Genomic DNA, 70,998 nt, shown 5'->3' with positions numbered 1-70,998 from the left:
ACATATGCATAACCTACACATATACCTATCCATTTAATACTCATATATATAGATAGCCTATACATATATCTAATACATACCTATACATATACATAGCCTATACATCACCTACACATATACAATATATAATACAGTATATACCTATGCATATATCTAATACATACATATAAATAGCATATACATATATCTAATACATACCTATACATATACATAGTCTATACATATATCAATACAGACCTATGCATATACACAGCCTATACAAAGGCTCTAGAGTCTATGCAGACAGCAGTGCAGAATACCTGAGAGCAATATGGCATGGTCGCAGGTCTGGTATACGCGGCACGACTGGCGGGTGAGCAGGTGGTGCTGGTGGCAGCGGCGGGTGTTCTTGTTGAGCTCACAGCTAGCAGCTGACGGGCTGGGGCTGGTGATGGGGAGAGGGCGAGGGCAGGGTGCAAAGTCCCGGTGCTCTGCAGCAAAAAACAAGACCGGCTCACGCTGGCTGCTCAGGTATCGTTTTTGCGGTGGGGCAGGAGCCCATATCCCTCCCACCCGCTGTATGACAAACACGGCCAAAACGTGTGAAACCAAGAGGTTTGCAGCACATGGAACATCGGCAACGATCTGCTTCTACATCCCCAAATCTGGCATTGATCTGATCTTCTTAGCAGACTGCCACCACCCTCACAAGAGAGGTGGTGAAGCAAAAACTCCATGCATGCATCCTCTGGAATACACGCCGTCATGATCTTCATGAAGTTTTCACTTTTCCAGGCCTCCAACAGGATTCTGCATTAGAGAAGAGCTAAGGCAGCTTGTATTGATAACACTGCAAGATGATGTGCCCAGCAAGCCACAGGTTTTGCTGTTGCATGGCAAGCTGAAGAAACCCTGGCCAGCCCGCAGCCTTTCAACCCCTGGCTGACTTTCCAAAACAACAATTCAAGGACACTCTGGACAATTCCGGATCACTCAGATGACATCTCGTACCTCCAGCAAACTTTAGGGAACATGTCAGGGCTGTGAGGATCAAAGATCTCTCCAAACTCATAAGTTTCCCATTTCACCTCTAACGGCCATGATCATACTGCTCTCTTCGTCTGTGTTCTCAAAGAGGGGTTTTGGATATCCTACTGCAGAAAGATATCCAAAACCCAAATTATCCTAAAACTAGGATCACACCTTCCCCCTTCTCTCAACGAGAGGCTTGTTTATTTTGGATCCTCTCTATTCATTTGCAGGTTTTGACCTCACACCTCTCTTTACCTCTCTTGACTTCACACCACCTGAGTGTTGGTACTGCTTCTCTCCTGCTCCCACCTCCTCTAAACTCCCGGCTTTTCTTCTCCCACGATTTGTCAGCTGCCGATTTTCCCCTCTCTCTCTCTCACACCTGAAGAAGGCTCCACAGCCGAAACATTGAGTTCCTTTCCTTCTCTTTTCAGCAAGGAATAAACCTTTACTTGTTCCTTTCCAAAACAATGTTGCAAATCCAGGTCACAGCCAGCTAATGACACGGCCCATCTCACACCACTCACCTCCTCACCTGGGCCCTGAGAAGAGGCGTTTGCTGGTTGAGCCTCCTTCTCACACTTTAGAATCTCCATCCAAGGAGTGGATCACCTACACTTCAATGGCACCGTAAACTTTGAGGCGAAGAAGAAGAACAGAATTTTCCCATCCCTGTATCTTCTACGATTGCCATCATGAGGAAATCAGTGCAAGAAAACACTTAAGTACCCCGAAACGGAAACCAGACTCTGTTCAATGACAATGACATCTGGGTCCCACATGCAGGGGAGGAAGGTGGACGTTTCACTTGCTAACACTCTGGCAATGACCTTGGATGGTCAGCTACAACCTATTCCTTAGGATATGGATGTTAATCTTTTGTATTTATGGTGTACGGAAATATACAGTCAGTGGTGTCTCTACTGCAGATCCATATCCACACTATGAAGGAGTGACATCATAATTTTGCCCAGATCAGAGAACCCACCTACGCAGTGGAGCCGCTGTGTCCTGCTCAGGTCCTTCACGCCAACCACCAGGGGCAGAAAATGAACCTCGCACACGCCCCCGATCCGCTTGGCCCGGCTGGAGTGTGGACCTGCCGCCAGGTGGCTCCGACGTGCCCGTCCCTTGGTGCCCTGCCTCTCGCTCCGGCTCTGTCGCCTCTTGAGCAGGTTTTCGCAGCGGCTCTTCAAGGCCAGGGTCATGCACTCGTCTCCTAGAAGGTACAGTGTGCAAGGGAGACCGGCACCGAACAATGGTGACCCCCATCTGGACAGAAACGGACGCGACTTTCAACAAGGACAAAAGTAAGATGCAGGGTTTCGCACAAATGTTTGAGAATAGATTTTATAAAAAATTTCTGTGAAGAGCTGTGAAGTATTCTACCTCATCTTAGTTATATGAAATGATGATTCTATAATATGTATTGTGTCTACCTCTTGCTGAAGCAGCCATATCAACCTGCAGCTCTCAACTGGCAGCCCACTGAAGCTAAGCAGGGTTGAGCCTGGTCAGTACCTGGATGGGAGACCTCCTGGGAAACTATGGTTGCTGCTGGAAGTGGTGTTAGTGGGACCAGTGGGGGCATCCCACCCTGCAGTCTGTGTGGGTCCTAATGCTCCAGTATAGTGGCGGGGACACTATACTGTAGTGGGCACCGTCTTTCGGATGAGACGTTAAGCCAAGGTTCTGTCTCTCAGTTGTCAATAAAGATCCCCGGTCATGTCTCGATAAAAGTAGGGAGTTATCCCAGTGTCCGGGCCAAATTTCACCCATCGGCCTTTACAGCGGCCTCAAAATTGTCCCCATGTATGATTGGCTTGCACTTGCCCTGCGATGGTGTACCCTGCCTTGCACACGTTGCTTGCCGGGTAGGCTGCAGCTTCCCGCGACACTGTATGGTATAAAGTGGTTTGGCACATGACATGACCTCTTGCTGATCCAAACTGAAAAAAGTCTTCCCACTGTGTTGGTGTTTGAGCTATTTCAGATTCTACATCTATGCAGTAGATTCTAACACTAGGTGCTTGACATTTCATGCTTATTACTATGTTTTAAATAGGTTTTCCATAGATACATTTAAAATTATATGCTACACACAATGGTTTTATAGGTTATATATACAGTACATATATGCTTTTCTGCTTCATCTGTACAACGTGTACCAGATGATACAATGGTGAAACCCAATGAATGCAATGAGTTCCCTGTAGTGGTGCCCCAATGACACTGGGCTTCTGACATTTCTGATACACTTTGCTTTTCATCTGTCCACACTCTGGAGTTTTTTTTCATACTGTACATCACATGTAGTGCACTGGCCTTTAGTGATACCTAACCTATTACAAAGGGGGTTTACAATAAAACTTTGAGAAGGATGACAACGGCCAAATTCCTTTTCACTCCATCCACTTAACCAAAGTCATTTCCTAAATTAAAAAAAATCTATAAATACCATACATAAGCCTCTTTCCCTCGTTTTTTTCCCCTCCACTCACCCCTCCCCCCCCCCCCCACAACATCAGAGGACATCTTCATTTTTAATATATTTTTTTTGTCCTTAATACACCTCTTTCCCTTCCTTTACTTCCTTTACCAAACCGTGTTAAAGTCCTTCCACTCCACACATTCTACACCATACTCGATATTTACAACTTTGTGTCCCACAGGAACAATAAGTTACAATAACTGCTCATAATTGACAACTAAGCAATATCCTTTCTCTATCTTTTAGATCCCTAATCTTTGCTTCTTAAAAGGAAACAGATACACAGAGTATAATATGTAGTTGTGAGGACAGATAAACAATTTTCACATTTTCTTATAGAACACCACAGAATACACAAGACAGATACATAGAGTTATAACAGTTAACCATTGTACAAAGAGAGAAGCAGATGAGAAAGGAAAACAGTGGCTTCTCCATCCCTCCTCCTTTCCAGTTGGCCCTTGGGTAACTCCTCACTCTGTATGGAGTCACAGCTTCCTCGTCCTACAGCCAGGATTGCTGGCCCTCAGCCAAATCCTACTACATGACAAAACGCTTAAAAAACACTTCTCAGTACATTGAGTTCTTAGATGCTGTTATTTCCCGGGAACCAATAACACAAGTCGACACTAACTGCACAAGAACAGGTTTTAAGCACAGCCCTTTTGTAGGAAACACACTTTCGCATAGAAATATCTGCTATAAACCACACTAGACTTCTCATAGGGAATCCCATAGCAAAAATCAATCCAAATGCAAGAGTATTAATTATAGTGGTCTTTGTGAAAGGTATGGTCCTGTTAATTGCATAACTTCAGCATTAATTCTTGAGCATATATATGACATTTTAGTACAGGTTTTATGGAATAACTCTAATGTAAAATAATGACAAAATAATTTGCTAATTGGATTTAGTTTTTTTCTCTTTAAACTGCATGACTGTTAATTACAACTTTGATTTGTAATAAATCACTAAAAAATAGCACTTAATGTATTTTAAAATATAGTATTTTTCCTTAGTTATAGAGCTGCAGGAAGCAGCATTTTAATGCAGTATTTTAAACAGGTTTTGTGTAATATGACAGGGAAAGTGGGAAGAGTCATCACTTGCTTTGTAAAGGGATTTCCGTCTTTCAACATCTGCCTGTGAAAACTTCATTAACTGTAATTATCTCTGCCAAGGCATTTATCTTGTTTTAAATACTGCTGCAAGATTGCAGTTTCTTCTTAATGACAATAATGTTGAGAAAAACATTAAAACAACCGAGCACCTTTCCTGTCACCTTGCGAATACATACAGAATAACAGAAAATACTTTTTCACAGCATTCTGAGGTAATGACAGTGTCACTAACTGTTCACACAAGGGCAAGAAAGGCTTTGTTTTCTTTTTTTGTTGTTGTTGTTGTACAAGACAACAGAGCTGCATCCAGATTCTGCCTCTATATGTGATACTTTTATTATATAATATATATACAGTATATGATAGTGTGGACCAGAATTATTTCCTTTATTTCATAGTTCAAGTAGCTGCCTCAATACTGCAGTGTCTTAGTCTTTGATTGTGGGCTCTGGTGGATATCTGTGTGGAGTTTACATGGGTTTTCTCCTCTCACAGACCACAGACAGGTAAGGTGCACTGGCTACTCTAAATTGCTCTCTGGCCTTCGGAAGCAGGAGTGCAGCTCCTTCCTTATATAATCTGCCCTGTCTAGAGTATTCATCCAGACATGATCTAACCTCTTCTTCCTATTCAACATGCGAAAGGTGGGGTACACACCTACACTCACAACTGGGCTAATTTTCCCAGATGGCAATTAACATAACAGCAGGTGGCGGAGCGGTGGCTCTGTGGCTCAGGATCTGCGCCTGTGGCTGGAAGGTTGCTGGTTCGTATCCTGCGGCCAGCAGAGGAATCCTACTCCGTTGGGCCCCTGAGCAAGGCCCTTAACCCCAACTGCTTCAGGGGCGCCGTATAAATAGCCGATCCTGCGCTCTGACCCCAAGCTTCTCTCCCTGTCTGTGTGTCTCATGGAGAGCAAGCTGGGGTATGTGAAAAGACAAATTCCGAATACAAGAAATTGTATATGGCCAATAAAGTGACCCGATCTTATCTTATCTTATGTCTTTGGACTGTGGGAGAAAACCAGAGCACCTGGGAGAAACCCACATTAACACAGGGAGAACACACAAACTCCACACAGACAGCACCCCAGGTCTGGAACTGAACCGAGGGCCCCAGTGTTGCGAGGCAGCAACACTAATCTCTGCGCCAACATGTTGCCCCTTGTCTTGTTTGGGCAACAGGAATGAGGATAACAAGAACATCATGACACTATAAAATTTGTTCCCCTTTCCCTCAGACAGACTTTAAATGTGTTCAGGTGAGAAACTAGCAAAGGACAACATGGTCATAAAACACTACACAAAATCTTTTCACCACAAACCATTTAAAAGGTTTTATACAATTATCTGAAATTCATAAGATGTCGGTGTCCAACATCCTGAAAGGCACTAATAAGTCAGTCAAATTGGGGGACTTCTCCAAGACGAGCAACACAAGAAGGAGGTGAGGACACGTGGAAGTAAAGTTTAGGAGTGGATGGGACAGAACACAGGAGACATTTTATTACAAAGAGGATTGTGGGATACTGGAGCCGACATCTTAGCATGTTCTAGAAGCTGAAACAGCCTGATGGATTCTTTAGATTAGAACATTCACCAACTAGCTGCTAAATGAGCCCACTGGTCTATGGTCTATGTTTTTATGAGTAGTTACAAAATATGAAAAAGCTTGAGAAGTCTTCCTCTCACTCCTTTTGCCCCAGGGATATAAAATAACAAGTAAAGCTCTTTTTGCTTTTTGCTTTGCTTTTTCACCCTTTAAACACAGGGATTTTCTTCATTAGAGTTCCATCTGTAATGATTAATTTGTGGAAGCCCACTTTCTCATTCTTGAGAGATCTTTTTCCCCCCATTTGAAGAGCTGGATGGATTTTGAAAGAAATGAAATGCCAACTGACTGAATAATACTTGTTTTGTTTAATATTCTGCTTTCTTTTTCCACATGGTTAAGGTTAGTTACTTTGAAATAGCTTATAAACATCATTTATGCAACTTAATATGTACAAAGCTGTATATCTTCCTTTTGATCCTTAACTCTAACAGAACCAACCACATTAAACATTTTGAATGGCATTGCTATTTTTAAAGTACAGAACATGCCTTTTGTGTCTTCTTTCATGCTCATTTTTGTGGTGCCTTGTCACCAGAGTCCTGTTACATTGAACTAAATCTGATGGTCCACAGTGGCTATATCAAGTGGTTCAAGTTAATGTCGTCTCTAAGCGTGCACCCATCTTTTCAAATGAGGTGGCTGTATTGTACTCGGATATAAGCAAGCTCTAAAAAAAACGTTTAGATTCAGATGATGAGGTGACTTGTTGCTTTCATGATATGGCACCAAAAAGATGTCCCTGGAATCAAAGAAACAGCTTGAAGAACACAGGTCAGGTGTACGTAGTTTACCTAAATTCACTTCTGAAGAAACCGATGTAGGCAAATAAAAAAACAGATGAAGCATATGGAATAATGCTGCCTTTATGGAAGTCAAGAAAATAACACTAATGATTTGTTACTCAAGGAAGTACTATAAAATGCTGACATTTGACAGTTACTCATAAAACCTGACTTTTTCTAAGCAGAAACCCAGTCTTGTCTCTTTACTAAACTGTCAAAATGATGCACTGTGCACTCTAGAACATAACAAAACACTACCAGTGCCTGTACTACTTAGAAAACTGTTCTGTGCGACCTGCATGTTATAAAGCATTCAAATGATCAATCAAAATTAAGCTCCAGAAGACGAAAAAATCCCCACATCACTTCTAAATATACACTGGTGTGACATAAGATTGCAGAATCTGGTCACATTTTTTATTATACTATATCACCAAGTGCTGATGAGAGGAGACTGTGATTCAAGAATGCTAATTGCTATTGTGAGGAGACTTGAAAAAGGTATGTAAAATTACCAAGAAAGTCACCCCAAAGTATTCTTTCAGAACCTGTCGTAGTATGAGGACCCAAGGAAGACATGGAAACTATGAAGGCGTCTGCTTAGCGTTGACAAAAAGAGCTGACAGTTGCATTTTCTCCTGTTTTTTTTCCTCCAAGATATGACTTGAAAAGATCCTGGGATCTCTTCTCATGGGTAACCTATGTGTTTTTAAAAATAAATCTCCCTCCTGAATTCAATGCAACTTTAGGAACGTGCGTGTTAAAAGCAGAGAGACACTTCACAGCCTGCGAAACCACACAGGAACTCCACTGAGAAATCTGCCTATGCAATTGTGGTAACTGAAACCCTGGGCTATTGAAAATCCAGCCTCTAGTTTCCCTAAAAAGATGCAGCATTTCCAAGTAATGTTTGTTGTGGGGGACAACATGGCCTTTTCAGAGGTTTAATGACACCACATGTTAAGAGTTATGGGTCAATAGGATGAAGAGGGATTCTATAACTAGAAACAGGTGGTAATTCTTCAAAACACATAGCTGTTCTATAATTGCTTGGTAACTACAGTATGTAAAACACACTGAAGACATTTATAAGGCCTGAGTATCAGATTCTGAAAATAAATTAGGCTTATTTTTATTAAAATGTCCTCAGACAAATATTTAGTGGTTCTGGTCACACACCACAAAAATCACGCACAACACGAATGAATTTATATTACAAAGAGCAGAAGGTTTCAAATGAAGGTTTGCAAGTGCTTACATTTAAGTGTTCAGAGGACTGGGGCAACGGTGTATTATTGTATAACCACAAGTCTCTAAGAATAAAAACAAAAATGCTGAATTCCACAAAGTATTGTGGGGTAGCTGTTAACCAAAATATTGCCTGCAAGGCACAGGATATTTTGGCAAGAAGTTGTATAAGCTAACCATGTACAGGCAATAGTTAGAGGTCACGGTGTACATTCTAATTATTTTCATCTCGATAAAGAGACTGTTGTGGTCTTGTTTTGGTTACTTGGATTATTGAGTTTTCTAGGTTTAATTTGTAAGAAAAAAAAGATATTTTGGATATGGGTGACTTTTAACCGCTGAATCGAAGAACGCAGTCTACTCAAAATAGTACAGTATGCGTAAAAAGGAAAAGATGCCAGGAACGATTAGCTTGTTTACAGTATTTTGGGCAGACAAAATGGAAACGAGGGGTTGAAAATGACAGAACAATTTGAGATTGCATCTATATCGGCACTCAACGTGTTTTACAAACGAGGAAAAAACTGAAACAGTCTTGAATCCAAACGGATCTTATTCGTGTTTTTTCAAAACTCGTGCAACCTCCTTTGAAACGCCCCATATATCGTGATGTACATGTACGTTATAAGTGAACTATGCTAAAATATAAGGACAGATTATAGAAAAATCCTAATTGTAATCCAACCAAAATCGAAGGGATTGCCAAAGCACATTCACAACTGTATTCCGCGATTAAAAGTCTAATGTGGGCTCTGTGGATTGTTAATGCCGGAGTCATCTCTGAACGTTTATACAGTATATATATGTGTGTGAAAGCAGTTTCCAGCAGAGACTAGTTCTTATGTAGTCGCGCACGACAATTTTAAGTGAACTGTCTTCGGGGTTTTGAGATTATGCTCGTTCCTAAATCAAGCAATGGACATTCTTTGGTCTGCTTGTTAAGGACTCGAGGAAAGCAGGAAGAAAACCAGCATATTTATGAAATAGTATTTCCAGGGTTGGTAAATCTCTTGGACTTTTTGTTTAGATCCGCCTTGAAGAATAAGAATTAACTGGATATTTTCATTTCTTAATTTGTTCTTTTTTAAAGAAACAAAGTAAACCCAGTTCAACCCTATAATAACGAAGGAAAAAATGAGTTAGTGGTCTCGTAATATTGCGCACATCTTCCACCATCATCATCATAAATCGTAGACAGTTGCGGATATAAGAACACCACCTTAACACACATTAAAACTGGTATTCTGTGCGATGTACAGTATAAGATCTTTTTGTATTAAATGTTAATGTCCTGACCATTTTAATTTCGAGGATGCAAAAATACATGCTACTACATGAACCCTTCTCAAAGCAAATCTGAACAATTCTGTGTGTTCAGGCAGAGACTACACAATTTTATAATACGCCGTTTATACGATGGCACTGTTTCTAAAAAAACACGCACAGCTTTGAGCGTACAAAAACATCATTTTTTACTATTGCTGGGTTAAGAGACATTGCTGTGTTGCGTCTGATTTGTTTTTCGTTTCGTTTCCGTAGTAAATCCATTTGTTCGAATATAGAGGCTGTAGTCTGTTATAATAATCATTTTAATTATTGGTAGTATGTTTGCTGCTGCTGCTGCTTTTGTTTAGAGACTCCAAAGCGTCCGGAGTCTCCAGAGTGCACGTTTTTGAACTTGTGGTGTCAAATATATGAGATTTTAAAAAGACTTACCCATATGAATTCCTTCCCTATGTCCACATTTCTTCTTGCTCATGTTGAAGTCAATGTAGAAAAGGATGATGGGGTGACCAAAACTTTCTCCCGGACTCGGATCCAAAGCTAACACTGCGTCATGCGCAGTCGAACCAGGTAGGAGCTCTGTGGCGAGTCCCGGAACCCGCTTAGAAACTTCTGGACCCGAACCCAAACCATAGCCTGGTTTGGACCCCTGAAACCCTGCTCCCGACTGATTCGAGTACCGGATGCGGTCTGTGTGCACCTCTGACTTGGAAAACCCCGTCCCTGATCGCATGCCCATTGCAGGTCTCCCTGTTTTCGAACTGGGCGAGTCGGGGAGAATCGCCAGCACTTTCTCCCCCGAGTTCGGTTCCGAGGCGTAGACTGCCACACCGGTCTGGGGCAACTGGGCCAGCCGTTTACACTCGGGTTCCGATAAGGAGGAGACCCGCTGGCAGAGGTTCAGTTTCAGATACTGGAATCCAGTTTTTGCCCAGCGTTCCAGTCGGGCAGCCTTGATTTGGGAACTCCGGGTTCGCCCAAGGAAAAGCGCAAAAATTAAAACGGATATGCGTATCCACTTCAGATGCATGATTAGCGTGTACAGAAAGTTACCTTTACGGACGGATTGGGTAGTGAAACAGTTCTCAAAAGAAACAAAAAATACTTTAAAATGCCTTTTTTGGGATGAATTTCCACTTGTTCTTCTGTGCGTTCTCGCCAGAGGGAGGGCGCAGCCTGTCTCCGGTTGCAATCAAATTGGAGAGATGCTGCTTTCTTCATTAAAGGCAGACTTCAAAGGGGGTCAGACTAACATCCAGATCGAAACTAATGTGCGACAGTAACTCCATCCCACAGGGACGACTATGCCAGTAATCAGAAGGGGAGGGCGAACAGTATCAGAGGATGGGACAACCTGTCAGGACAACGCACTAAGACTCTGGCGTATAATATTTTATAACGTAGAAGGGAAAGGTGGCGAAATATGATGTTGCTAGCTTTGTAGTCATTCCCTCGGTCGTTTCTTGAACTTCGCAGATGAAGCCGAAAACAAGGTGCCCCATTTATTGGCCACAGTACATCGAAATATTTCGCTTACTCCACTTTTCAGTTTGTTTTTTTCCCCCCACACAAATTGAATATAACGGAATAACGTCAAGGAACCTCGTAAAATCAAAAGTTACTCGGAACATTTATTTATTCGACTTCAAACATATATTTTTTTTGCACAATTCGTGATAGAAAACTGGGAAGGAAAAACGGCGGCAACACACGACGCCTAAATTCTATACAGTGTTTTAGCAAGGTTTTTTAAAAAAAAATACAAAACGCAGCCTTGTTGCAAATATTAGAATAGTCGTGTACATTATTATTTATAATATCGTCGCCATTGCGGTGGATGTAGTTAAGTTTTAGAACTACTTTGTGGAAGACTATATGTGCCACAGAACAAGTACTGTGCAGCTTTTCATTTGAAAGCGCCATGATTTGTTTTTTTACTGCCGATTAACATTGAATTTAAACCGACAGTGAAAGACAAGCTCGGCATGAAACCCACATATGTTGACAGGTTAGCTGTAGCTGTATTACGGTTAATAGGATGCAGAGAGAAGTTGACTAAGTTGATTATATACGTATGAAAGAATTATATAAAATCTAAAAAAATAATCCGTAGAAATTGATAGTTCATGTGACCAGTAGAAGACATGAAACCGAGTTAAATTGCATATTGTTACGTATGTCTTGTTGGGAAGAACTGCAATAAATTCTAAGCAATATCTGCAATGAAGGGATGTCAATTTTGTTTTTCGAATTTGATATCACTACATCCTGATGTTGAGGTCTGGGTGTCTCAGTTCCCCTTTTGGCGTATTTTACAAGAAGAGCTGAGAAGTGATGCTGTAAGTCTTATCTTAGTTATGTATACAACAATCAAGACTAACGCTGCTGCAAGGACAGACAGCTGTTGTGGGTTCGCTCGTTGTAAGGAAATTTAAACAGCCTTCAACGAATGAATGGACACGTCCCAGGAAGTTTGTTCTCGGATCACACATTTATTTGCTTTTCGGTCAAGATAACGAATTGCGAGACGCGGACGAGTTAGGCCATCTAGAGTAATTTCAACACAACTACAGGCACGTTTGAAGGCAGCGTCTCAGATATTTTAGACACTTGGGATCGTCAGCGATAAACTGAACGAAACGACAGAAAATGCATCACGGGTTTTATAAATTGTAAGTGTCCTTCTTTATAGACTGGGTGATGCACATAGAAAAGGCTACAGTAGGTTTCAGCATATAAGTACATTTACAGAAAGGATAAATAATGCTTATACTTTATATGAATTGTGTCCTTCAGGTATAAATATCGCAGCAGTTTATCTTTCAACCGTTGATCAACTGGGATTTAGATATTGTCATCATACAATTTAGCTAATCATCATACAATTACCTTTACCACGTTCAGTCAATTCTAGTAATAAATAGTAGTATAAAATTGGCCTTCCCTTAGTTTAACCAGTATGAATTATCTTGTCAGTTATCTCATCCGTTACCTGTTTCATATTTAAAAAATAAATGCAAAACTCGATGATTATATCGTACAGAATGGATCCTTAAATAAAAATGGACACTTGTAGAATTTAAAAAAATTATAGAATTTCTAACTTTGTAAAAGTTTACGCTACAAGTCATAACTGATACGCAATAGTATGTTTGGTAAAATGGATAAAAATAAGTTCAATCTAAGCAGCACATCATGTAGCGTAATGAAGGTCAAAATCCCATTGTAAAATAACTGTAAAAAGAATAATATACAATGTTTCTTTTCGATGTTGTTGGTGCAGAATAATATATATTATTTTATTTATAACCGTTCTCTGGACAGCTACCTTCAAACAAAAGGCGTTGTCAAATCGCCGTTTCGAATAGTGTGTGTGGAGTAACACAAAGTTAGTGCATCTCTTGTATTCTCATAATTCAATACAATGCTCATATTAGTATGGAAAGAAAAACTAATGGTTTAATATTTTTCCACGTCCATAACAAACATGTAACCCCGAAGGATAGCACACTCAGAGGTGTCCTCCAGTCTTGGACTGTCTGCCCGCGATAAAATATTGTCTTGGCCCTTGTTGTTTGGTTAGGTTTTGCTAGATGTTTTGATGGGTTTTTTTTCCCCCTTGCGCCGTCCTTTGGTTTTGCAGAAGCCATCTTATCTCTGACCTTTCGCTCAGTACATCCACAAAGGCGTTGACCGAGTCATCCCAACCGGTCTCTTCTGGACCCAACAGCGAGACACGAACGAGAGCACAGGCGGTACTTCTTTACCCGAAGGACTGATTACGGGATGTGTGTGGCATAGACAGCCTTGTTGTTAAAGCTGATACCCAAGTTTCTTTCAAGAAAAACTGCTGGATGAGATCATTTGGATCAATCAGCTGCCAACTACCAAAATGGGCTTAATGACCAGCATGTCCTTATCTCATCTCTGGTTCTTAAGAAATGAAATTTTAAGAAAAAGAAATGAAATTGGAAAATGCCAAACTACCTAAAGAATGAAAACAATCACGCTCACTGTATTTTAACTTAACACGACTCGTGTCTGTCTTGTAACATATGATTGAGAACTCGACTGACCTGTTACCTCCCCATTAGCAGGTTATTAACGTTTCTTGGTCATTAAGATTTATGGCAAAACAAACTTTGAAAACAACGAAAAAAGATGACATTCTTGAGATTTACCACGTTTCGTCGAACGTTTACGTAGAAGAATTGGTTTATAACGTGAGTCGAGCTATTCAAACGACGTCGTAATGAAGCACGTACTGCGAAGCAATAGCATAACTCACAACTAGCAACCCACTGAAGCTCAGCAGGTGTGAGCCTGGTCAGTACCTGGATGGGAGACCTCCTGGGAAAGCTAAGGCTGCTGCTGGAAGAGGTGTTAGTGGGGCCAGCAGGGGGCGCTCACCCTGTGCTCCATGTGGGTCCTAATGCCCCAGTATAGTGACGGGGGACACTATACTGTAAACAGGCGCTGTCCTTCGGATGAGACGTAAAACCGAGGTCCTGACTCTCTGTGGTCATTAAAAATCCCAGCGTGTTTCTCGAAATTTCCCATTGGCCTTTACCAATCATGGCCTCCTAATAATCCCCATCTATGAATTGGCTTCATCACTCTGCTCTCCTCCACTGATAGCTGATGTGTGGTGAGCGTTCTGGCGCACTATGGCTGCCGTCGCATCATCCAGGTGGGGCTGCACATTGGTGGTGGTGGTGGAGGGGAGTCCCCATTACCTGTAAAGCGCTATGAGTGGAGTGTCCAGAAAAGCGCTATATAAGTGTAAGCAATTATTATTATTATAACACAAGCTAACAGACGGCGGTGAAAAATAACACTGAATGCTTTCACATTACGGTTGTCCACCAGAGTGCGTCCGGCGCTTTCTTATACGAATTGAAACTATAAAGGCACCAGTGACAGTTTTTGTGTATTGTCTTTATCCGTGCGATCGGCTTATTATTTTTAAAGGTGCCAAATAGCAATATCCCTTCAACAGCAGTTTTCACGGTACCGCTGTTTGAAGGATAACTCGCTGCTGTTTTTGTGAGACCCCTGCGCATTACACAACTTTGCAGTAACACGGTGTGGTCGTAAGGGGACGCTGTCTTTATAGACTGCGAATCAGGAAGCCGGGGGTCTTCCTAGAGCAGGGGAGCGCGGTGTGAGCGTCGCAGTTTGTCGGGGGTTTTCATGTTGTCTCCTTGAAAACAAAAAAATGGATTTTGAAGATTTGTTTGATGAGAGGACGTTTTCTTTTTCTGACTTCCAGGAGTTCACGGTATGATCGTTTATCTCTTTCTTATTGCTGTGAAACCTGCTGTCATGTCTTTCGAAGAGTCCTGCCCTTGACTGACTTATCTAGTCACCTGTCCTGTACTTCCTTAAATGTCTGCGACTTATGCTGTTTCGAATGAAGTGTTTGCATTTATAGTAATTAAGTACACGTTTTAAGAAATGTGTTTTATCTATTGATTTACCGCAGCTAACTGGAAACAGTGTCATCACATGCACATAAGCATAGAAGTTATATGGTATGTCGTTAGTACGGGAAAAAGTGACAACAAAGTTTTCAGTTTTTTTCAGTTAAGCGCACACGTTCACATTTTTCGCTCAGATCTGACAACGTATTATCCTGTGCTTACAAAAATGACGGTTCTCGATAAACGGTTGGGGTGGCATTCGCAAATACCAGAGTTCGCGGTTTGTTTTCATGAGGCGTACGGCAGCTCGGAGCACTGGATCGCGGCTGCGCGTACCACTCGACCCCGCGGCTTTATCCTGGCCTGTTTGAAGGCCTCAGCGACGGGCGCGGATTAAATGATTTGTCCGTCACTCCCTTCTTTTGTGCATCATTCGGGGTGCTGTCATCACACGCGTAGCGTTGTCAGCTCTGTTCCTTGCGTCTTAAGTCTTAACAGTACTTTTGTTCCTAAAGTATCTTACTTTAAATCCTATAATGAACTCGGTTCTTGCGTGTATTATACTTTTTTTTAATTAAATGCTTTATTAGCTAGCTTTTGTTAAAGCAAAACTTACTTAAAACTTACTAAAAATTCCATTTCGAGATCTTAATAACTTAGCTGATACTTGTTCATTTACAAGGAAGCATTTCATTTAAAAGAAGTGGAGTTCTCCCTTGTTTGTGTTTGTTTTTTTCATTCTTAGCACTGTTGAATGTGATCAACATTTCATTACACATTTGCACAGAAGGGTTTCCATTAAAATGGTTCAATTTCACACAAGTCTTTTTTCTTCTAGTTCCTTCCTGGCCATCAGAGGCTCTCTGAACGGGTTCGGAAGAGGTTGTACTATGGACTGGATAAAGACTGTGCGTTTGATGCCCTTTCATGTCCTGTTACTGGTAGGTTGCCTGATTTAAAAGAAAAAATGTTTGATTAATAATCTGCAGGAATTGTTTTAGCTTTGTATTCCTTTTTACAGACCTGTGACAGACTGATTGAGTTGTCAGTAAATTCAGATTAGAATTTCAGTAGGTAATCGTTCTAGACATGGAACTTGAGTTTAGTCAATTCTGATTCTAAAAGGTAACATGGGTATTTGTGCAGTGAAAAAAACTTTAAACGTAAATTTGATTTGCAAATGATTCCATCATTAGACAATATACAGTATGTATCCAGGAACGTTGCATAAAAACATTCATTGGATTTATACTTTTCCAGAGCACTTAATAAGGATTGCAAGATTAATCTCCACTGCATTCATTGATTTTAATAAACGTGATCAATCTGGGGCAGACAGGAACACTTGTATGATGCTGCTCATTTTATTAGTTAACATTTTGGTTTTGCCCAATGAAGAGTGAGGCAAAAGCCTTTTACAACCTGAAACGCAGATCTTTACAAATCTGTTTTGTTTTTTTTCTTTTTCGATTTTCTTCATTTAGATATCGCTGTTGAACTGCTTCAGAAATCTGCTCCAAGTCCGATCCGCAAACTTCAGAAGAAATATGCAGCACATGTGGCACGGTCAGTTTTTCCCTAAATTATTTTGCACCAGTAGTTTTGTGTGCACCAGACCCAGGTGGGGGGAGAAGGTTGCAGATAAACTGGAAAGTCCTTGAAAGTTGATTGTAAAAGAGCGATTTGTTATTTTTGCAATAATCTTGGAATGTCTCTCATAATGACCATAAGGCTATGTGTAAATATTTTGTGATTAGTGCACTCGACGTTCATTTAGACATGACAAACGATCATATTTATGGGTGAGAAGACGGAAATGTGAAGGAAGCTTATCATTTTGCCTCAGCAGCTATAAGCAATAATGTAAAACATTTTTAGATTTAAAGTCATGAAGGTAAAGAGGTAGGATTCCAGTTGCATGGCAGCTTCATTCATTCAAGATGTTATCTTTGTATGAATAGTGCTATGAAAGCAGAGAGGCATTAACATTATTTTAACTTGTTTTCTCTGTGTCGGTTTCTTAAAGCCTGGTTGCAACGTCCAACATTTGCCATATTGTGTAAAGTGCTTTAGAAACAGAAATGGATCAAACTGCTTTGCAGACTACTTGGAATCTGATTTGTGGTCTTGCCCTCTGTCCTCTCCCATTTCATTTTTTAAATAAAGCTTTACATGCTCAGTGGAGGTAGGACTACATACTGTAAGGCTGGGCTGTTCAAGCTTCAGATTGTAGGGTATGCGTGGTAAATGCTCTCTGCAGTAATGTAAAGCATCTGAAAATAGATGCCCCTCCAGTTACTGTGCAGATCATATCACTGAACGGCTTGCTTTCCAGTTTACCACATTCATTCTTGCAAAGCATGCTTGCAATCTAGCTCCATTTTCACAGAGGCAGTGTTTACTGACATCGGCACTACTTGCTTACATAACATTGGGGCTCATTAAACCTTAAACCGACCAGAAATTAGAGTAGATGGGTTTGAAGAAATTATATTTAATTTGGTATGTTTATTTATCGTGAAAAATATTTCACCAACTTATTCGTACTTATTACAGTCAAGCTAATATGTACAAGGGGTGGCTAATAGCTTTAGTTGATGTTTGTTGAATTTTATGTCAATGTTTCTTGCTTGTTTAGGGAAGCTTGTATTTCTCCTTGTGCAATGATGCTAGCTCTGGTTTACATTGAAAGACTGAGACACAGAAACCCTGACTACCTGCAACAGATCTCCTCCTCTGACCTCTTCCTGATCTCCATGGTACGTAAACGACTGTTAAGAGACTGGTATGGGCGAAATGTTTACAAGTGTACTTTTTGTTTTTGAGGCATATAATCACATATCAAATATCATGTGATTAGAATCAAATCTAATCAAAAATTTGTGAAGGTGTAAATTAAATGCATATCATTATGTTGACAGAATTAAATATTTGTATCTCTGCTCAAATTGGATTGTCGGTGACTGCTCAGTAGTGCTCATTTGTACTCTGAACGCAAGCTCTTTCCAGGTATGGATGACCATGGGCCAGCAGGGAAACCTACGTTCATTTTAATCAGACAGTTTATTTTTGCATATTGAAAACCTGTGCATCTTTAGGAGTTATGCGTGTGTTCTTTCTGTTTAATATAAATTGGGCTCAACTGTTTTATGTTAGCATTTACTTTTCAGAGAGAGACTATCAACAGTAAGACAGTCAAACCAGTACTGGCAAGTTAGTATCAAAGAACATCATCTCACGTATCATGCTGGTGCTTTTGATTTTTGATTTAGTTTTTTTTCTGCATTTTCAGAGGAAAACAGCTAAATTAACGAGTTACCCGATGAATTGAAATCGATCAGTTGTGTGTGTTTGTGTCTGCCTCCAGATGGTTGCCAGTAAGTACCTGTATGATGAAGGAGAGGAGGAGGAGGTTTTCAATGATGAATGGGGAGCTGCAGGGAAACTGGACGTCCAAACAGTGAACAAGCTGGAAATGAACTTCCTCAAGGCCATTGTAAGCACATTTCATTGTCCTTCAGCCTGCATTTTAAAGTGAAAACGACCTTTACCATGACTGACACAACAGGCAGATGTTTTGGGGATTTTATTGATATGCGGTAGGATTCTGAAAAATATATGTTTACAGATGTATAATCTTTTTGTTGCTGCAGTGGTTAGCATTGCTGCTTTGCGTCCCTGGGGCCCTGGGTTCAACCCCTGGCCTGGGGTGCTATCTGTGTGGAGTTTGTATGTTCTCCCCAGGTTGGTTTGAGTTTCCCTTCCACAGTCCAAAGACATAGTGGTGGGTTACTTGGCCCTGGTGTGAGTGTGTCTGCCCTGTGATCTTCCTATTATTAACATGTAAAATTGTCTCTCATCTTAATTCCCATACCTGCTTACTGTATAGATTTGATGCCCGAGTGCTATAATTTTACACATTCCTGTAGTATTGTTTTGATATTTAAAACAATGTTTTTCTCATTTGCCGTCTAGAAAGTCATATAATTTTATGCAACGTTCAAGGTCAGTACGTTGGTGGAATGTTACACTCTTGTGCACTTCTGTTGTTCAATATGAGGAAGATATCATCTCTTTCAATTTGGAAGATCACAGGATACTGTACTAATTGAATGCTCAGAACCTCCATGTCGAAAATATGCACATATTTATCAGCAGAACATAATTTAATGATGACAATTATTAATTGTAAGCAAATAAATGTGAAAATATAGCAGCATATTCCAGTGTAAATCCTGGACTTTCTAATGTGTGAATCTCTGCATGAGTGATCAAAGACCAATAAATATAGAGATATAGATATATAACCTATTATAAAAATCAAATAAACTGGTGGGCAGGTGGGCCTGCCTGAATTAACTTTGTGACTTGGAATGAAAAGAGATGAGTTTGATGTAGTGGGTAGAGAATGTGTTTTGCAGCTGATAGCTAAGAATCTTCAAAAGAAAGATCTGTTTCCAAGATAATAACATCTTGCAGTTGTCAGAGACAAAAATATCTTAGTCAGGTGGGCTACAGCAGCGGCTTCACATGCGGATGTGACTCAGTATGTGAATCGGTACACCTGGTTAGTTGCTTCCGACAAGAATTCTGACATGATTAATCGTCAAATAACTTGAGTTCTCGGCTCTAAGCACCAAGGCATGACATTAAAGAAAATGTCAAAATGTTTGATGGCAGGGAACAGAGAGGACAAGCAAACTCTATACTTTTCAGGTGGAGCCCTCCTGTCATTGATGGCTCTCTCACAGTCCTTTTTCAGATAAGATAAGATCACTTTATTGGCCATATACAATTTCTTATATTAGGAATTTGTCTTTTCGCAGACCCCAGCGTGCTCTCCATGAGACACACAGACAGGGAGAGAAGCTGGGGGTCAGAGCGCAGGGTCAGTCATTTATACGGCGCCCCTGGAGCAGGTGGGGTTAAGGCCCTTGCTCAGGGGCCCAACGGAGTAGGATTCCTCTGCCGGCCGCAGGATTTGAACCGGCAACCTTCCAGCCACAGGCGCAGATCCTGTGCCACAGAGCCACCGCTCCACCCATGATTAATTTCTAACTGAACTGATCTCTTTTTGCTATGGTGTTTAGAATTGGCTGATTGAAGAAATAAAGTTTGATCTCGCCAAGCTGTCTGATTCCACCTCCTGGCACATCAGACAGTTTCTTTTTGCATATTGAAAACCTGTGCATCTTTAAGAGTTATGCACCTATTCTTTCTGTTTAATCTGAATTGTTGTCAGCCATTTTAAGTTAGCACCTACTTTTCAGACAGAGACCACCAACAGTAAGACAGTCAAACCAGTACTGGCAAGTTAGTATCAAAGAACATCATCTCGCGTATCATGCTGGTGCTTTGAATTTTTGATTTTCATAAAGGAACAATCCACAAGGGTAGTTTGGAAGCTATACCCACTCTCTCCCAATAAGCCTTAAGTTTTTAAATAGATTCTTTTGATTTGTTTTATATTTTCATTTCTGAAATCATGTAGTTTTTCTCATTCATTTGCTGACAGATGTTTCATCATAAATAAATCTGCTGCTATTTCCATAGGAAAACTGTGCGGCTTACTAATTGGTGCGACTTCTGTTTGCAGGACTGGAGCCTGTATGCTGAACCAAGCGAATTCTTTGATATTTTAAGCCAGCTAGAAACGAGGTAGGCATGTTCAAATGTTGTGTTCCCTGTTGCATCGATTCTGACCCGTGTGATCTTGTTAACTGTCCTGTAACAGGCCAGAATTCACAATAGTTCACCGCAAAATTGGAATTATCTGTACCCTGATCTCATATGACAATCCCAAAATCAATGATTAACATGTAGTATATAAGTATGTAAGTCAGTTTTTAGAGGACCTATTTCTCAGCAGCCAGTTAATGGGAGAGAATAGTTTGGGCACAGAAGTTATGTATTTCCTGGCTAGAGATGGAGACCCATATTAACCTGTGTGAAATGCAGATGAATCTACTAATAATGATGGATGATATGTTCTGCACTGCTGTGTTTTGTGCTTGGCATTTTGCTGTAGTTTGATATGTACTTCATGCTAATTTTATTCCCTTTTTAAATATTTTTGGCCCTGTGTCATGCATTCAAGGGCCAGCATGCAGCATGCTGTACTGCCGACCCATTGCATCTTGTTGCCTTCTGATGTGTGCTTTTTCGTTAAAATTTAGATGACCCTGTATTTCAAATGTTATCCGTGACCTACTATCATTCTGACTAATGCATTAAGTAGCTGCACTAGTAGTGCTAATAGATAATAGCTAATAAATAGGCTTGTCTCTTGATTGAAACAGTTCCTGTATGTTAATATCAGCTAGTGTACACATCCCGTACAACTACATTTTGCCAAACTGTAACCGCAAGTTCTATTTAGTAGCTGTTTTCAAGCCATGGGAAACACCTCTGTATTTGTAAGCAACCACTAGAATCAGATCATTAATATACTTAAGGCAACAGGAGGTTTTTGCTTTTTTTGCTTTTTTTGCTTTTTTTGCTTTTTTTGCTTTTTTTCCATTTTTGCTTTTTGCATGGCATCTTTTCTTTATTTTTAAAAAACCGAAAACTTGGGGGGGGAAACCCAGAGTATATTTAGTAATTCGATTGTTAAGTAATGTGATGCATTGAAGCCTGTTCTATTCAGCAGTGTGTGGTGTGACACTACAAATAAGATGCATGAGCAGTGTGGTAGTGTTTTCACTTAAATAGAAATCCACAAGGCTGCAAGAGTTAACAGGGTTATATAATTTCATTGTGACCAGCATAAGGAATTTCAAAGGAAAAATCAGCTTTCAAAGGAACAAGCTCATAGATACCAGATATCTTTCAGGAAGTGAAGCCTGGCAAGTACAGGCTTGCCCTGTGTTTAACTAAATAACGGGGGAATTTGCATTGGATTATCTTGTATGTAAAAACTACAGCGCAAACAGGACTACCCCCAGCCAAAACCGGTCAGGTATCTTGTAACCTTATTACAGTTGTACCTGAGGTTTAAATAGAAACCAGGTAAGCAGTGCTGTAATACTAACATCACTGTCAAACATCTTTCAGTTGTTTTTTTTCTGGTGCAAGATAACAAAAAAGTAACTTCCAGGTATTGTATCCAGTACCAACACAGTTACCAAAAGAGAAGTACTAAAATTAGAGGGATCATCAGATCCATGAGCTCTTATATTGGTATTTTTAAGTTACAACTCTTGCTGACTTAAGCTATTTAAATGCCTGAAGGCCTATACCGTTAGAAAGGTTCTGCAAAATCAATGTGAATTATTCCTGTTTCCATATGTCGCCTTGGTGCGCCTTTTTATCACGCATTTGCTAGGCGTGCCCCTGTTATTGGAGTGGTTTGCAATGGGTTCCCGGATTTTGTGCATCTCTACATATTGTGTTAAGTATGGGCTATTATCTCAGGTACCGCAGTCTGTAAAATGCTGACCTTTTTGTCGTACCCAGCATTGCCCAGAAGCAGGGCTTGAAGCGAGGCTGGTTTACATACACCGACCTTTGTGTGCTGCTGGAGCAGGCCGTGTGGCAGAAAGCTTTCGTCAACATCTATCTCCACTTCACCAAAGTAAGGAGCCGTTCATGTCACCGGTTCTGCTAAGAGCTCTCTTACGAGATTATTCTGATACAAATGAATGTATACTAGCTTATTTAGTGTACAACGTCTGGACCAAAATGGTCAATGGTTGTTAACTTCCCACTCGTATTGTTTTTGACGTCCTTTTCCAGTTTTAATGGCGTGTTATGCAGATTCTAGAGCAATGATAGCTTCCTGGGAGTGGCCTGTTGTCTTCTTTTTCATATCCCGAGGTAGTTACATAGATGAAATCCTAATCTCGTGCAATTCTAGGCCAAAATACGTTGATGTGAGCCTCGTTTTATTGGGTCCTGTCCGCAGGAGGTGAGGGGTTTTTTCTCTCCGGGTTTGGAATTGATTGGGAATGACTGGAAACTCAGCCTTGTGGATCTGTGTGGTCTCTCGTAGCTGGCCTGTATGCTGGGGCTGGTGTACCTCGCCAGCGTGGCCGGACTGATCGCGTCCTCCGCGGTGCTGCAGCAGCTGACCGGCTCCCACACCCTCCCCGTGCCGGATGGAGGTGCCTTCGGCCCCCGGGGGGAGCGGCCCGGCCTGGAGCAGCCTCAGCCCCCTGCCTCCGCCCTTCGCTGCTGCTGCTGCGTCTTGGGGAATGACGGTCAGGATGGGCACCGGGCCGTGACCACCGCCACCGCCACCACCGCGCTCTGCTTCTGGGGCTCGTTTCTCGCTTCTCTCTCCTACTCCTCCGACCCCCAGCCCGTCCCTGACAATACCACTCCTGGACTTCACTGCTCGGGTTGCCTGGGCGTCCCTTGTGGTTCCAGGTTAATGCTTCAGTGTGGAACGCCCAATACCACTGGATCAAGCTTCTCTCCTCCTCACAGCCTGTTGGGACTGACCTCACAGACGGCCTTTTCTGTGAGCGACGGGGGTCTTTTTAGGAGAGTGCTTGACCCTCTGTTCAGCCTTTCCCTCAGTATCCCTCGATGTTTCCCAGAGACTGTGATGCCGTTCGGAAAGGCCCAAACCTTCCTTCTCCCCAGTTAGAAATGGCTGTTCTATCCCACTCTCTTGGGGGGGAACAAAATTGTAAAATTGTAATTTTCTTTTCTTCACGTTTTTGTGGTTTGATAAAAAACGCGGTTTGCAAACCTAACTTTTCAAAGGTGACTGTAAATAAATTTCCTATTTTACGAGAGACAGGACGTGTGAAGATACGATCAGGGGGGCCATGAGAGACTTGGTCTCGGCTGAAGGGCCTTTCATGGGCTTGTCAACAGTCCGCTCTCAATAACAGAGATTTCTAAGTGCAAATAGATGTATTTAAAATTGTTCATCTTCGGATTCTCCACATCTAAGTGGTCACGTTCTGCACAGAAATGCCTAATTAAACAATTCTGTATTTGTCACAGTGTGTTTGGATCACATCGCACCTCTTAACTTGACGTTTCTGGTGGTTTTCTGAAGACTTGAGGCTTTTTACATTTTTTCTCACAATCACCCAGGAAAGTAAAGAATCGTTTTCACAAAACGTAGCTTTTTAAAACGGCCTTGAAGATGTAACTGGGGGCGGAGTGCCTCTAATCTTTACAAAAAAGAAACATTTCCTAGGTCAGTTGTAACTGAAAATGGTATTGTTAAGATGTGGTCAAAATAAATCAAAAGTAAATGCCAATATGGCCAATATGAGTACATATTAATACATATTAATCCATGAAGGTATTTACCCCGTTATTCTAAAATATTCCATTCTAAACCTATTTTTTTGTAGGTTTGTAGATGTTCTGGGGCTTATTGTATTATTTTTGTATACCTGAACTTGGACTTTTTTTCTGAAAATATATCATTTTGATTAACCATCCTCTTAAATATAGCAGAAGGTTTGGGTATGTGGCAGAGTAGTTCTCTTATTCTTAAATGGAGTGAGAGACCCGATGACATGTTTTGTTTTTTTCTTAAGGGTCTAGGGAAAGGTTTAGATGCTGAGTGTGTGCCTAGTTTGCTAGAGTCTTGGGTACGTTTTCTGAAGTTTTGAAGGTCTTTTCTTGTTTGAGCCAGAATTTATGCTCCTATTTAATTAGGAACTGGTAAATAAAGAGCATGAGTTCAGAAGTACAGTAATAAGTACAGTGGTTTCTTTGAGTATCATAATGTGCAGCTTTTGGCTACTATTAAAACAGTTTGGATTTGGGGGTATTATCCACGTCTGCACCAGGATACACTATGTCAGACTGAAGGCTTTACATCTCTAGGTTCTCTGTGGCGGTTTCTGATTTGAAACCAGCAAATCGTACTTTGAAGTAAATATATAGTGCAGGAAGAAGAAGAACACTGTATCCATGCAGAGTGCTGGTTCTGTTCCTTGTTTTGTGAAGTAGAGTCTTAAGTAAATTATTTGAAAAGTTTCTAAGTGTGAGAAGGTCTGGCTTTCATTTACAAAGTAAAGCACTTTAATGCTTAATTAAGAGTTTACAGAAGAGGCTGGAATCCGTTTAATATGTGGCTACGCTGCGCATGAGTGCAACATTTGTAATGTTCATTTTCACAACAAAGAATTGATGTAACCAGCTTCACTTGCTACTATGCCCTTCTTCTGTGCTCTCTGAATACTCTCATGGTTATTCAAAGGAAAAAGGATTTTGTATGGTTGACAATGTTCTGTAACTGTCTGCTCTGTGCAGCATCAGTATTTTTAATACTGTATTGTTCCCATAGTCCAGCCAAGAAGCACAAGTCAATACTACCCCTATGTGCAACACGTCTTAGGCTACACTTAATCTTCTTTGAATTATCGCTTGCATCTTTTTGGAGTTAAAAAACAGGGGCAAAAAAAGGCATCTGAACAGGATATAACAGACTGCGTGAAAACATTTTTGTGTTTGCGATTCTATTTTCAGCGGTATGACTCCAATAACATTTTCTATAGGACATTTCCTTTAAATTGCTTCAACGGCTGTCTTTAAATGTATAAAATTGCTAATTTAACAGTGAAACAGGCTTAGGCTTATTGTAAATGAGAAGCTGCGTACTCAGAAGGTGTAAACTGAAATCATTTAACTTCTGAACACCTGTCACTAATTTAGTAATTTTACACAAAGTAATACAAACTAAGTCTTAATTGGTGAATTTTCCATACATATTCCATGAAGTGTGCAGCATATTCATTTTGTTTTTGCACTGAATGAGTAAATAAGGGAACTGAACTTTGAGGATGGAGCCTTTCAGTCCTAAGGAATTCAGTTCCCATAGCATGAAGTTAAAGATTTAGAACATAGGATATAATCCTGTCTATTTCTAGGTGATAGTTCTTTTGAGGACAGTGAATTCAAGTACACATACCGTTTTCTAATTTCAGATTTTTCTTCCTGAATAACTGCTGAATTCAGAGAGCATCTAAAAGCGTTACCAAATGTTTAACCCTTGCAAACATAGCAAGTGGAAAATGAAAAGATCTGGCAAGTGACTCATTTTTAAGTTTTGTGGCCTGTGTTATTTTAAAGTCATTTGTGGTATTAAGTTTACTTTTCTCCCATAGTCAGTGACTATATGACTTTGTTTAGGTGGTGTGTTACTATGGAATTAGCGTGTTATCATTTAGAGATCGGCAGTATTTTATTTACACACAGCTTTCTTATGCAGAAATTATTAACAGAATTGGATGGTGACGTAAAAGCTGTTGAATCCAGTGCAATGCTTTTATTTTTCTAAATGCAGCAGCAGTTAGTATTTTATTTTGGGAAGTATTTTCCTTTTTGTTTAAAACATGGGACAATTCTGTCTATAACAACATTTAATTTACATCAGACTTCATTTATTTGAATTGATATTTACATTTTTTAGAACATCAGAATTCTGACTTGGCTCAGGCCAGGACTGAGGTGCATTAATAAACTTTACAATGCATGGAAACATAGAAGAGTTGAAACAAAGAAGAGAACATGTTGGAAAGTTGAATATGGGTTGCACCGCACTTATTTTTTTTCTATAGAATTCTTTTTATGAGCATTTCCTGTCACACCTTGGTAAGTGATATTGAATTATTTTCTGGTTGCAGTCTGAGATGCAGGATTACCAAAGTGGAGCCTGATTAGTTCTTCTGCTAACCAGAACAAAAATGTCAAATTGAAGGAACTTGTTCATCTTCCTGCTCAACTCTTCCTCTCACTGCTTGTCTTGTTCTGAAAAGCACTGAACGAAGATGGAAATATTCCTACCCATAGTCAAAATACCATCTGCGTGTGGCTTTTCGCTGTCAGTGCAATGCAATTTTGTATGTTTGGCCATGACATCTGTATACATTTACATTTTTGTGATGGGCAAAAACAGGCTTTTAAACCATTGCTGGGAGACTTTAAAGGAGCTCCAAGGTTGTTATTTTTTTTTTACTTCTTAAACTTATGGAGAACATAAAATGTATAAAATTCTGTATAATGCTTCACTGTTAAAATAAATTTGATTAAATTTATTTTGAGAATTTTAATTTGGTTCTTTTTGTTACAAGATAAAGTGTGGATAATACTAACAGGCATACAGCAGAAAAAGATATCTCTTCTGAATTTAATCTATGATCAAATGTAAACTTGACCTGGGATTTTTATGACACTTTTCACAATATTATGTGCAGAGACAAGCAGAACAAGTCAGCTATCGCATTTTTTCAAAGTTGATGAAAATTCCATGATGGAGTAAGATACAATTTAGATATATATGTATACATGAATCTTAATTGTACAAGTATCTGTATTGGCATACTGTACTAAGACGTGCTGAATTTTAAGGTGCCTGTTAACCTAACCAGCATGTGTTTGGAATACCCAGGGAGAACATACAAACTCCACAGAGGAGGTACCCCTTCCTGAATTGGACACTTTGGAAAGCTCATATATGGAGACATTCTAACATTAGCAGGATTATGGTTATTCTACCCTTAACGTGCATTTTAACATAGCTAATTCCCTGCCTTCTCCGCTGGTGAAAGGAAAATCATCTTTTTTCCAAGTATCAATGAGAACTAGGCAATGCAGTGTATTTTTACAGGTTCATGTCTTTACTCATTGTTTACAAAACACTCCACTGTAGTGTATATACAACAGAATATGATTTGTTTCTATGATTAAATCTGGAGCTGGGTGAAAAAATACAGATATACAGCAGTATTGCTAATGCAAGAACCTAATCGACCTAATTGTCATTAAGATTTTTAATTGTACATTTTAATTGAGAACTCACTCATTAAAACTGTTGTTGCAGTCCAAGTTGCAAACCATTAGTGGTGTTTTGCAGCTACAGTGTCTAGCTTCATTTAGAAAGAAAAGGGAAAGTGTGTACTATTCGTGACGGGAAGTTAATAAAGGAAGCTCCTGCTACATTCATCTTCCCAAGCTCATTTAACTATGTTTTTGCAACATATTTGCATTCCAGAATTGGGATAATTGCTTGAATGCAATGTGAGATTTAGTGTGAAGGCAAGACAGCATCAGATTACGTACTGTATGTTTCAGTTGCAAGTGTGAAACTGATCGAAGGTGACTGGGGCAGGCCTCTCTCTCCAAAAGCAAGGGAGTGTCTTGCATGATAATGATAATAGAAATTATTTTTGCAAGCCAAGGTCTTAAGACGTATTAGCATATATAACCGAACTTCCTGGGACACTGACTACTGTTTCAGTTATAAATAATATTTCATGAACGTCATAACTAGTGAATAACTTAGTTACATTGCTTTGCATTTTTTTCATTTCTTCTTTCAAGAATGTTCAGTGGTACCCATATCATTAAACTGTTATCCAATTTAGTACGCTGGAGAAAAAAAAAGTCGATGTATATTAAACTGTTTACTGGTAGACCGACGGTAACAGAACACTAAGAGAGCAACTGACGACGACAGAGTAAAAAAGAAATGATCTACAACTCAAGTTCGAGGCGGGTCTTTCAAAGTCCGGTCAGTGACGTCAGCGGAAGCGGCTGCCGGGCTGTGTAAGGAGGAGCTGCGCGGTTGCTAGGAAGCGGCGGGCGCAGGATCGCGGAGTCCTTTGTGGGACCTCAGCTTGGAGGCGCTTACTTACCTGGGGCCAGGTGAGGCTAAAAACCGCATCTCACAGCCGAAGCTGGACACGGCTTTAACCGCTGATCTGTTACCCTTTGAAAAGGAGGAGTGGTCGAGCCGCTTCCAAAGCGTCAGGCGGCAGGGCATGGTCTTCCATATTCGCAGGCCCCAGAAACAGCGTGGTAACCGGCTGGCTCGCCGCATACATTTCAGATTACAAAACAAAAAAAAAAAAATCACGGCCCAGCTTCATGTTTTCGTGTCGGGCTGCCGTGAGAAATTCCGCCCGATTTTCCTGCCTCAAACAGTCTGAAACGTGTTCGGGTGGCAGATCCGCCCAGCCGGTTTGAAAGGGTGCTGATGCAGCTGAATGGAGGATTCAGCCACATTAAACTCGCGCAACGTTAAGACACGGCATTTTTTTTTAATTGTGTTTCTCCATGTGGGTATTTCCGTATAATCACAATCGTAATAGGTTTATCTTTTACACGAAACCTTTGTGGGTTTTTTTTTTATGAAATCGCTCGCCAGATAACGAATTGTGTGCAGGCGGTTAAGAAGTCGAAACTAGGTTGTTGCCCCCCGAAGACAGAGGCGTTTTTCGGCTGCTAGATTTTCAAGTTTTGGGAAGTGCCGTGTTGTGGTCGCAGATTCGGGTAAAGGGTTTTACAGGTTTACAGACTGCTGGTTCGGAAGGCTTGTGTTATGTTGCAATTCAGAGTTTATTGTGGAATGCAAGCCTGTAATCTGCTGTATTAATGCGCCCTCATGGAGTGGGTGTTCAGTATAATTTCTATGAAAGAAATGTCCAAGTTTGTGGAGTGAATATACCAATGACTATAAATGAAAGAGCTGTTAAGAAGCACAGGGGATTTCGCCGTTATCGTGCATATTACAGTTTAAATAATGCTTGTTTTTACTTCTTATTGTCGGGGAAATTGAAAAGTGGACTTTTTGCCGTCAGAGGGCACAAGCTGCACAAACAGCTGCACAAGTTTATTTCCCACTACTTTATCATTTCTAATCGCTTATGATTTATAGGTTGACTTGATTTCCTTCTAGATATGCTGCTTACAGTTGCAGCAACACGCATTCTTATGTCATCCGCTTATGAAGTGCTCGTTAGGGTTGAAAAATGAGGTTTATGTTCTCTTCAGCTTACCACGGGCAAGGATTGTGTATGTGCCGATTAGGGGTGCAGCAGTGTGTTTTGAGTCGGTAGACATTGTGGTGCCCTGAATAGCATCAGCAGCTTCACATTGTGTTCAATGGGTTCCAGTCCCAAAGGGCCTTTGAGTTTTCTACTTACACCTTTGTGTAAGTTATTTTTTATTGGCTCAGCTGGTCATATTTCTTCCCCCCCCCCCCGAAGAAGAATACTTTACAAGATGCTTTTGATTTGAGGTGCAGTCAATTGACTAACGCTTTGTGAACTTTTTAGTCATTAATGACATTTCTATTGTTTCTCGATGAAGGCATGTATTTCGCCATGGTAAGTGAGTCTGTGGATCTGGAAAGTTAATTAACAGAAAGTGACATTAAGATGTAAGTGGTTTTTAATTATGATGTAGAGACACGATAACTAGTGAGGCCATAGTTTGGTGCCTTGCTCTGAATAACAAGCAGGATGACTGCAGTTTCCAGTTTTTCTGACAGTATTGTGCTTCTCATTCTTTGCCTTAGCTTAACACACGACCAAGATGCCTGTCCTCCTCCGTGCTTGACGTGACCCCAAGGCTTTTGCTGGTGTGGTGTAGGATGGCTACACATGGCCTCCAGTGGAGCTGAGGAAGTGAAACTGGCCTCGCAGCCTGGTGGTTCTGTCAGAGTTGGGTCTGCTGTGGTCAAGCCCCCCAGTTACTACGCCTCCAGTCCCCTGGAGAGAAGGCATCCGAAACCCGCCGAGGCTCGGCTTCCCCTCGCCGGTGGCTGCGGGTCCCAAAGTAATGTGAGAGTGCTACGGGACCGGCTCTACTTCTTCTCAGGGATCCCTCCACACCGTGCCTACCTCGGCGTGCCTGCGATTGGCACAGCGGGGTCTGCCTTCATCCCGAAGGTCTCGCAGCATTCCGCGGTCCCCCTCGTCCCTTTCAGCAGCCCTTGCTGTTTCGAACAGACCGTCTACAGCTACAGGCCTTACTGGCGCCTGGAGTCTCTCAGGTTCAGGTCTGGGATCCTGGGGAAGCGGGCCTTTTCTTCTCCTCAGCCTGCCGTTTACCCGACGTGCCCTTCTCCCCCCAAGGCTGCTTCCAGAAAGCAGCCACTGGTTATTGAGAGTGCCATGCCCACCAATCAGCCCTCCACGTGGACTAGCAAGCCTAGAATAAATACTTTTATGAAGCCAACCAGCGCAAAAGTGCCTTCTTACCCCCAACGGGAGTCTAGCAATACAGGAATACCTTCTTCCGCCTTCGACTTGGCTGCTTCCTATTATTATGGGGATAAGGGTGATATGAAGATGGATCCACGGCCTGCAAGATTTAACAAACCTGTGCCTTCCCTCAGTTGCAGTACGCCCTTCCCTCCAGACCGACAAAAGTGTAACCCAGAAAGTGTTAATGATGTCATTCTTGAGGAGATCTACCAGGCACAAAGTGTGGAATCCTGTGCTCCCACCATCGTCTCCGAGAGGACCGTTAGCAGTTCAGAGGGTTGTGTCGGCCAAGTTACCGGCGACGTGGAGAAGGCCGGTGATGTTAGCTTTCAGATCACGCCCGTGGAAGCGGAACAGAGGTTGCCCAAAATCAGCTCGCAGCGGAGGAATGAGATGCGGAACGGTCTCATCAAGCAGCCAGGGTTGGATGGGTGTCCTGCAGAGCCTAAATTAGTTAGGAGCAGGTTCCACGATGGTACTGAGAAGCAGGAAGCTAGATCTTCAATGCAGACACTCCTGGGTCAGCCCCGCCTTACGTCACCAACGAAAGCCTCAAGGTTTTGCCTTATGAATGGCGAGATGGAAGCAAGTCCAGCACAGGTGACCACACTATGCACGCAAAACACTGAGAGTGGAAATGCACCATCGTTTTCCAACAGTCCCTCTTTAGAAGCCATCCAGGTCAATGCCAGTACCATTCTACCTCAGGGAGAGTGTGTGGAACCAGTCTTTTCTCATCAACCATCTGTCTACTCTGTTGCCACACAAATATCTGCCTTTCATTTGAGCAAAGAAGCCAAGCCTCTTGTGAAAGAGGAGGATCAGCCTGGCATAGTGATGAAAGACTTGGAGTAAGTAGCATTTAGTATGTTTTCATTAGCTATAAGTATTCTTATGAAACTGATCAAGTAAATAAAACTAAGTTGGGTATCTATTTTCTTTATGGAAGATAAGAACTGCACTGTAGCTCATGTCAGAATAAAACTGCTTGACATAACGGACCCATTTTTACAATCTAACTGCACAACACTGAAATATGGATTAAAAGTCATAGATAAAACATCACCAAACAAGTTCTTGGCTCTTTGCTTTGACATTTGGCTAACAATTTCTTAACTGTTTTGGGTGTCCTTACAATTTGTCTTCTCAATTAATAATACATTTGAGATCATTTTTTATGTTTATATGCAAGCACTTTATTTGCATGTTGCAAGTAAGTAGCTCCCAAAATGTTTTCACACTACTGAGTATGTAATATCTTTTCTCTGTTGGATTTAGGAAAGCAAAAATTAAAACCCAAAAAATTTAATTAACATCTAACATCTGACATTTCTGTATATGCATAGGTCTGTCAGAAATGATATTGTCCTAAATATTTTTCTTGTTTTAATGTCAAATCTTTTAATATCCAAGTGAATCATTAGCACTTACTGTACCTTTAATCCTTGCCTGGGGCTGCTTTGTCTCATTGTACTTTTGCCCTGTTATTAGGAACAGACTGATTTTAATTTTGTGATCAGAAAGTGTTGTCCCAATAACACTGCAGTCTGGATACCGTGCTACTGTTTTTCAGAATACCCCCTTGTTTTTTGAGGAGGTTAAAGCTAAATCAGCTTTCTAGTTACTTAGGTATCATTTTAAACCCAAACCTGCTTATTCACATCACACTTGTGCACTTGACTCTTAGCTTCTTAACCTGCGCTACAACCTTCTGATCTTTGCTGTTCTCCATTCTCTGCCACTTACCAGATTTTGTTCTTTGCATTCTGTCTGTTCAAGACTACCACATTCCACCCTTTCACATAAGGTGCTCTGATTGTGCATACCTTGTGTTTTACTGTCATTTTTTGGCTGTGATGTTATGATGACATCTTTGTGAACTGCTGTAATCTTTACGGAAAAGAAAGATCGAGTCTTGGTCATTGCTGCAGAGTACAAACCAAATGCTTTTTGGGATGACTGTTTTTCAATGGCTTTTTCCAGTGGCTTTCAGCAAGTCCTTTAAGATGGAAAAGGGGTTTAGCTTTTTTTTTTATAGGGGGTCCCCTTTAGTTCTGCTAAAATTTCTCTCACCGTTTTTAAGTCATGACCATGAAGCCATGATGCCAGATATGGATGCTGATGAGGAGGAGCTGCCAGAGGAGCTAGAGAACGACAGCAATGTAGAAGATGATGGTTGGTATTCTTTCCTTGTAGCCAGTGTTGAGATTGAATTGAGGAGTAGAAAAAGTTGGAGGTTCAATATTTTTACATTTATTTGGTTCTTGTGTTATTGTTATGATAGAGATCGCGGTAAAGAGGATTGACGTTTTGTACCATTAAGATTTAGACACCGTAAAAGCTACTAAAAGGTTCAGTGCCACAAAACAGGCTTTGAAATGATCTCGAAAAACATTCACAGGACCCTTCAATATATATCTAGTATATTTCTCTCATATATATCTAGTAGAATTTCAGTCATCCTGTGACCTTGTTCTCAAAAACCACTAATGAAGCTACATTCTATCAAGTGGAGTCTCACAACTGTCTTGGTCTTTTTGGTAGATATTTTCCATTTGAGGTGTATTTGTATGGCATATCTTATGTTATTCTTCTTTATCTTTGTTTATGGAGTTACTTTGTTTCATCCCATTACCTCAGCAACATATTTTAAAGTGTAATTTTAGGTTGCCTTTTTTTTTTTTCCCTTGACCACAGATGGATCGGATTGCTGTTCCATAAATGATGCATCCTCTGCGTCTTCTATGGTTGTCACATCAAGGTAACCAAGTCTTTTTACACTTGAAGACAACTCAGCTACAGTAGTTGAGGGTGCCTTTCACGTAGGTTAAGTACTGAATTGATTAATTAAGTGAAGTGCTGAAATTCACTTTGGTAACAATTAGCTGGAGCAAAGACCTGCAAAAGTACTAAATTGATGATTTTGTTATTCTTTATAAAAGGTCACATGCCACGTTTGTCTTTAGGCTGTTTGTACTGACATTACTAACTAGCTTTCTGTATTAATTCTCATGAAATGTTTTAGAGTTGATATTATGTAAACAACAGATTATTCTGAATTATCTTTTAAACAAATTTAATTTCCCCAAATAAAAAAAAAACTAAATTAATTTTTCAGAGTTTTACATTTTCCACATTTGTGAAGCTTAGCATTTTAGATTTCAAAAATAGAAAAGGTCCTACACAGTCAGCACCAAATAATGAATTTGTTTGGCAGTTGACAGACCAGAAACAATTTAAATACAGGCACATAAAAGACTTCAAAATTCTGGACTAGGCCTGTAATCTAGAAACAACCTGATGTTAATTAGAAATAGCTGAAACAGCTACTAAATATTCACTATAAATATATATTATTTCAGGTGTGGTAAAAATATCTGCTGGGATGTGCAATTGCTGTTTAAAACCTTGACACTTCCCACATTTAATAATTGCACATTTGCCTGAGTGTACTTTTATACCTCATTAAATTACAATAAACTGGGTGAATCAGGTTTTGTTGAATACACTTTTTAGTCATTTTAAGCTATTAACACCACTTTACGTAATATTAGATCAGCAAAACCCAAATGAATACAGTCATACAAATCTCTCACTAGTATTATCTTTATGATTTGGTTTTATTGTCTGAATGTTATGGGCAAGTGAAAGGTACCCAAAAACGTTTTCTTTGAAGTTCTTGATTTTTTTTAACTGCTGATTTTTGTTCAAGGCTAAGATATATTTTAATCATACGCATAAAAATGTTTTTTTGTGACCTGAAAAGTTTAAACAGAAATGTCTAAGATAATTCTTTATAGAGTGCTTTGACTGGTTAACTTTTATATTGCTATTTAGGTGAGTTGTAAAAGGAGGATCTATAAGGATAATCTGGCAAATTTTAACAGTAATATAAGTGAACAATCAGACAGTCCTCTTGTACTCTTTGGTTTCTGCAGGAGCTGTATTGAGGAGCCAGTGGAGAGAGAGTCAGAGGAAAACAAGGTTTTGAAGCCTGCACTGGTGCCAAGCTTATTCCCAAATGTGCTTCCCACCTTATACTTCAGCACTCCCGATGAGAAAGGTCAGTGAAGGGCACTACATCTTGGATGCTGGCTTTAGCTCTTGGACATTGTTAGTGGCTTTTCATGATTGTTCAGTTCATGATGTGGCAGTGTGCTGCCTTTTGTGTCGTTTGATTGGCAGGTCTTTTTGTTGGAGGTGGGGTTGACCTTTCAGAATTGGTTTAATTATATGAGCTGCCCGTTAATAACAGTCATTTGATCTGTGAATTGTTGCATTTTATAGGAGGGGAACCCTGGTTTCCACTGTTTTTTTTTTCTTTCTTTTTACAGGCATAATTTGTTTTCTTAAGATTGCTGCTTATGCCTGGAAGACTTACTGAAAAGTTCACCAACTAGCAATCTTTTGTGTGGGCAGTCGATAAAGAGCTGTGAGCTTGCAAAATGCAAGGGTGATGAATGTTGAAAATTCATGGATCTAAAACAGTCTCCCTTTGTCAGGGTTGAAAAAATATTTGTGCTAAAAAAGTGACAAAATGCAGTGTAAGCCACTGTAAAGATGTTTTTTTTCCTTTACTGTAGGTGTTCTATGTGGTCCTCTCAAGTTAAAAAGATTAAATATTTTGAACTTTGAAACTGCAGCAAAGAAACACCTTTCTAACATTTGTTTCCAACATTGCCTTACAATTTCTGTCTCAATAGTTAAAATAGTATTAAGAGTGTACAGGAGTCATTAGGGAGGATATTATCTTTGTACAAGATCTCTTTTACACGCCCTCATGTTTATATTATGCTAAAACGGTACCACAGACCTGAAAACCCTACAGTCATCTTTTATCAAAGTTGAACCCTGGCTGTCTCTACAGTAATTCATACAGCTGAAAATCTTCAGCTTTAGTGTTTCTTTATTTTCATTTCATAGAATGACTTTCTTGAATTTTGTACCAGTCTTAGTAGTTAATTTCATTAATATAATGTATTGATTTAATTTTGGTACTGATTCTGATATGAATAGTTGTAGTGTCTGGATCCTAGAAGCTTGTGTAGTTATGCAGAAAATACAGGTCTTCTGTAACTTTTATTTTTATTTCTTTAATTTTGTTGTACTATTGCAGTGGAGCTCTTGTCTTCAGAACAGAAGAAACTGTTGAAATGGAAGATGAGTACTGTGACCCCCAACGTGGTGAAGCACACAATAGCAAGATCTCATTTTAAAGCCAGCAAAAGTGAGTAGGTCCCAGAATTATGGCAAAGTAGAGACGTCTAGTTCTCACTAGCTGGGTTTTTTTTTTGTTTAATCCTGAGCTCTTAGCTACTTAATTTAAACTCTGACTTAATTGCCTGTATTTGTTATTCCTTTTAACCCATCTTGCCACAGGTTAAAGAGAGCTATAACTCCAGGTTTTCCCACCAGGATAAGGTTTTGGACATCTGTGATTTGGGGTTTAAATTCCTGATGTGTTTTGATTAATGGTGATGGGGACACTTGACATTTTTTGTAATTCTAGAAAGCTATGACTGGCTAGGTTGCTGGGGTCACCACATGAAATCTCCTGGATTCAAGGCTATCAGGGAATATCAGAAGGTATTGAAAGTATTCATTTTGTATATTTGTTTCAAACGGTTCACCTGCTAAAACAAGCATGTTTGTTCCCGTATGTGTGATGAGTATGAGTCCCAAAATGTGTGAAGTCATATATAAACATTTAAATAATTAGCAGGTAATAAACAGCCATTCATTCCCTTTCATTACTAAATTCTTAAAGAACCACTGTACTCGTCCCATTTATAGTTTACTAGCTGGAATTGTAGATTTAACATTCACAATATTTAGTCTTTAACTTAGTTTTTTTTTTTTGCTGTTCCAGCTGAATCACTTCCCAGGTTCCTTCCAAATTGGACGGAAAGACCGTCTGTGGCGAAACCTATCCAAAATGCAGGCCCGCTTTGGGAAAAGAGAATTCAATTTCTTCCCACAGTCCTTTGTGCTTCCACAAGATATCAGGCAGCTGAAGAAGGCCTGGGAAGAAAGTGGGAGCAAGCAGAAATGGATCATAAAACCGGTAAACTGTGGCTTGAAAAGCATTCCATTTCCTCCACCGCAGTGGAAACTGTTCAGTTTTCAGTTTCTCATCACCCCATTTCAAAATTTGTCAATCGCAATTTTTAGCAATGATTGCTTACATGTTATTTTTACAGTATGTGCATCTTGTGCAAAATACACAGTAGTGTGTAAAAAGCTTTCAAGTAGAAGTGAAGATGCACAAGAAACAGTAGAGTGGTTTTTGCAGTATATAATATAGTATTGAGAGGCATAAAGACATTAGTTCAGGTATTCTTTTATAGAAAGCCTTGCACTGTCCAGGTTCTTAGTTTGGTTGTCTTTAGAAACACATTCTATTAACAATTGGTTATATTTCTTTGTTAAACTTTTTTCAGCCTGCTTCAGCAAGAGGGATTGGGATTCAGGTAATTCACAAATGGAGTCAGCTGCCAAGGAAGCGGCCTCTTCTGGTACAGAAGTGAGTAAAGCAAGAGTATGGAACCACAGAACAGAGAGCCTTGTTTCATTCCTTCCGATTTTATAGGGTGATCTGTTATTCTACTTACTACAGAAATGTGGTCCGATTTATAATTTGACAACCGCTGATTTTTTAGTGATGATTTGACTTTAAACAATGTTTAGTTATATGATTGTATACATATTCAGGTGGGTGGCTGCGTCAGCATGCGTAGGCTGCAAAGGAACAAGTAATAGGTCTATTCCATGCTGAAAAGAGAAGACAGAAAACACAACGTTTCGGCCATGGAGTCTTCTTCAGGTGTGGCTCCACGGCCGAAACGTTGTTTTCTTTCTTCTCTTTTCAGCATGGAATAAACCTATTACTTGTTTCATTGCATACATGTTTGTACATATCCCAATCATAACCTTTCCAAGCTTTGTATTACAATTTCTAACTGATATTGTTTGGGAAAATTTGTCAAAGTACATTTTCTTCCCCCAAATTTAATTTAATGCATTTGCTTAAAATTAGTTCCTGAAAAGCTAACTTGCTGTTCTGAAAGAGGTCACTTGTAAGACATGACTAATAGTTACTTTTGATGGATTTACAGACCCAATAATCACGTTTTTGTTGTAGGTATCTTCACAAGCCCTACCTCATCAGTGGAAACAAGTTTGACCTGCGGATTTATGTGCACGTCACGTCTTACGATCCACTTCGAATCTACATGTTTACAGATGGGTTGGTCCGGTTTGCAAGCTGCAAGTACGTTATGAGCACGATGCCCATTTTTTCATTACGTTTTATGTTTATCATGAGTTCATACAATTTTTGTAATGAAGTTTTTCAATTTGCATTGCATGTAAGTACAGAGGAAACCAGACAGGATTACCACCATGTATAATAAAGTCAATTAAAATTAAAAGAAAACAGGTATTGTTTGGAAAATGTATGATGTGTGCTGTGCCAAAACAAATGGTTTGAATCGTTTTTTGAATAATATTTTGAATAATGTGTGCAGCATTAGGAAGCCACTGCTGCAATGGAGTAGCATTTAAAAGTGTAGAAGAGTTAAAGACGAGAGCATCGTGTATTGGGAGGGAGCCAAGACAGCTACAGTAAACCCAGGCAGGAGAGTATAAGGGCCCTGGAGTTAAAGTTAATGAAGAATAGTGGGTGTGTTAAGCCGGATTCTGTGGAAGGTGCTCAGGAAGAAGTGACAGGAGCATGCCAATAAGGGAATTGACATTATGAAACTCATAGTGGCAATAGAGAGGACCGTCCAGAGAACAGCTAAGAGGGAGAGAGCAACAAGCCAGTGGTGCCATCCTGCCCAGAAAGATGGCAAGCGTGGTTTAGGACATAAGCAGAGCAGTGGTCTGCCAGTGAGGGAGAATTGTAAAGGGGAGTGCTAGCTTTTAAAAGAACAATGATATCCAGAGCAAGAAAGCAAGACATCAGCATTATTAGAAGTTGTTTTGGTAGTTCTAAAGAGAAAGTAGAATGATTATAAGATGGGAGCACAAGGGGGTGCTGAAGGAACCTGGGATAGAGCATGAGGTCAGGAGTAAAAAGAGAAAATAATGGGAACTGGGAAGTGTAGTCATGATGGGGAGCAGTGGAGCAGTTATGATAGATCTCTTGGGTCTTAGTGTCTTTGTGGCTGGCGGTACTCTGACATTGCATCCTATGCTGACCTGTGGTACGGTAGGGTTACACAATTCATCTATTGATTGTACATTACCTCCATATATAATGATAGCCGTTACCTATTTTTAATTGTACTCCTCCTATATGTGTGCACTTTTACCTAAGGAATATTCTTCTGCAGCTTTGCTTAAAACTGGGTGTAATACATTTTGTTTTCTAACCGCAAAATTAAAAGTAGTTGGAAGTCCCTCGTAAATTGATGAATTGGTGCCAGAAGGCTGTTCTGGAGTTACTAGTTAATACCGTTTTCAGAAGTGTGCATTGTCAGCAGTGCACATCGTGACTATGCTGCAAAGCCCCTATTTCTGTTCAGCAGGGTTCACATGGTCATGAAAGGTCATCAGAATTGTAAAAGGATTTTCCTGACCTAGAAATACAGTGGAATTTTGTCAATAGGCAGAATGCCATCGAAAAGCCATGAGACCTGACCTTTTTAGTCAGCCTCTCGCGTGCCATTGAACCATCTCGTGACAAGCACATTTCTGCTGCATCCCAAGCAAATAGGCATAAGTTCTTAACTTTAGTGTTTGGTCATAAAACATAATTTGTGAAAAGATGCTGATGTTCTAAATTGGTAGGAAATATTGAAGATAGAGAGTAGAGTGGCTTGAAAGATGGTTTGTCACATATGTGCTAAACCTTGATTGGTTTCTGAAGTGGACATGTTTTTAGTTTTGAATAAGTAGCGGTATATTTTTTACCTCTTGAGTTGAACTAGATGTCAGTTTCCTAATGTCTGGTACATTGTTCCATTCCCATGGAGAAGAAAGGTGAAATAAGGTTTATATAAGTACAAAACTGTCCCCTTCGTGTATTGTAGTCTAGTTATGTTGCAACAATAATGATAAATGGATATTTTTTTTCTTTCCCCTTAGGTATTCTTCATCTATGAAAAGCCTGAGCAACAAGTTTATCCACATAACAAATTACAGTGTGAACAAAAACAATTCAGCTTATCAGCCCAACAGTGATGACAAAGCCTGTCAGGGTCACAAATGGTGAGCTTCATCTCTTAATCCACACATTCATTTTACTTATCCGACTGTCTAGCTATGCTGTTAACCATTTTAACCAAGTGAAACTGTCAGTAGGATTTTTCTCCTCAAATTCTAGGGCCCCATATTTTGCCAGTTTTTCTTTTTTTTTCAGGTAAATGCCCAGAGAGTACTGGAACAAAAAACTGCAGATACCCTTTTAAATGTGCAAATAAAGTCCTGATCACGTAGAGGTTTTTGTAGTTTGTTTTCAGCACATGTACTGCAGACAGTACCCCATGTTTAAGCTGAGGAATTCTGCTGACTTTTAATCCTCTGGTTTTTATTTCTGTATTTCTGTTCTTTTTTGTATATTAAAGTTTTGGATTCACAAAGTACAGCAGGTATACAGGGGAGCTAAAACAGCTTGTATACTTTTAAAAACTGTACCTCATATCACCACATTTAAGTTTAGTAGCCATTGCCTTCTATGTAAAAACCATCAAACTACTCATAACTGTTATAGGCTCGTTCCAAAGTTTTAGAGTAACTTCATGGCTGTTGAGCCTGCCAGTACACTGTGTTGTAATCATAATGGTCTTTACCCCACAAAGCTGTTGTGCTACTGAAATCAGTACTTTGGTGAATTGTCTGTTTTCAGTTATGTAGGGATGGCTGAATAAGATTAAAGATCTGTGGTAATTCTGAAATTCTGGCTTTTGACATTTTAACAGTTTTCACTCATCTATACCTAATATTTACCTGCATGATTTCTACCCCTAAAATGTTTTACAGTATTAATGCAACCTGATCTACTGACATCTCTTGAGCACCAACAGCTTGATTCTAGATTGTGAAATGTGTGCTTTTGTATGTATTGGCTCCTAAATTCTATTTTAGAGACATATTTTTGCTAAACTCTATAAATAAAAGAATTTATTGAAAGTGAATTGTAGGTTATTAATATTTAAACTGTATCGATAGGATACAGCATAGGATGCTTCCAATTACAATTCTCTGTTGGTAAACATATCACCAAAATTGCTGTTTTAAAGTAAAATATGTCAAGGTATTAATTTGTTCTATTTGCTGTCATTAACCATGAAGGGCTTTGAAGGCACTGTGGCAGTATCTGAATTCAAAAGGAGTGAACACTTCTTTGATTTGGGAGAAGATCAAGGACATTGTGATCAAAACCATCATTGCGTAAGTGTTTTTATACCCTTCTCCTAATCTTTGGCTTTCTGTAACTTTATCCCCGAGCTGCTTTGAAACCTCCTTGGTCTTTGTGGTCAGATCTTTCGTTGAAATTCACTACCAGACTGTGATTCACACAATTTCAAAATGTGTATATATACCTTTCTCTGTAAGGTTCCGCAATTATCGCACACTGACAGCATTCCGCTAATTGTGTGATTTGGTAAAATAACTTTGTGTACATGAACTAATTAGGATTTCTTAGCAAAGGGGGGGGGGTACTTCTGCAATAAACAGTTTAGTTTTTGTGATCTGTTCCTTTTTAAGTTTTTACCCAAATCTAATTTTCACCCAGAAAATCATTGAGTTTGAGCATGATTTAAATATTAGCTTTGGGGAAAAAAAATACCTCATTTGTAGCACAATAAGATTGAACATTTTGGATGAGAAAGGAGTGAATGCAAAAGCAAGGCACTGTACCTCATCCTGTTTTGATCATTGCAAAACAATCATCTTTGCAGTGTTTGCCATCGCAGGAGGAAACTTCCATAGCTGATACACAGGAAAGACATCTCCAGTTTTATCTACAGGACCAAGATTTCCTGTCTCATTCATAAGGGTTGTGTGTGTTTCCCTTGCAGATCTGACCCATATGTGAACAGCCTGGTTAAGATGCATGTGCGCTGCCCCTACAGCTGCCACGAGCTCTTTGGTTTTGACATCATGCTGGATGAAAACTTAAAGCCTTGGGTCTTGGAGGTCAACATCTCACCAAGGTAACTTTGCACCTTCCATCTTCACTGGAATTGAGTGTGGAACATGATTAGTGATGTAGAGGTTCTACAGTGTTCTCCACTGGCAGACAATCTTTAGTTTAAGATCACTTTTATTAGCCATATGCAATTTCTTGCATTAGGAATTTGTCTTTTCTCATACCCCAGCTTGCTCTCCATGAGACACTCAGGCTATGTGGGAGAGAAGCTTGGGGTCAGAGCGCAGGGTCAGCCATTTATACAGCGCCCCTGGAGCAGCTGGGGTTAAGGGCCTTGCTCAGGGGCCCAGCGGAGTTGGACTCCTCCGCTGGCCGCGGGATTTGAACCGGCAACCTTCCAGCCACAGGCACAGATCCTTAGCCACTGTGCCACCCCTAAAGAGTCCCATTCAGATCAGAATCTTATTGCAAGGGAGAATTAGGGGTCAGGGCTGGGTAGGAATCAAAACAGCACTTGACACCTCCAAAATCTGCCTTGACGTTCGCGGTGGACAGTACCTTTAATTTAAGAAAAGAAGGCACCAAATGCAACAACTCGCCACCTTGCTAGGACACTGGTTTGGGATTTCCTCCAGAAGAAGAGAGCCACCTACTGCTACACCAGCAGCAGCCTGATATTCTCCCACCTAGTGCTGTGTAGGTCCATCTGTACCTGTTTTCTAATTATTAATTGGGAGCAACTGCAAATAATGTTGGCTAGAGACCTCTAATATTATTTTTTTTTCAATCAAGAGTGTTAGAAGAAATACGGTTTGTAAAGTTTTCATCCCTAGACATGTAAGAAATCTCCTGAGGTCCATTTATTTTGATGAAATTACATAGGAAGACTTAACAAAATATCCCCATTACCTTTGTCCAGATTTTTTTGTTTTTGAGATATTACTCATATTTAGGTTTTCTACTGTTATCTGAATAATTTCAATAATTTTGACTGCAACGGGTATAAAATGATAAAACTGTGTTGCAGGAGATCTTGCTCAATTGTATATTGTAAAAATACACAGAACTTCTTATATTTCAGTTAAGTCTGAGGCCAGCAGCCCTAGTCCTGGAGAGCTAGTGTCTTCTGGATTTAATTCCAGATTATTTCTGAATTAGTTAATTGGATTAGTCAGTTGCTTAATTAAGAGGAGTTAATGCTGTCCAGGAAAATCTCTGCTAACTGACTCTTTAAAGTTGCTTATAAACCCAGAACAGATGTTCCCCAGTTCTGTTCCTTGAGGGATACAGGGTGTTCTTGTTCTCATTTGGAGCTGTTGATAAGATAATGAATATGATTTTTCAATAATTGTCACCATTTAATCCTTTCCCAAGTTTATAGAATTGAGTGAGTTGGAGACCTATGACACTTGATGCACTGTGGCCTTGGAGAAAAAGCTATGGGCTTTTAACGTTTTGTTTGTATTTCAGCCTCCACTCAAATTCTCCACTGGATGTTGCCATCAAGGGACAGATGATTCGGGATGTCCTGAACTTGGCAGGGTTTGTTCTACCTCAGAAAGAGGATGTGATATCTGTTGGAAATGCATCCAGCTCTTCAAGCAGGTCCGTGCTGTAAACTGGTGTCAATTTTAATGCATTCTGCTTAGCTACCTGGAGAGGGGCATATCAGCTGTGGGCATACTGTTATTGGCACAGCTCTTACAGAAAAAAATAGGTCTCCAGCTGTAAAAAGGCCCAATGTTAAGACATGCAAAAATAAAGCTAAAGCCAATATAAACATTTACAGTAAGCACACAGAAATAAGAAATTTACCTAGAGTAACTTTGAAAATTGGCCAGGTTCGCTTTGGATACAGGGTAGACTAAAGGGGACAGATGGGACTGTTAGTAGCAGGCTGTAACAGTGTTGCGTTGGTCATGTGCACTGAAATTCATTATTTGTCCCATCATTTTTGCATGTCTGTCATTACAAGGGAGCTAGCACAGTCATGGGTGCTTCTTTCATAGTGTAAAAATGCATGTGCACTCAGGGTCTTATTATTTAGTAGTAGTCAATTGTTCCATACTGTATTATGATGCCACAAATGGTCTAATGTTAAGTTTATAAATATGTTTATTTTGATATGTGAATTTAAGACCTAAGACCAAAGAAACTTGACTTACTTTAAATAACTATTTCAAACCTTTTTATTTTATTGAAGGCCATGAAAACCTTTTGAAAAGTGCTTTTTTAAAATTAAAACCCAACCATGTGTATTATTTTAACAGTTTGTATTGGGTTAAAGAAACTTGTTTTGTTTTCAGCTTGTCTGCAAATGCGAAAGAGAAGACTAAATATGTTACTGAGCTGTCTTCTGATGAGAAGGTGAAAAGGGCTTACTTTCTGAGCCAAAGGTTTGCAGAACAGGTAACAATTCCAGCTATATGTTTTTAAAGCTATTTGCATTGAACATTAAAGAGTTTTGTCAGGTTGCTTCTATTTTGGACTTGCTTCAGCTTGAGTTTCCGTTACATTTGACACTGTGTCTTTGGAGAGAGAAAATGTTTCATTGTTCCTTGTAGAAAATGCTAGCCCAATTTGGCGTTTCAACCAAGAATCTTCCTGAGTCTGCCTTAGCACTGTACAGATTGGTATATTTGCTTAAGTCCAAATTTGTTTATAATATATGAAGCTTTGCATAACAAATATGTCAGCATTATAGACATAATGTTGTAATTCAAGTAGGTAGCTATGTCAGCATGCGTAGGCTGCAAAGGAACAAGAAAAGGTTTATTCCATGCTGAAGAGAGAAGAAAAGAATGAGCATCCATTGCTGATTTATTCATTTTGTTGTACCTCTCATACCTCAATAAAATACAACTTTGCCATTCCATGAGCTGATTCTTTTTCTGGGGTGATGCATTGTCTGTTCTGAGTATTAAGATGTTGGGGTACATCGATGGCATTAAAATCGCCCATTTATATTGCTAAAGTAAAACCTTTCACAGGCCACTTCAGTCTTGTTTTACACTTGCAGATAACATTTGAATATCGCGCTACTGGGATAACCTGCTTTGGAAAAAATATAGACGAAACCTACTTTTTTTCAAGGTGCTTGCTTAATACATTTTTGCAATTTGGATAAAACATAAATCCTTGATGGAATTATGACAATTTTAGCAAACTTTGTCACCAATTAACATGAACATGTCATTATTGGGGGGGAAATGCTAAGGAGTTATTACCTGAGCCTCTTCTTTTTCTGGATGCCTAGGAGTTCTTGTCTTCGATCCTGGACGTGTTGACTCCCGATGATGTTCGGGTGCTGGCGGAAACGGAAGACGAGTTTTGCAGGAGGGGGGAGTTTGAGCGCGTGTTTCCCACCCCGAGCTCCTCGCGCTACCTTCGCTTTTTTGAGCAGCCGCGATACCTCAACATTCTCCTCGACCAGTGGGAGCAGAAGTACTGTCTCAACAGGCAGAAAGGTGGGGCTCCTGCTGCACTTGGAGCAGGATTGTCCAGGTCTTTACCGCTTGTGTTCTGCAGAGGTTTTATCTTCTGCAAAGATAAAGAGAGCAGTTACTGTTAAGAATGCAACAGCTAACCGCAGTGTCACTGAGGTGATGGTGCTCTGATACTGATCTCTGGACCACAGACCTCAGTGATATTATACTTGAAGCCTGTAGGCTAGAGGAGAAGTTAATCTGATCAGAGATGTTTTCTCGGTGAGCTGCAGCTAAAATAATGTTTTGCATAAATATAGTATTGTTTGAAAAAATTTACAAGTCGGTAAATAAAGTTGCAAAGTCTGACAATGCTTGAAAAGCAACAAATTTTATTCATTAAATTTATTTCATGATGTAGCATAGAGATCACAGGTTTCAGCTTTGTGAACAATGCAATCCAAGTTCATTTTCAAGAGGGCCATGTGGGGTCATTTGACCATGTGGAAGAATTCATAAGACAACGTCTGTCGCAGATATTGACATACTCTGCATGTCTTCTAATGCATATCCTCAATAAATGTATAATTTAAATGGAGGGTAATGTTAAGACTGCAAAATGCCACTAGTAAGAACTCAATTTGAATATTGTGCATAATTTACAACATGTTACAACATAATATTACTGCTCTGGAATCAGTCCATAGGAAAGCAACCAGATGAGTTCCCAGACTTAAAGGGAAGTCCTTCTCTGAAAGGCTGAAAACAATTGATCATTTTAGTCTTTGACTGGGGCAATCAAGTGTTCAGAATCTTGAAAAGCTTTGACAAATTTATCCCAGTCAATTTCTTCAGAATCAACAGTAAAACATGAACCAGTCACTTACGGAAGTGCTGGTGGAAACAGAGCAGAAGGCACTTCTTTTCACAAAGGGTTGTGCAATATTGGAATAAACTTCTTAGCCCGTTGTGAGGGTGATACTCCAGTTTCTTTCAAGAAAGAGCTGCATATGATCCTTGGATCAGTCAGAAGATAGTTATTAAACAAGGTAAACAGGCCAAATGACCTCCTCTAGTTTGCATTTGTAAGCTAGTTCCTTATGTTTCAAAATTAGTGGAGGCCAGATTCTCCACCCCTAAGGCTAGTTTGGTACTGTGACATTTGACATCAGTCTGACATTTGAGCTACACTGATGCAGGGAGAGCTGTGTCAAAAATACAGGTCGATCTGTTCAACACAGAGACGGGGGGATTACAAACTCCCACTGAAAAAAGTTCCATGCTAAGTATCTTCCAGGTTTCAGCAAAAGCAAAGAAGACAAATTGAGTCTTTTTTAGATATGAAAATGAAACCCTTCTGTGACAGTAAAAGAACTTTGCATATTCTGCAATTAAACTTGAAACACACATCTAACCTACCCCTTCAGCAAGAGAAGTTGTTGAACTTGGGCATTAGTACTTAATCAAGTAACCAATATAAAATAATTTTATAGCAGCCCTTTTTGTAAGCATCTGCTTTAGTCTGTCAGCCTTTAAAAAATACTTAGAAATAAGAGACATCTCCTTCCCCTTATTACATAAGAAAGGCTTGCTTGAATGGTTTAGAAAACATCTTCAGTCTGTTCATACTAACATAATGTTGACATTTCCAAATACTTGACTAGATTTGGTATAGTAGTTTTGTTTAGAATTCTCAGATCCACTCCTCAACAGAAGATCTTGCCTTTTTTGAGTATCTTAATTTTGTATTTTAGGTATCAGTGTGTTGAAGAGTCTTTGTCAAAAAGGAGTTCATTTGGGAAACAGTTTTGATCCGGCACACCTTGTGAGTACAAAGTTGCTTTTTCATAAAAACTGAATGTTTCTGCCTCATGGCAAAATCTTGTCTGATCACAGAATCGTTTTCCCACGCTAAATAATGGCTTTATTGTGATTTATATCAGCTCACCAATCTGATTTTTTTAAAGATACTTGGTTAAAGTCTGAGTATTTTACCTATCTGTAATCACAGTTAATTCACCTTGACACTGCAAGCCTTAGAACTTGTTGTGACCATCCTGCAAGAAAAGAGCAGACTCTGAAGTTATTTGTGCTCTGAGGCAATCTAGTACACTGCTAAAGAAAAATGCTTCGATAAGTGTAAGGAATTTTATTAACATCACAAATGTCCATTGTCCTTTGTCAGTGGTCCTCAAAATCCAGTGCTTTCCAGAAGCTTGAATCTCATGGTCCAATGACACCTAAACAGGAGTCGGTCAGAGTCAGGTAAGAACAATCTTAATTCTGCAATGTATTGATGTGTAAAAGCAACTGTAGCGCTTTGATTTTTCTCAGAGTATATTTACTTCAAGAACATATTTACTTAAATGTTTAAATATTTACTTAAAGTCTTTGGATCAGTGAATTCAGAGTATTTCTGTGGTTCTAGGAATCTGAAAAATAAGGAAGGTACACCCATGGATTAAAAAATACCAGATATAAATGTATTAATAGAATAAAATGTGGTAGTTAAAGCAATGCGAGAATAAATGTAAAAAATGATACAAACAGCTGATCAGTTACTCAGATTACTACATCTAACTAATACAGATTTATGTTATTATGATTATTGAAATAACAAATTGAAATTTTAACATTTTAATATGTGGGCTGCAAAGATGCACACTGAGATATTTTGAATGTCAAAATGTAATGTATAATAGAAATTGAAATTGACTGATAATTTTGCACCAAGTGGTGCCACGTTTTCTTCCAAAATCCATTTTTGGCAGATTCAGGTTTGCATGAATTGTATGTTTGTCCACCTCATGCAAAATTGGTTCTTTATCCCCTTTCCATTCCTCATCAAGAGAGTTATCAGTGAGTTAATTAGGAAAATATTTCTTTGACTCGGAGGTCCACCTTTTTCAAATGCAAATATAAATTCTATTTTAATTTGGTGAAAATAAGCAGCAGAGGATAGTACAATAAATATTTAACTGATCAGTAGATGAACTGATCCAGAGATGTGGACAGATACCCAATAATGGTGAGGGGGGTAGGTATCATTAAAGACCTTTCTATCTGTTGGTCAGGGACAGTTTGAATTATGGAGCTGTGCGCTGGCACAGTTCACCATTTTGTCCGTGCTTATTTAATATGCAACTGCCGTATTGATTTGTTTTATACTGCGTTCTGTTTATACAGTCTTACCGTGAACCAGGGCAGAAAAACGCATGAACCTGAGGAGATGGTGAAGGGTTTGTGGTCCATGCCAGCCAGCCAGAGTCTGCCTCTGATTGAGAACCTGGAGATGGCGGATTCACAGGCCTGTGAGAGGGCACTCAGCAGGGACTGCGTATGACACATCACTGGAGATCCGCTCTCCTCACTGTCTGCGTTGACTTCTTGCAGGCACACAAACCTCAGGGTCTTCACTGGCTTGAAGAGAGGAGGTTGTCTGTCGGTTTTGTTTCAGGTCGGAAAAGCAGGATCTGGTATTAAGAATGTTGTAGGGAAATAACTGGCCAAACTTTTGGAAGACTTTGTTCGAAAAGTCTGTTTGTAGTAGCGGTGTGAATTACAGAGATTCTTTCAATATGGAAACTGTGCATCTGATCTCCAATTCTGAGGGGTGTTTGCGTTCATCTTTTGCCACCTCACTTTGGGCTCTGTTCATAAAAAAATATTTTTGCTCACATTTCGAGGTGATTTGACACTTAATTGACTTGACGGAAATGTTTGACTGGTCGTTTCAGAAATCCCGACCATTTAAGAATTTTGGGTGGAAGAGGGTTTGATCGTTCAATTAAAAAAAAACAAATGCTATAGAAAAGTCTCGTTTTTCATGGGGTTCCCACAAAGGAATCCAGTTGTCGACTCTGAGTTATTAAAACAAATTAAAAGATTCTGTTCTATGGCATCGCTTTTGTTTTATTTTGCCACTCTCACTTGGGATGAATTTGATTTACCAAAAGTATATGTGGAAATGAAGCCTCAAGTTACAACTAACTAGGATTAGTTGGAATGTAGTTGTCTTTCCTCTCCCCATAATGAGCATTTATGTAGTTCGGGAAAAAATGTCTACTCTTTGGCTTGGGATCAACTGAGAGCACTGAGTTAACACGCACTCCATGAAAAAAACTGAAGATCTCATCAATTGTGCCTATGTATTACCGAATACCTTTATTTAATGTTGAAAGTAACAAAAATCGATGGAATTACTACCCAAGAAGACAAAACTAGGCATTTTAAGTATTAAAACAGTATATTAAAATGAGGCTAAATTTTAATAGAATTAATTTAATTGAAATTTTCTGGTGGTATTGTATTATCAGCAAAAACAGAAATTACATTTCTGCAAGCTGCAATCTGGAAACAGGTTGGGCCTTCTACAAATTGAACTGTACAGGCAAATGGTAAGATCATGGTATAGTCAATTGTTTTTAAAGCTGAGGTTGGTAAGTTCAGTGTGGAAACTCAGCTTTCATGAGAACAGTTACAAACAACAGGAGGCTGTTCAGCCCAACTGACCTATTTGGTAGTTGGTAGCTTATTGATCCAAGGATCTCAAGGATTTTTTGATGGATAGCCGGGGATCAATTTTCACCACAATGCTGGGTAAAGTGTCATTCTTTCACATCACTTTGTCAAGAAGTTTCTACTGTTTTCAGTTTTAGATTTGACTCCATGTGTTTCCACTTTTGTCCTGTTCTCTTGTGTCTTTCACTGTTATTCTTGAGAAGACTGTTGTGTGTCAATGCCTTTGAGGATTTTGAATCTTTTGGCCTTTGAGGTCAAACTCATTTTATGATTTTAACATGCATTGTTTCTACACTTCTGACAAGATAGCTGAACATTTTGACATTTAGCCTTTTTATTGCTTCCCCACGCTATCTAGAAGATAGATATGATGTAACATATATAAAATTTTGGTACTTGATTTTATAGTTTGTTTTGACTACATGTAAACAAGCACAGGGATTTTACATACATTAAAAATCATCTGGCTAGGTGTTTGCCCAGTCATCAATTACATCCAATTATTTTTTTTTGTTTCATTTTGCTTCTGCGATGTGCAATAATTTTAATCTGGTTGCAACCAACAAAATCTCTTAAAATAGGCTCTTTGTGCCATTCATTATACTCCTTCTGCCACTGTGTCATAATGTAGAGGCTCCTAGCCCATCCACTGTGGTTCATCAACATTTACCTTATTGTTGGAGAATCCGGGACTGTTGTTTGACTTCAGTCTTCTGGAGATGTCCTAGAACGGACTTCAAAGAGGTGCGAAAGAACACTTCAGGCACAATAAAAAAAAGTTTAATCCTCTGTTGTTTCCTACTGTATATTGGTGTATTAATACAATCAGAGGTTCAGAAATTGCAGTTCCATCGCTTATATTCTACCATTTCTTGTGATGACACCGATCTGGAGTTCTTGAACTGAGTAAGTAAAAAAAACATCAGTGGTGGAACAGACGTTCTCACGTGAGTTTGATTTCTTTAGCAGCCATTCAGGAATGACTAGTTCACCTGGGACCCAAATGTACAATAATTAGGTTGTATTTTACAGCCTATGAAGATTTACTTAATGGATAAAGCTGTAGGTCAGCTGATCCATAGTGCTTAGTATTCTTTTGCTTTCAGGCAGTGATTAGAAACAGGTTGTTTTCTTCACACATTTGAATGTGCTCAGGGACTCAGTAGCTTGGAATATTCCTCCAAGGCTTGATTCATCAAAAAGATTAGCTCTTGCCTTAAGCAAAGGTGAAAACCCTTTCAAAATCTTTTGAAATGTTATAATTTATATAATTTATAAGTATATATCTTTAAATTCTATTGAAATAGCTTCTAAGTGTTTCTTCATTACGATCCAGATAAGAGGCAGTATGCTTCTAACTGGAATTTCCATCTTTAAATGACCGGTGAGCTCTCAAAATAATGTAGCGATAAATGTTATCTTTACAACCAAAAACTTCATAGTACATAAAGAGATCTTGTTCTAAAACTCATCTATCAATGTGCATATAATTCTCTAAACAACCTCAGCAAAGTGGTCAGAAGTTCAGTGTCTGGAGTCAGTTATATTTAGCCTTGCACAAGGCATTTTACTTTGCAGTTCTTGAGATGAACATTGTAGTGTAATCATAAGATTTTTAAATTTCACCATGTGTGCTTTTTAAACACCTGATCAGTATGTAATATCCAGCAAGTTTCCTGTTGATGTGTTCATTTATTACCTACAATACAGCAGTTAGAGGTTAGTTTGCCTATTGCACTAATCTTTTCTACCCAAAGGTTTGTGTAACACGGGATAAGTAAGGTGTTGCTATTTGTGTGCTGCTTGACAGCAGGGCATGTTTTTTTCACATTATCTGTGCCCATGTTTGAAAAAGAATATTTTGACATTAGCCTGACTGACCTCGTTCCCACAGGTCAAGCCCTGAAATAGCACTGTGAAGCTGGCTGACCAGACCTAAGCAGTGCTGTTAATGATTTGACTTTTGTAATGCATTGAAAAGAGAAAAAATGAAACAAATCTGCCTGTTATTTTCAAAGGCTAGGTTTTGTTATGCTTCTGGTTTACTCATCTGTTTTCTGTATTGAATAAACGTTTTTAGGATTGTGCAGAAAACAAGCTTTATTATAACTCATGTTATGTTATAGGTGTCATGTTTAGAGGAGCATTAACGCAAGTGATTGGACATACTGCGTTATAGATCATAAGGTCAAATACCAGCGGACATCTCTGTTTGAGATGGTGGATAATTGTTCATTAGATGCCATGTACAGTAGTATTTTCGCCAACCTTACATTAAACTTCAAAACTAAACATGCAGTGTGACAGATCTTGCTCTTCTAGTAATGAGATGCGTGTCCGAGTAATGTTATTTAGAAAATGTAATAATATTTATCTATTTTTATCTTTTTCCAGGATTGTTAGTGCTGCTTCCTTGCAGTTCTTAGGTCCTGGTTTTGGTTCTAGATTGGGGAAGCTTTCATGTGGAGTTTGTATGGTCTTCCTGCATTTAGTGAGGTTTTCAGCTCCTCCAATAAAGACATGCTGGCTATTTTAATTGAAATCTCAAAAATTATTCCAGTGTGTCTATCCCGAGAAGGATATAGTGTCTCATCCAGGATCTAATCCTTTTCTGCACCCTTTATTTTGGACATAGGCATCAGGTTTCTAAGACTCTTGTCAAGATTAAGTGGTTGTTACAACGGATGGATGTTTAAGGATTTTTTTTTACGACAGGTGTATGATTTCAAACATGGAGCAAAAGTGGAGAAACAATGCCTTTCTATATTGCCCATTATATTCTATAATGTGTATTCTTTTGGAATAAAAAAGAATAACAAAGTATGTTTTTAAGAAGTATGTTTTTGAGAACCTGTCTGCTGTGGGGCATTTCACTAATACAAGAGACAGCATGATGCCTACATATTTTGCCAAACTAGCAGACGTTTATGTTTAAAAGTAAACACCAGGGAACTGTTTATAGTTCAAGTTTGAAACCTTATTATTCCTTGGATACGTTTGTTAAATAAAAGGGTCAGCATTTGTACACTGAGAATTTAAACACTAAACGTTGTACTGGTTTGTTTTTAAATAGCAGTTATTGCTGCTTTATTCTTCATGATATTTTTTAGCTACCATTTTACATCTGACATGTCTGAAATGGAAAAAATCTGAGTGAAATGGAGGACTTTTTGATTGGCAGGATACAATTGCTTGATTCAGAAACGTTCTGAATGTCATGTCTGAAGCTGAAATGTCTCTTCTGGATTTAGTGAATTTTATTAAGGTTTGCATGATCACAATTACTCCTTTTTTTAGTTGCAGCAGTGTAGCAAAGCTACTCTGAGTAGCATGAAACCACATAACCATCAGGTCACAGTCCCTAAATATAGCAGGGTTTGTAGTGACTCATTAGAATTCTAGTGCTAAGTCAGTAACAAGTGTCAAGGTAAGGCATATTTGAAGAACTCGGTTACTGTAGCTTCAGTGGTGACACAGTATAGACTGGGGTTATATTCCTGTCTATAGTAAGCATTGGTGTGGCTAAAAGCTGTTTCTGCTGTATCATAATTCAAAGCATATTGGCAACTAAGTCAAATTATATTCCCATTAGTCATTTCTTCAGCCATTTAAAGAAACCACCTGTGATGTGTCTTAGGGTTGAAGTGTTGGTACAGGAGATCAGTTACTAATATGTGGTTAAGTACAGCTAACTTTACTAGTAGCTAAATAAATGAGTTCTTATAATAAAATGCACATGCAATTAATATTGGAGAGCTTAAGATCATTCACATGTAAAAACATTTGCCTGCTTTCTGTGTGTAATTTTCTGTCCTTGTAATTTCCTTAGCTGCAAAAGGAACATGATACTAAAACTCCCTTGTTAACTTTCACGGAACATCTTTCTGCAACATGTTTCTAATATTTTATTTGGCTGCCTTTGAACTCAGTTGGAAGTTGTTGTAAGTACATCCTGGGTTATTTTCAGTTCAATTGTTTCATATCAGTTTCTAAAGAAAAAATGTTTTGTGTCTTTTCAAGACGGAAATGGAGTTTTAGTGAAATGGTAAGGGTGCCACCCATGTGAATTTAACAATAGTAGAGAGGCTCACATCTGAAGAAAGCTTAACAGTCCAAACGTTTCTTCCTTTTAATTTTCAGAGTGTTTCTTTTCCTCTACTTGCTTCTTTTGCTCGTAGCCAGTGCACGCTGATACAGCTCCCTGCTCGAGCTGCTAGGAGTTGATTAAATTTGCACGTCTATGTCCTTTGTATGTGTCCTAAATCAAAGAAGAAAGTTGAAGCAAAGGAAATGTGCCCTGCTTTTCTGTGTTCAACAAAGTACCAGGTGTGTGCCATTCGGGGCTTTTGTCGTAAGCCAGCATGGCATTGTGCCACAACTACCAGCGGATTGCTCAGTTACAACTTGTAAAGCAAGGCAAACGTAGCATCTGGCAACATTAGAAATCCAGATAGGGAAAAGGAGAGAAGGCCTCTCAATAGAGTGGGTGCCAGGGTGATTCTGCGGGAATCTATGCACAGGCTTGTACTTCCTTCTGTGCTGCAAGGCTGGGACACAAGCTGCAGAGCTTCAGTGTCAGGCGATGGGCAGTTCTCATAGACTCTCGTAATACAGGATAGTTCACACAGACACCTAATATGCCGCAGGTTGACTTCAACCTCCAGAGCCTAGCGATCAGCCATTTGAGTATCATCCTTCTGAGCACAAATTGCAGTAGTACAGGCAAAAAGAGTACTGTACATACCAGTGATCTTTAGGCTGTCGATCATATCACATAGATCAAGTGAAGGTTAACTCCATAAGCCAGTCAGGAGTCCCTTCTCCTTTTGTCTCTTTTGGGCTTGTGTAGTACAGCCCATTCTTCTGTTTATTTGGGAGAATCTGGTTCAAATTGTGGTACAAGCTGTGTTTTCACCAGGTGCCCTAATAACTCCATTGACCTTTAGGTAAGTGGTATGCTAACTCAGCCTCATTTGCAATGATGACTTGCAATGGCAACCCAGTTTTCTTAAATACAATAGGGCATTGTGCAGGAGCAATCTGAGAGAAATACCCCTGAGAGAGGTACAACAGTGGTTCCCATGGATGAGGGTTTTTTCTTTGAGAACATTATTGCCACTCGAAAAGATTTCGGACAGTAAAAGCTGTTTTCAGAAAGTCAAGACAGGTGACCTTTATAAACAGGTGCAAAGGAGGATTTCTGCTCCTCTCCATCTAAGACACGGGCGGGCTGGCTGGCCAGCTTTTTCCCACCCTGGAGGTTTGAGCTGGAGTTCCTCGCCAGCTCCCATAAAATCACCAACGCTGGCAGAGATCCAGGTGACGCGGTAATTTAAAGCAGGCTTGAGATACCGCTCGCTGGCGACGTACTGTAGGACAACATTTGTGTAAATGTTTCCTGGCTTGCTTCTGAAGTCTTTTCAAAATAACAAACTAGCAGATTGGGAAATCAGACTGGCACTTGGCTTTGTTTCTGAAGTGCCCTAGTACCGCTGGTACAGTACATAGAGAAACGCAGCGTGAACTCGACCGGCTGCAGTCCTGAGCTCCCAGCCGTCTCTGCCCTTTCGCCTCTTGCCTTCACTGTTGCCGTTTGTGTTATACTCCCGCTGACATCTGCTCTGTCCCACCCCCCTGACAGACTGTTCCTCTGCATGCCAGTGGCTGCAGTTCCCAATTTAGACGGAGGAGAGCTCCTGAAGTGAGCACTGTTGGAGTATGTTTAAAGACGGGCTGCTTGCATTTTGGGATTTCTGAAGTGTCGAGGATCAGCCAGGCCATTATGGATCCCCTCTCTCAGGTAGGGTATGAGGAACCCCCCAATCTGGGTTCAATGAGCAGCAGGATTGTCTGTATCCATAGCCTCTGCTGTTAGAGAGGAGGTCTAACAAAGACCAGGGGTCAGAATTCATCTCTTGCAAGCAGAGGTACTGAACAGAGAGTATTTGTTAAACCACTGACCGAGAAAGCTCAATCTTTTATTTGTATAATGGGGGGGGAAACAGGTTGCCATGTGAACGAGACGTTTCAAAGTCGAAATGTGGATGCGAAAGTTCAAGCTTGTAATTTTCCCCATGTCAGACTGTGTGATGTGTTTCAGATCTCTGAGCAATACTGTATCTCAAGGAGGTATTGCTGTTTCTATATTAATCTTGTAGGGTGTGAAACACATGTCAGTACTGATAACAGTAGCACAAAAGGACTCTATTTCAAACCACGGTAAGTTTCTGTCCATGCTTTTAGGAGCTCATGGTACTGTATTTACAATGCTGACACATTGAGGCAAATCAGCAAGTAGTTAAATGCAATGCATTTTGCAATCGAAGCAAAAATAAATGAATTGCAGACACATATTGCAACATTATACAAAAACAAGTTTAGTAGTTTATCTAGCTGAATACAGGAGCCCTGTAGTACTGACATGGCAGATCACAAAGGTAATTAAATGCGATGTCCAGGTATGTGCTCAACAAAATGAGATCACGGCAATCAAGAGCAAAAGCAACAGTCAGGATGAGCAGAGCAGGAAGCAGAATCTAGGGTCTGTTGTGGAGATTTGAGGAAGCACCGGAAAATGATGCAGTTCAGATGCTCACAGGCAACAGGCTTGGTCACACAGTAGACAAGGAGAAGGAGAAGTCAGGGGAGATAACAAAATGACTGGAAGGCATAGAAGCTGTGAAGCAATGGGGAGCAACAGGACAAGAGACAGAAGATCACCAAAGACAGTGAACGAGAACACAATCCTGCTACTCAAAGTTAAAAAAAAGCTAACATATTCAGGTATCCGTGCTGCTTTGTGGTGTTTCATCTCGTTCACAATGGGATGCTCTGTGCACTTTTTGGGAACTTGATGTACGAGGAACAACATCCCTTGAATATTACAGTTATTGTACTGAATCAATTATAACTCAATTAATTGAAGAATAGAATTAATTAATTGAAGTTTCCATTATCCCAGTTGCCGGTAGGGATTTAAAGGAGTTTTCCTGTTTATATTATTCTTTTGCTCACCAAATTCAAGCTCGTCCTGGTTGAAGACTAGGCAGCTGAGCAACTTCAGTCTTGGTAGATGTAGTAACACAGATAAACCATTTCATTTGTAACAATACCTGGCAACCTAGATCAATCAAGATGGTGACCTGACCCATGCTATATTTTTAAACCCTTCCACAATCCTCTTCTTGGAAGCTACTAGAATGACAGAATTTTCCAGTCAGGATACAGGAGTAATTGCTGGAGACCTGAATCTTAAACCAATTAGCAACTCCAGATTGTTTTTTTTTTATGAAAAGAGAGCTACAAGACCCCCGAATAAATTGACAGATTTGTCAAACTTAGTTCAGGTTAGTTTCAGTTTTCTTAGCCCAAGTAATTTTCAGTTGTTCAAATTATATTAATGACTAAACGAGCCAACAGATAGAAAGGGAGAATGAGTTTAATACTTGTACTGTAATTCTCCTGGCTGAGGAAATGACAGCACTGGTCAGAGATCAGTAGTCTGAAACAAATTTCTGATGGGAGGCACATTCTCTTGTGGTTGCCTGCATGATTTGTACCTATGTACTAGGGGGTTAGTATCAGTGAAATTACCTACTATCTCAAATATCCGATTAATTATAGAATAATCTGATGTCTCACTAATGAAACTCAAAGTCTCCTGTAGATCAGTTTTCTGTGGTGGTGACTTGAAAACGCACAGCAAGCTTGTTCAATACTGCCTCGTGTATTGATTAGGTCTGTATAAACAACAACATGCTGTAAGTACAGTTGACATAGAGCCTTGCATTGCACAAGAAAGTATTATCCTGCATGTCTAATAGTGGATACCATTTCATGCTATTCTATCAGGTTGAAATAAACAGCACATGCTGTTTTTGCCAGGACAACATATAGCCAGATAATCTCTGAGGGACTGTGGTTGCTCGATTGACGCATCTTGTAAATTAAGGCCTCTATAGAAAAATACTAGAACTGTTTCTAGCTTTTCAAATGTCGAGTGTAGAAGACAGAGATGGAACCATAGTATACCCATGTGATGTCTCTAAACTGATTTTCAGCTCTACACCTGGAGGGGAAGAACACCCACCCACAACCACAGGATATGAGTACTCTAGCTTCATTTTGATCTTCCCAGTTCAGAACCCCAGACTCTGAGGCGTGTTATTTGGTGTTACGTTCTAACACATTTCTGTTCTTTACTCCGAAGGTCCCCTTTGTTGATAATGGCCTTGTGATGAAAGATAAAATGGAAGGTAACTCTTGTACATTTCTTTTCCCTCGTGTGCTGATGTGCAGGCTCAAACCAAGTTCTGTTGTACGAGAACATTTTAATTCTGATGCTCACTTTCTAGATTTGACAGACCCACACTGCCTCGAACAATAGAATTTTGAATCATGGGATTTTGACTGACGTATGAGGTACTGCTCTTCTTTAACAATACACCCATTTCACAAAAGCAGTTGCTTTTTTATATCTTGAAATGATAACCGGATGAATGCTGATTGCATCAAAGCACACTTCTGTTTGAAATAATAATCAAAATGGAGAAGGGAGGTTTCCCTGTTTATTGTGTAGATACTGTAATTCCATTTGTCATTGTGACTATAAACGTGGGAAGTTTCTGTCTTAAACTGAGCAATGCACTGGCAATGATAGCAGTACAGCAGAGCCTGCTGGTGGCCCAATAGATATACAGTACAGAGGGACTACAATATGATTGCTTTTGTATCTGAAACGAAAAAATAATTTAAAAAGATTTAAAAATATTCTTGCACACATACAGTAACAAAGGCATTAAGAAGACAGCAGGATAACATTCATTTGTGAGTAATGCAGAATTTGGGGTATGCTACATTAATGCAGTGTCTATTGCATTGGCAGCATCAGGTGATCTTCATTAAGTCTTCATTAAGACTTTCTTGAAATTCTTATTACATTTATGGTCTAAAGTATATAAGAATACTAACTAAGCTAGGAGGTTCTCAGATGTTTCCTCAACACTGTAATCAAACTAAATGTAAACTAAATCTGAGGCTGAAACTTGTTGATTATTCTATTATGGTCCCAGCTTATTCTCCTTTTTACAATTTAGATCTTCAGGATTCACCATGCATGTGCAGGTAAACGTCTTCTCGGGTGGAGAATCAACAACCAGTTGCACATGTTTGATCTTATTTTTCTGCTTATAAAGAAAATGCTGTATGTTTTACTAGTGCTGCAGACATTGCACAACCTAACACAAAACAACTGCACTGCTCCAGAAGCTGAGTGAAAGCCGTAGGAATTTAATTTGTCATTTTCTCTTGCAGTGCTGGACCCGGATTTTGACGTCTATATGAAATTTATGATGAGTCACTGTTGTTATGATGCCATTCCAACTAGCTCCAAATTGGTAATATTTGACACTACCCTGCAGGCAAGTGTCTCTTATATAAAGCACCCTAGCTTATATCGGATCTGTGTTAAATCAAAACTATGGTCTGCTTATGCCTACTTAGGCCTACTATGGCCTACTTATGTTTAGAGTCTGAATACCTGTTAGTCATTTTCTGCATATGAGGGGCATCTTGTCCACCACTAAAAGTATTTTTAACAGAACTATAGGACCAAGAGTTTAATTTGCTTACAGTAATTATGAATGAGCACGTGACCAAAACACCAAAGGATGCATTTGTTCTGGCATTTCTGTAAATGTAATGCTTTTGTATGTACTACTTTGAAGTGCTTCAGCAAGAGGAAGATCTTTTAAATGATGAGTGACCTCATGTCGCCTATTCCGGTCAGGTGAAGAAGGCTTTCTTTGCTTTGGTGGCCAATGGGTTGAGGGCAGCTCCTCTTTGGGATAACAAGATTCAGCGTTTTGTAGGTAAGAGAACTATGATGTTTCTGTTCCCTGTTAGTATGCTGACATGCAACAGGTGCATGGATGATCATTTAATTATATGGTCCATTCATACGGAGGCTCACTAGGTATGGCATGTTCACTGTTGAATATATACTCTTTGATATGGCAGTCTTAATAATTTAACAGTGAAATGAATTGGCCTGGGTAAATTACTAGGACCCCTTCTGATCATCTGTATCATCCTCCATGTCTACGTGGCTCGTAGCCCAAGGAGAGCTGTGTAAATTTAGCAAACAATAAATTAAATAATATCTATAAAATAAATCAAAATGAAAAATGTAATCAAGCTATTATCGCTGAAACTCATCTGCTTATACAACAATGTACCGTATATATATATATGGGTACTACATACTAGGCACTGTGCTGCATTTATATTTTTACAGGAATGCTAACAATCACTGATTTCATCAATATTCTTCACAGATACTACAAATCGCCCATGGTGAGTCTTCAATTCACTTTACGTATGCAAATCATTCATGTTGAAGTGCTGTATGAATCTTCAGGACTGAGCCTTTGCACTTCACAGGCCAGGAAAGAAGCACACTTCTTTGATTCAAATATTTTCTTTCTGCGTTACAATTACTTTAAATTACTTTTCATTTTTAAGTATAAACACTACATTTAGAGATGGGCTGCGTTGACTCGTCACAGTGCTCATTTGAAGGATATGTGTTAATTAACGGGGGAAACCTGAGAATATGGCAATTTGGTTGTTGAAAAGGTGATAGAATTGAAATCCCTGTAATCAGTCTGCTGGGTCACATTGCTTTATTATTCATTGTTAATTTGGTGTGAAATTCCTAGAGAAACATTTTTTTAAGCATTAATGCTGTGTACTTCATCAATTTAAATAAGGCGTAGGAACTGATTTCTTTGTGAAGATTTTGTAATATACATACATATTGCAGTATGTATATTTGTTGTATTCTAATATTACTTGTGCTTTGCAGGTACAGATTTATGAACTGGAAGAACACAAAATTGAGACATGGAGAGGTGACTTTAGAAAATATTTTGATTATTATTATTATTATTTATTACTTATTTATTAAGATTTTCTCTTGTCATTCATGTCTGTCCTTTTTCCTTTCAGAGGTTTACTTACAATACTCCTTAAATTCCTTGATCAGCATTACGCCCTATTGCAGGTAAAGGATGAATTTCAGACAACCTCAAAATGTAGACAACATTTTAGATAACCACCTGTTTACATTGCAGTGCAAATTAATGAAGTCATAGCACTCAATGCCTAGCCATGCCTAGTCACTCAATTTTCTTTAAATTAAGACATTACGTTTTGAAAAACCCCTCTTCCCTCTGTTGCCCTTCATTTTCAGAAAGACTCTTGCTTCAAAGCTCTCTAAAGAGTCATTTGTGCAATACACTGAATCTAAACAGCATCACATCTAGTGATTTTCCTGAATATTCCCACTGGATTGGGATTATTATCCACCCTTGGAACCCATATTGGTTTTCCCTGTATAACCCTGCATTCTAGTTTCATGTATAATCATTCCCATTATGTAAAATTATTCCATTACAGAATAGTAAGGATACATAATACAACATCACACACTTGATGACAAGATTTTGCTTCCTTCACACATTTACAGACTTAAAACCTTTCGCCAAGAAGGCAGTCTCTTTCTACTTTCTCTTCTGCTTGGTGAACATGTGAAGCTTTGCATGCTCAGAGGATATTTTAAATAGTTACAACATGGGTGTAGTATTGGTGGGTTGTTAAAAAATGTCACATAAGCACTAAAGTAGAAACAAAAATGGTTCACAAGGTGAGGATATGGAATTGGATAAATGTGAACAACAGCACTCCTCCCTTTCCCAATCACAATCATCTCACCTGCACTTCTTCTCATTCCAGCTTGTTCGATGCTATATACTCTTTATTGAAAAACAAGATTCATCGATTGCCAGTGATTGATCCAGAGTCAGGGAATGTTCTCCACATCCTCACACACAAGCGCATCCTTAAGTTCCTACACATTTTCGTAAGTATAATGTATTATTCTCAGTGACGGTTTGTGTTCTGAGTGGTGTGCTGGATGCATTTTCTGTTCATTTCAAGTCATGTGCCCTGGTAAGGGTACTGGTGGAAGCCTTGTGATGGTGTGATGTGTCCTTTTTTGGTTGTGTGATGCTTTTGACGTACATTTCAATTTAATTAAGTCATGTGTCACTTGGTAAGAGCTCGGGGAATCAGATTACGGTCTGGGGAATGTGCATGAGAGGTTTTTGTTCCTCCAAAACACAAGAGACATCCTGTGGTGGAAAATGGATTGCATGAATAAAGTGGGAAAAGACCGATGACCCCCAGACTCAATGTTTTACCAGTAGTAGTTAAGTAATTTTATATCCAAGCTGCATCACAACCTAATGAGATGAGGTTCATGTGATTATCTTTTATCCCTCCCAGTGAAATGTGTTTTCTTTAAGTAATCATATGCTATTACTCCCATCAAGCTGAATTTTGGTTTCTTTGCAACATTAAGTCAACTGGCTCAAAGGAAACCTCTGCTTCGTAGTTTATCTGAAGGAGGATGTAAATTGTGTTGCGATAGCATGGTTTTAGATGAAAATGCTAAAACAGCATAAGGTTTTTATGTTTCCTTATCCTGTTCATTCCAGCACACTAACTGCTGGTTAAAAACCAAAACTCAGCAAAATGAAGCTTATCATTCAAGTGCCTAAAAAAAGGCCTGACCAAAGAGATGTAGCGGTATTACTCTGATTCACAAATATGTTAAATGAAGAGAACACTTCACGAAGAGAACAGTGTAAAACCTGAAGTGCAGAACTAAAAAGCTGTTGCTTTTCTAAAGGAGGGGAAATAGCCCAGCAAAACATATGTTAAGACTGAACTGCAGGCTCAATTTGTTTATGGAAAAACTTTTTTGGAAAGCAAAAACTAAACTTACCTGGAAATGAGGTGCTTCCATTGAACATGCTAAAGTTCATTGAACACTGATAATGACCTGCCATTCTTCTTTATCATCTGATACAGATTTTGGCTTGAAGAACATACACACAACATAAGGTCCTGAGATATCTTGCATTACCAGACAGGAAAAGGTTACAAATAAATTCCAATTAACAGGGCCATCGTGATAATTTTAGGAGACTGTTTCTTCTGAATTTGCATGACGGCACTCAAAAACAATTCTGATATTGTGAATAGGTCAATAATAGCTAAATATAATTTCTCGGTTCTTCTTCAGGGATCAATGATTCCTAAGCCTCGTTTTCTACAAAAGACCATTAAGGAGGTGGCAATTGGGACATTTAAGAAAATTGCGACTGTACATGAGAACGCTACAGTTTATCAAGCGCTGTCAATCTTTGTAGAGAGACGAGTCTCAGCTCTCCCGGTTGTGAATGATGAAGGTACAGTATGTTTCAATGCTCCATGCTGCAACAGAACCACAGAATCCTCACTTCTAACTTGCTTCATATTGGCATATGTGCCTCAGTGAAATTCTACTTTTAAAATAAAAAAAACAACCGAAATGGACCTTTAAATTTGATATCTGAAGCTGAATCCTAATCTCGCCGCCTTCTGCTTTTCTACATACATAAAGTATATCTTGCCTTCTGGACTTTCCTTTGTGTGTTTCTCTCATACTCATCCTAGCCCCCATCTTCACCCTTGCAGCAGCTCCCTGGCTCATTCCTCATAAAAGTGAGGGGGGTTCGGTCAGCGTCATCCTTACCATCAGGCTTATTGCTAGGAGAATTACATCAAATAACCTCTAATACATCTGTCTCCATATTGCCTTCATTAGAATTTAATCAAACTACTATGGGAAACAACTGAGAGTTGGTTCCCATAGTCACCTTTGACATGAAGTTTAAATTTTTAAGTGGTTGTTTTTCATGTCGGAAAACATGTCACTCCTTGCTCCAATCAAACTTGAATTAGACAATCACACAGCTAGGCAGTTAATAATGTTAATAAGCCAATAAGATAAAACTCAAAACACTGAACACTGTTAAATGTTAAGGATCTAAAACGTTATCAAAAATGCACAAAGAAAAAATGCAAAAAGAATTATACTGATTGCATAAAAATATCTTCACCACTATTCTTGACAGGTGTGATGGTGTCGAGTTGAACGCAATTTTCATTACGACCATTTTGTCTTATCTGAGCGGTATCATTTACTTACTTTGTCCCAAATTCCATAATGCTTGAAACTCAATATCTGAGAAAACTTTCAGAGACAAATGCATTTACTCTGTAGTTAAATTAAACCACTTTGAGTTTTTGGGACTGGATGCTTATTTGTGAGAGCTGGTTGTTTGTCTTCTAAGATGTCTACAGCATGGACTTGTTTATTTGAGTTCTACGATCACTCCACATATGAGTGATAGCCTACATTAAGGTGGCAAAGTGTCAGTACTGTAGCATGTTCATTCTTAACTTGGACTTTTTGATTTCTAATATAGAGCACTGCATTGGTTATGACTACAAGGTTATTTTTATTTTCTGGCAGTGGTATCTGAGTGCCAAAAATAGGTGGTCGACACAAGATACAAGAATTATGTCTGTCCACCTTGCAAACCACAAACTGTCATGGCCAGAACTGCACTCCTGCAACATTGAGTACAGAAGATCAGATTACACATATTTTTTATTGAAGTCTTGATTACTGTCCAATTACGACTTATTTGAGTGGCGTGCTGTTTTGAGCTCATTCTATTATAATCCTGTAGCTGTTGCTGCACATATCACATCTTGCACTGTATTTACTGTCTGTACTGCTATTCTGTAAAGTGTGGCCTGTCCTTAGGTGATGAGTCTGATTGATAGTCTTTTGTGTTTCTTTTCAGGGAAAGTTGTGGGACTCTACTCCCGGTTCGATGTGATTGTAAGTAGTGTATTGCAATGAAAACCCTTCAGTAAATGACGGTCTTTTTCCAACCGTATTGTACAAAGCTTAGTTATACATTGCATTAAACTCGATATTGTGCTTGTGGCTAGAACTGTTGTTCTGGGAGAGCAGCATAGTGTTGAGGTTAAGCCCATAGGAAAGGTTACAGATGAGAGTAGCTAATAGCTAATTGTTCTAAGGATCTCATTGAGCCATTTCTTGAATGGGACCAGCTTGAATAACATTGGCTGGATTGCTTGTTCCAAAATTCCTCTGGGTTAAGAAGCCCTGATCTGTTCAGTTTTAAATACCCTTCCATGCAGTTTCCACCTGTGCTCTCCTGTTAGTGTTTCTGTATGTTCAGTAGGATAGTACTCTGGACCAGACTGTTGATGGTTCAGATTCAGATTGAGTGCTGCTGACACTATACCCTTGAGCAATGGGCTTTATTCACACTGCTCCAGTAAATCCCCAGCTGTTTAAATGAGTACTTTCCAGGTCGGCACTGTTAAAGCTAATTTATTCTCAATTTTTCCTCATCTTTGGGTGACTGTGAGCTTCCAGGAGATACCTGTGCTCCCATTTTTCTAAAGGCTAACTCTGTGCCAGTGTGTGGTTATAAATGGCTTGCATTCAATACATGCTTTTATCCAAAGAACATAATTAACAAGTTACACACTTGTTCATTGGTAGTATGGTTTTTGTGTATTAAGTATTTTGCGTAGATATTTGCACTGCAAGCTATCTAATCCCTTTTGCTGAGCCTATATAAAACCACCCTCTGTTCCTTTGTCAAAATACTCAAAATAACACTTAGGCTCACATGTACACAGGGGAGAGTTCTATGAGACAGTGCAAGTGGTGATTGTACTTGTATTATATGACAAATCTGGTTTTGAAACCCAATGAGAATATGGCCTTAGCTACGGTGGGGTGTTAGTATGATGTGTCAAGGATTAATGACTTTTTCGAAACCGTTTACTAATGAGCTGAGTGTCTCACTGAGTAGAGAGTTTCTGTACACAGACTTAGATTGATCCTCGGCCTGACTATCTGATGGTAGAGAAGAGCAAATTAAAACATGGAAACCTAACAAGGATGTTTTGTTTATCGTGTTAATTTAGCAGCTAGGTGAATCACTTAGCTGCTTATCACTAGAAATTTCCAGAAACTCTGGAATGACTAAACGTGAAATATAGACAAGAACTGAGGAATGCAAACGAGCTGAGAAAGCAGCAAAGAAAGAAAAGCTCTAGCAGATGAAGGGATCACTAGGAAGAAATGGTATCTTCAATTTTGAACTTAGAAGTAGCAGGCTATGGATTTGAACAAAGCTCTTCACCCTATGATTTTTATTTTGGATGTTATTTAAAAATATATATTCCTTTTCCAGAATCTAGCTGCTCTGAAGACCTACAACAACCTAGACATGAGGGTGAAGGAGGCTCTGCAGGCTCGCTCACACTGCTTTGAAGGCGTGCTCAAATGCTACCCATACGAGACCCTGGAAACTATCATCGATCGCATTGCCAAAGCTGAGGTAGGCGTTTCGACAGGGTCTTAAACAGTTTCCCCAATCCGCACCTCTTCCTTCACTTGCATGAGCCTGAAGAGCAAGGAAATAATGAATAAGGTGTTGTGGCCATCAAATAATAATTCTGTTGAACTGAGTTGGTGTAATGTATGGACCTTATGATTCCCAGAGGTGTATTCAGGAGACCCTAACTTTATAGAAACGTTCCCTATGTTGTAACTTAAATTCTACAAATATACGTTTTTCTTACTGGTTTACATGTTTCAGAAACAGACCAGTGCAGTACAACAGCTGTTGTTGTTTCTTCCCCTGAAAGACTCCCTACACAATTATAACGCAAGTTCTCGATTAAACACCCTCAGACGCGCCTAATCCTTGTTCGTTACTCCTTGGCAATGGTTCGGGGGGGGCAGGTTCACCGCCTGGTTCTCGTGGATGATGACGACGTGGTCAGAGGGATCGTCTCTCTCTCCGACCTGCTCCAGGCCCTGGTTCTGAGTCCCGCAGGTATAGACGCCCTTTTCTCTTAACTCCTTGGGGTTGTCCATCCAACTTCATCTTACAACATTTGCCATTGAAGGTAGGCAATGCCGTGCCTGAAACGGCCCATTGTTTCTGCATTAAGAAGCTGCTGCTGTTCCCTCCTGAGCACCCTAAAGTATGGCAGACAGCCTTAGTGGTCTGTGGCAGTCAAATCTTGCTCGCACTCTCCAGTTCATGGCACTGCAGCTTCTTTCAGAGCTGATAATGGCTACCACTTTTGCAAATGCACTTTTCTTGCAGCTGTGCCCTCTTCCTCTGAAAGCCAGAGCTCTCTGAAGTTTTATTTGCCTGCTTTTCTCTCAAAGTGTGTACCGTAAGCTCTGGCATATCAGAGCTCTCCTAAGTCAAACTTCTTTGCTAATGGCTCTTAAAAGGCATTTAGCTGGGTCTTGAAGTGTAGTGTCGGCGTTAAAGCTAGGTTTCCACATTCCTTGCATCAGTAGACTTTTTTTAGAATTAGCTGTGAAGCTTGAATTGAAGGACACAGGTGGATGAGGAGCTATGAGGAAGCAGATTTCATACCGAGAACAGGATGTAAAAATACTTCCTGCAAAGGTTAGTAGGAGTATAGAACAAGCTCCCAGACATGATACTGAAGCCAGAACCTTCTGGCTTCTTTTCAGAAACTGCTGGATAAAATTCTTGTATCAATTAGCTCTGAAATACTAAACGAGCTAGACGAGTCAAATAGCCACCTCTCATTTGTAACCATGCTTGCGTTCCTTGCTAGGATAGGTGCTCCAGTTTCCTGCTGTGTTTACTCCTGTTGCAAAGCAATTTGTTAAAAATATAGCTGTGAAAACACTCTCCATTTTACAAGCATTATTGGAGCTTATCAAAAGAAGGAGAGAGTGGAGAGTTCAATTGAAATGAATATATCAAGCATCAACACTAAAAAACCCTGACAATTTTTTGTTAATTGGATTGGATTGGTTTTAGTTCTTCAATAATGTTGCACAGACTGACAGTTGTTAATGTAACTTCTGTTCTCTTTTGTAAGTCCTGTCTATTATGTATCCATTTCCAATTTGTCTGTATTACACATTCTTTGTCTTTGTGAATAGCTTCTGTGCGTACGGTAACGTATGGCACTATATAGCTCCAAAGTCCATTTTGCCTGCCTGTTCTGTCAGTTTCCATGGAGTTTGTTTAGCTATGCCACTTCATGATGGTAGAGGCGCTATTTAATGTAGAGAGTTATGGTGTCATGATCATGTTTTCTGTGAAGAATTCAGTTTAGAGCAGCACCGAAAACTGCACATTATTCACTGGGCCAACAGTCATTCTTATTGCTTAACTCTCTTCTCAGAGATCGCTTGTTGCACATCCAGCTGCAGCCGCTGAAGTCTGGGAAGGATTAAGACGAAGAAAGATTTTTTTGCTTTTCAAAATGGACTTGTTGAAGTTTCTGATGGAGGGCTTGTTCGTGGAGTACTAAGGACAGGTTTGAGAGTTAGTCTCACATGCTTTGGCTCAAAGGCGAATGGCTCATTGGAACTTTTGGACTGATGCAGTTTTTAACTCTGATGCAGTTTTTTTTTTTAACTTCATACATCTGTACATAGAATTTTGTATTGAATGTTGGGCTTAGAATATAGACAGCTATAACTCCATGAAGAAAAGGGACAAAATAAATCACTTTACATAAATAAATCTTGATTGTCTGTTGACTTACAGATAGAAATGTGTCATAAAGACTTGGGAAGGATGGAGAAGTTTGTCAATGTTTTGTGGCAGATCAGGAAGTTTACCAAATGGCTGCCTTATAATGTTACCAACTTTTAGTTTAGCAGCTTCAGCTATTTTTGAATAGAATTGGAATTTGTATGTATTCTCTAGAACTTTTAAAGGAAAAATAATAATTCTGAAATTCAGTAATTTATACAGTACTTTGGTAGCTGGAGTGTGGTGGAATATATACAGTACTGTATATGCCTCACATCAGTCAGACATTTTGAATTTAATTGATGTTTTATAGCCTTGACTCTCTTAGCTTTTGCTGTAATGTTTTCTGGTATAAATATTGTAAACTTTTCATACTCTGTAATGTGTGTGCTTAGTTATGGGTCTCGGCCCACTCGACAACATTATCTTGTTAAATAACTCTCCCCAGAGACACCAATGTTTTCTTCTTATTGTTTCCTTTCAGCTGACCTCTAGATTGGCTTTCAGGAACTGTTGGAAGTTTGTGAAAAAAATATGAATTGACATTAATAATTGAAAAATGATCATTTTGCATTGAATATTGGGTTTAGAATATAGACAGCCTTTTGGACTGATGCACATCATACCACCACCAAAGTGACCAAAGTGGGATTGTAGAGCGCTATCAATTTACTAACTGTACTGTACGCATGTGTGTGTCACCTCCATTTTGTGCTCGGTGCTGTGTCCTGTGCACTTTATATCAGTAAAAACTCAATGATGTCATACAATGTCCTTTCGGCCGCAGTCTTAAATATCAAGGGCTTCATCAGTGCGTACCTTGCAAGCTAAGGGTGTAGATTTACAAATTTTTAAGTACAGTACCTCTGATCTCTCACTGTGCTTGGTTGCTGCAGGGATAATTTTTTAGATTGAATGATATTGTTGTCTACGTGATTTCTGTGAATTATAGTCTTGTTGTGGTGTTCAATATTTTTGGTCTGGAAATTCGATCACAGAGCTGCGAAGAAAAAAAATATATTTATTGTATAGCGCCACCTACACATGAGACGTGAATTTAAACCAACATGCCTTTTAAGTTTCTTTTCCTTTATTAAACATTATCACATGAACTAGATTGTTAGTGACCACTACTAGTCTGATATTGACTTCTCTTTGGTGTGCCTCAATAGACGTTTTACCTGTCCGTTAGATACACAGTAGTTGTTGAGCTCGGGATTTGCCTAAACTAAAGCATAAACTAGTTTATGCTAAATCCTATTATTACAACAACAGCAACAACAATAATAATAATCGCCTCACATGAGACAGACATTCTGAATTTTATTGATGTTCTTTAACATCTGCACTTTCGCAACATAATCGTTCACTTTTTCTGGTATTAATACGGTACCATCGTCTTATTTACGCTTTAGGAGGACGAATCACGAGTGTGGACAGAAATATGCAGCCCCAGATAATCTTTCTGCGTTTCTTATTATCTAATCTAAAAAGAAATATTGGAAACCTCGGAAGTCAAGTCATTCATTTTCTGTTCTTTTTCTTTAAAAAGAAAGTTACAAAATTTAGGTGGCTCTTCTAAGAACCCTTCCAAGTAGAGAGGTTTTAAAGTCTAGTTTTTCACCGCGAGGTGGCACCATAGGATCAGTAATTTCTGTTTAAGATTAAAGCGGTTGTCCGCGACTGCTTTGTTCTTTTATCTTCTTTTTTATCCACTTGTTGTTCTCCCGAAAAGAAAGACTCAAACATTTCTGGTGTGCCACTAAAAAACAAGTAAACCAGCTTTACAGAGACCGAAATTTTCCGTTTTATAAGCCCTATTACAGATCGAAGCACTCTGTAGCGAAAACCTTGTTTCCAGTCCTTTTACCCTAAATAAATGTGGATACAGCTACCCACGGCTGTGTCTCAAACTTATACACCAGTTTCTTTTTCCCTTCCTTCGCGTGTGAAGTGGACAACGTGCCTTTAAGCATCACATCTTTATGTTCATTCACACAGCTGCTCTTCGTTTGCAGTGTAGTACTCACAAGAGGCACAGGGCACAACAGGGTACATAAGAGGAACCAGAACAGAATGGGGGAGGACATGAAATACAACATTAACCCACATTACCTGCGTGTTGACCTCCATGGAGTGGAGCTCTGGGGTCAGTTTCCTGTGCCATCTGTGCGGGGTTTGTATGTTCACCCCATATTCACGTGGGTTTCCTCTGGGTGCTCCAGTTTCCTCCCACAGTCCAGAGACACACTGGTAGGTTAATTGGCTTCTGGGAAAACTGGCCCTGGTGTGAGTGTGTGTGTTTGTATCTGTTTGTGCCCTGCAATGGACTCGCATCCTGTCCAAGGTGTACCCTGCTTTGTGACCATTGCTTGCCTGGATAGGCTCCAACTCCCCTGCAGTCCTGTACTGTTCTCTTTTATCCTTTCCTCTCTGCCTTTAGCTCTGCGGCGTCTTCCCCTATCACCCTAGCTA

The 70,998-nt window shown here is 39.5% G+C and overlaps 4 protein-coding genes across 5 annotated transcripts in view; 3 read left to right on the top strand and 1 right to left on the bottom strand.

The window, feature by feature from the left end:
* LOC148821684 (uncharacterized) overlaps positions 1 to 10,582 on the bottom strand; it is a 23,230-nt gene extending 12,648 nt beyond the window's left edge. The window contains exons 1-3 of the mRNA XM_088931317.1: positions 9,985 to 10,582; positions 2,000 to 2,230; positions 300 to 470 (exon numbers count right to left, since the gene is read on the bottom strand). Of these exons, the coding sequence (XP_088787443.1) occupies positions 300 to 470; positions 2,000 to 2,230; positions 9,985 to 10,582 (1,000 nt within the window). The remainder of the gene's footprint in view (positions 1 to 299; positions 471 to 1,999; positions 2,231 to 9,984) is intronic.
* Positions 10,583 to 14,670: 4,088 nt separating this feature from the next.
* cnppd1 (cyclin Pas1/PHO80 domain containing 1) lies at positions 14,671 to 26,983 on the top strand. Of its 2 annotated transcripts, none has more exons than XM_088929966.1 (8): positions 14,671 to 14,833; positions 15,814 to 15,916; positions 16,460 to 16,541; positions 17,614 to 17,734; positions 18,343 to 18,471; positions 20,572 to 20,633; positions 22,431 to 22,548; positions 22,966 to 26,983. In XM_088929966.1, the coding sequence occupies exons 1-8, from the start codon at positions 14,771 to 14,773 to the stop codon at positions 23,563 to 23,565; spliced, it is 1,278 nt and encodes a 425-aa protein (XP_088786092.1). In that variant the 5' UTR covers positions 14,671 to 14,770; the 3' UTR covers positions 23,566 to 26,983. The 2 variants fall into 2 exon arrangements, with proteins under 2 accessions (XP_088786092.1, XP_088786093.1); XM_088929967.1 differs by having other exon boundaries at positions 14,680 to 14,833; positions 17,668 to 17,734.
* A 1,505-nt stretch (positions 26,984 to 28,488) lies between these two features.
* ttll4 (tubulin tyrosine ligase-like family, member 4) lies at positions 28,489 to 49,361 on the top strand. Its single transcript, XM_088931179.1, has 19 exons — positions 28,489 to 28,592; positions 30,247 to 31,788; positions 33,021 to 33,112; positions 33,635 to 33,698; positions 34,876 to 35,000; positions 36,054 to 36,164; positions 36,447 to 36,523; positions 36,807 to 37,001; positions 37,378 to 37,460; positions 38,079 to 38,207; positions 40,028 to 40,150; positions 41,234 to 41,332; positions 41,965 to 42,099; positions 43,506 to 43,640; positions 44,342 to 44,444; positions 45,292 to 45,502; positions 47,215 to 47,285; positions 47,646 to 47,725; positions 48,647 to 49,361. Exons 2-19 carry the CDS (start codon positions 30,332 to 30,334, stop codon positions 48,801 to 48,803), a joined length of 3,447 nt encoding a protein of 1,148 aa, XP_088787305.1. The 5' UTR covers positions 28,489 to 28,592; positions 30,247 to 30,331; the 3' UTR covers positions 48,804 to 49,361.
* A 6,322-nt stretch (positions 49,362 to 55,683) lies between these two features.
* On the top strand, positions 55,684 to 69,113 carry LOC148821681 (5'-AMP-activated protein kinase subunit gamma-1-like). The gene is made up of 13 exons (XM_088930553.1): positions 55,684 to 55,781; positions 58,191 to 58,236; positions 59,294 to 59,400; positions 59,769 to 59,850; positions 60,276 to 60,334; positions 60,846 to 60,891; positions 60,989 to 61,043; positions 61,775 to 61,901; positions 63,129 to 63,294; positions 64,741 to 64,778; positions 66,175 to 66,321; positions 66,729 to 66,895; positions 68,168 to 69,113. The coding sequence occupies exons 1-12, from the start codon at positions 55,764 to 55,766 to the stop codon at positions 66,843 to 66,845; spliced, it is 1,008 nt and encodes a 335-aa protein (XP_088786679.1). The 5' UTR covers positions 55,684 to 55,763; the 3' UTR covers positions 66,846 to 66,895; positions 68,168 to 69,113.
* The last annotated feature ends 1,885 nt before the right edge of the window (positions 69,114 to 70,998 follow it).

Source organism: Atractosteus spatula, chromosome 13 (genome assembly GCF_055471065.1).
Source record: "Atractosteus spatula isolate fAtrSpa1 chromosome 13, fAtrSpa1.hap1, whole genome shotgun sequence".
In the NCBI taxonomy this organism is placed as follows: domain Eukaryota; kingdom Metazoa; phylum Chordata; class Actinopteri; order Semionotiformes; family Lepisosteidae; genus Atractosteus; species Atractosteus spatula.
Note: the sequence above shows the minus strand (reverse complement) of the source record. Positions and strands in the feature narration are given on the sequence as shown.

What these genes read in the sequence shown, in the direction of transcription:
- LOC148821681 (XM_088930553.1), top strand. An exon ending in AGCATTACGCCCTATTGCAG is followed by an intron (nt 61,044 to 61,774) that starts GTAAAGGATGAA and finishes TTCTCATTCCAG; the next exon opens with CTTGTTCGATGCTATATACT. An exon ending in TTAAGTTCCTACACATTTTC is followed by an intron (nt 61,902 to 63,128) that starts GTAAGTATAATG and finishes GTTCTTCTTCAG; the next exon opens with GGATCAATGATTCCTAAGCC.
- ttll4 (XM_088931179.1), top strand. Translation starts at nt 30,332, where the DNA reads ATGGCCTCCAGTGGAGCTGAGGAAGTGAAACTGGCCTCGCAGCCTGGT. An exon ending in TCTATGGTTGTCACATCAAG is followed by an intron (nt 33,699 to 34,875) that starts GTAACCAAGTCT and finishes TGGTTTCTGCAG; the next exon opens with GAGCTGTATTGAGGAGCCAG. An exon ending in GCCTGTCAGGGTCACAAATG is followed by an intron (nt 40,151 to 41,233) that starts GTGAGCTTCATC and finishes TTAACCATGAAG; the next exon opens with GGCTTTGAAGGCACTGTGGC.
- cnppd1 (XM_088929966.1), top strand. Translation starts at nt 14,771, where the DNA reads ATGGATTTTGAAGATTTGTTTGATGAGAGGACGTTTTCTTTTTCTGAC. An exon ending in ACCTCTTCCTGATCTCCATG is followed by an intron (nt 17,735 to 18,342) that starts GTACGTAAACGA and finishes GTCTGCCTCCAG; the next exon opens with ATGGTTGCCAGTAAGTACCT. An exon ending in TTAAGCCAGCTAGAAACGAG is followed by an intron (nt 20,634 to 22,430) that starts GTAGGCATGTTC and finishes TGTCGTACCCAG; the next exon opens with CATTGCCCAGAAGCAGGGCT.